Source organism: Vanessa atalanta, chromosome 9 (genome assembly GCF_905147765.1).
Source record: "Vanessa atalanta chromosome 9, ilVanAtal1.2, whole genome shotgun sequence".
NCBI lineage: Eukaryota > Metazoa > Arthropoda > Insecta > Lepidoptera > Nymphalidae > Vanessa > Vanessa atalanta.
The window spans coordinates 9,168,381-9,240,469 of NC_061879.1; the positions used below are offsets into that span (position 1 = coordinate 9,168,381).

General features: G+C 31.1%; 5 protein-coding genes across 7 annotated transcripts; 3 read left to right on the forward strand and 2 right to left on the reverse strand.

Moving 5' to 3' along the window:
• The first annotated feature begins 5,429 nt into the window (after positions 1-5,429).
• Positions 5,430-6,539, forward strand: LOC125066617. The gene has a single exon (XM_047674750.1). The coding sequence runs from the start codon at positions 5,430-5,432 to the stop codon at positions 6,537-6,539; it is 1,110 nt and encodes a 369-aa protein (XP_047530706.1).
• An 8,794-nt stretch (positions 6,540-15,333) lies between these two features.
• Positions 15,334-35,124, forward strand: LOC125066299 (muscle-specific protein 20-like). Its single transcript, XM_047674332.1, has 4 exons — positions 15,334-15,473; positions 33,571-33,782; positions 34,051-34,171; positions 34,903-35,124. The coding sequence occupies exons 1-4, from the start codon at positions 15,450-15,452 to the stop codon at positions 35,092-35,094; spliced, it is 549 nt and encodes a 182-aa protein (XP_047530288.1). The 5' UTR covers positions 15,334-15,449; the 3' UTR covers positions 35,095-35,124.
• LOC125066298 lies at positions 16,052-18,751 on the reverse strand. Its single transcript, XM_047674331.1, has 6 exons — positions 18,418-18,751; positions 18,081-18,173; positions 17,357-17,504; positions 17,132-17,265; positions 16,906-17,055; positions 16,052-16,311 (listed from the first exon to the last, which is right to left on the reverse strand). Exons 1-6 carry the CDS (start codon positions 18,491-18,493, stop codon positions 16,127-16,129), a joined length of 786 nt encoding a protein of 261 aa, XP_047530287.1. The 5' UTR covers positions 18,494-18,751; the 3' UTR covers positions 16,052-16,126.
• On the reverse strand, positions 25,656-27,297 carry LOC125066300 (myophilin). Its single transcript, XM_047674334.1, has 4 exons — positions 27,176-27,297; positions 26,527-26,726; positions 26,258-26,378; positions 25,656-26,174 (listed from the first exon to the last, which is right to left on the reverse strand). The coding sequence occupies exons 1-4, from the start codon at positions 27,179-27,181 to the stop codon at positions 25,992-25,994; spliced, it is 510 nt and encodes a 169-aa protein (XP_047530290.1). The 5' UTR covers positions 27,182-27,297; the 3' UTR covers positions 25,656-25,991.
• A 1,711-nt stretch (positions 35,125-36,835) lies between the features above and the next one.
• LOC125066253 (mitogen-activated protein kinase kinase kinase 15) lies at positions 36,836-55,557 on the forward strand. Of its 3 annotated transcripts, none has more exons than XM_047674256.1 (25): positions 36,836-36,992; positions 37,068-37,270; positions 37,687-37,881; positions 41,926-42,095; positions 43,432-43,710; positions 43,980-44,150; positions 44,393-44,505; positions 45,162-45,363; positions 45,536-45,647; positions 46,258-46,427; positions 46,675-46,855; positions 46,950-47,150; positions 47,405-47,555; positions 48,182-48,396; positions 48,818-48,913; positions 49,392-49,531; positions 49,751-49,900; positions 50,723-50,818; positions 52,010-52,103; positions 52,454-52,636; positions 52,860-53,124; positions 53,544-53,679; positions 53,901-54,017; positions 54,515-54,700; positions 55,065-55,557. In XM_047674256.1, the coding sequence occupies exons 1-25, from the start codon at positions 36,944-36,946 to the stop codon at positions 55,336-55,338; spliced, it is 4,149 nt and encodes a 1,382-aa protein (XP_047530212.1). In that variant the 5' UTR covers positions 36,836-36,943; the 3' UTR covers positions 55,339-55,557. The 3 variants fall into 3 exon arrangements, with proteins under 3 accessions (XP_047530212.1, XP_047530213.1, XP_047530214.1); XM_047674257.1 differs by having other exon boundaries at positions 54,518-54,700; XM_047674258.1 differs by lacking the exon at positions 50,723-50,818.
• Positions 55,558-72,089: the final 16,532 nt, after the last annotated feature.

Here is a 72,089-nt window from a genome sequence, read left to right on the forward strand (position 1 = left end):
TAATTCACACATAGGTGGGTCATAAATAAATATTAGTGAAACAATATATTTATTAATTAGGAACCAACATATAATAAGTATCCCACATAAATACACATCAAAATCTTAGAAATATACTTGTAAAATAAAAAACAGAAAAAATACCAACAAAAAAAATATTGAAATAAAAAACATAATAAGAAAAGCAATAAGTAAGTATAAAAAAAACCTACATTACACAAAAATCATTTAAAAATAAATCAAATCACAAAGGTTTGTCCATCTTTATCATTATTTGCGTTTGGATAGTAAAAATGTCTGATAAAGGTTTAACTGACCCTTTAGTAAAAATTAATTGATTACCCTTAAAACATTTTTTTTTTTCAAACTCAAACTCAAATTCCTTTATTCAATATGGAAGCGTTACACTTACTTATTTATAGTCAAATTAAACACTACCACCGGTTCGGAAAAGAAAATACCCTGACCTGAGAAGAACCGGCGAAAGAACGAAATATTGGTATGATAAATAGTAATTCAATTCTTTGCGGATTTAAATTCACCTATCCTAGATTATAAAATCATTCTTTCACCGTCAATGTTCACTAATCAAGAAATCTTAGATAAATATATGATGGCGCGGCGCCTTGTCATCTGTCAATATAATTCACCGTTCAAACAAAATACAGCATACGTTGTTCATAAGGAATAGGCCCTCATACCGATTATTTTTGAAAACTATAAATGAACTAACCTTGCCTTTACCAATAAATTCGAATAAAAACCGTACTAATTAAAGAAAAGCTGATCTGAATATTTGATTGTTCCAGCCAGAGGGTAATAAGCTAACCGCGGCGTGGATTAATAATTCAAGATTTGAACAATTGAATCTGCTCGTGATACCTGTATTAAATATGCAAATAAGTTATTTATTCAAGACGCGCCACTTCGACTCACAAAGGGGAGCTCTTTATGAAAACTTACCGCTAATTTACTTGACGCTCTTGTCATAATTGTGCGACGGTATCGCTACACGATGTGAAATTTGTCATATACTTTTGTAACTAATTCCGAATCGAGATAGCCGAGAAGATAGAACGAATTTTAAATGACGATCGCGATTTCAATTCCTTTCACCGCTGAGTTTTCATACACTTGTGCTTAGCTGTCTTCAATATCGATAGGAATGTCTTAAAGCAGCATGTGTCAGATAAAATTCTACGACATACGTTTCCACCCGCCGACTCCAGCTCCAAACCTTAACTTTAAGAGGCGTAGGGTACTCATCAGATATATATCTATATTATAGATGCAGGGAATGGTTAAAAATTCTAACACCGCCAATGTGTATGTGTGGCTGTCACCGCTCCCCATGAGATGGTATTTGCCCGTCTACCTACCTATTATACAAAAATTTAACCACGAGTATCATTATTATTGTCTATGGATTATTATTACAAATGTATTCATATTTTTCTTCTTCTTCTGTCTGGCATTTATTAATCCCGACTATTGCCAAAGTCTGTCTTCTGACTAAGCGTACTCCACTTTGCACGGTCTTTAGCATCATTCTGTATAAGTCCGTTGGTTTTCATGTCCTGCTTCACCACATCCATTCATCGCTAAATTGGTCGCTCGGGAGGCCTAGTTCCAGTAACACACATATCAAGACTTTCTTCTGCTATAATCATTTGGAAGGACCAAACACACGACATGATCATACCACCTCAGACGATGCTCTTGGAGCTTATGTGCTACGTCACTGACCCCGACACTACCTCGGATGAACGAGTTACGTATGCGGTTAGCTCGCGTTACGCCGCACTTCAACCTCAGCATGTCAAGCTCCTGAGTGTGCTGAGATAGTGCTGGCCAGCACTTACCTGTATATCTGTCCCTTGAACTTGGGCGGTATTCTACGGTCACAGACCACACCTGTGACCTCCCACCATTTGGCCCAAGAACGCGCTTATTCGGGGTTGAACTTCAATCCAGATCCAATACCGATCGTCCAGAAACGTTAAAAAGACAAGGTAAAACATTAATTCATCAGCAAAGAAATAAAATTATAATAGTATGGACTAAATTATTTCTACGCCTACCTTTAATAAAATAATAGCAATATATTAACTACAAGAATCATTATAATAATAATAGTGCTACGACAAAATACCATATTTATATTGTTACTTAAAATTAGTATAAATAAAGGTTAAATAAGGTTATAAATTAGTATAAATAAATCTCATACAAGTAATAATCGCAAGAGGAGGAAAGCCAGATAAACAACATTTGACAAAGAATTGACGTGATATCATTGGTCTAGAACTTATATAATTTATGATATTCATTATGGAATTGCGAAAAAATTTACAGTGGATATAAGTAGTTTTGTGGAATAGTGTCGTATTATAAATAAAGATATATTAATTAAGAAATGTTAGTAATGCACAATATAACTGAGCTAGTAACAAATCACGTGGCATTCGTAAATCTAAGATTTGTCTATCTTTATTCCTCCCTCGATTGTAAAAGACCATAATATAAATAGTGATTTACGTATAATAAATAGTAATGTAATATTTGTTTTAAAAAATAAACATAGGCATAAGTGTTATTACAAAAATGCAAGACGCCGAAATTCCCGAAACGAAGCTAATCAAAATTATTAATTGAAGAATATTAAACAATAGCAAGATATCGCGGGTACATTCCTTGGGGAGACGTTTAATTATTATTTATAATTTTGCGGCGAGTGGGCGCGGGCCAAGATGCCGGTACGAGTCTACGAGCTAATTTCCAAAATAAATATTAGTTCAATCAGACTCCAATGGCCGTAATATTAGTCATTGGGGCTACAGCGATGTTATTATAAAGACTTAATTTTCATACCTATTTATACAGTCGATATTGTTTTAGGTTCTGGTTATTGTTTCATTTAAGCAAATAACTTTTTATAATTAATACTTCGATTCTAAAATAACTATAAAACAAAACACAACTTTTCTTTTTGGCTTGTTTCTATGTATACAAATTACTGTTATAAAATGTTTCAATTTTACTTACGTCGTTCATTGATAAATACGCATAACGAATGCATCGGGGAAACTAAAACTATAATCATGAAGTACATGCTGAAGTTACGGCGTTAATGAACTATATGATATAGTCTATTCCAACACACAAGAACGAAAGCCAAATAAACAATATTTAACATGGAATATAATTGGTCGAGAGCTTGAATAATCTATGATATTCATTACGGATTTCTAAAAAAAACTGTTGTCGGAACTTTGGATGTCAAATTAGTTAAAGAGGATATAAATAGTTTGGTGGAGTAGTACTGTAAATAGTAGTATTATAAATAAATATATGTTAATCAAGACATGTTAGTTGTGTACAATATAGCTGAGTTGTTAGCTAATCGCGTGGTATACACAAATATAAGGTTGGTTTATCTTTATTCCTTCTTCGGTTGGAATATACTTTACGTATATATTTCATACGAATGTATCCAGTATCCAGAAATAAAATTATAAACCTTAACTAAATATAAAATACCAAGATCAAATTAAATATGAACATTGCATACAAAAATAAAAGGAATATTCAATAAAAACTAACGACAATAAGTCTAAAAAATATGATCCGTTCTGTTTGTATTAACAACGTATGCATAACGCGTCGGTTATCCGATTGAGCGAGCAGTGTGTAAAGCAGTTTTGGGCACATGCTTGAAGGTTTCTGGCATATTATCGACGAACAAAAACTGCATTGCGATTCTGTACGAGTTCACTTCGTATCTCACTCGTGAAATATTGTCAACCGACTTGCGGTACACGTTTTGATAAGAATATCCTATAAATTCTATAATGATTATATTCAATGCTGACATTTCACGCTCGTGTTCTGCGATGAGTTTCGAGTTTATTCTTATAGAATAACCCTATTGTTGTGCGAGCCGTATCGGATAAATATTTAAAGAATAACATTGATGTGTTGCAGTGCATTTTATAATAATATTGGTCGTTGTACCGATTCATCTGTCACTTACAAGCTTTGCCCATTGTTGCTCTAACATAGTTAATACTATTAGTTTAAACAGGCCATGTTCTAAGTTTCACGGTAATTGGTTAAAACATTTTCGACAAATACACATAAGATATTTAAAAATATATATATATATGTTGTTCCCAAAAATGATTCGGTTTAAAGACATTTCTCATAAAAAACACAAAATTTCACTTATAATAAGAAATTACAATAATTTTGCTTAAGGGTACATTTAAAACCTAACAAAATATTTTTATCTTAGTAATAAGACCGCCTTCAGGACACACAGTAATTTTACTTCTTGAGTGTACAAAACATATTATTCTTTACATTGTATAAATCACTTAATCACTTATAATATGACGATAAATCACCAACCAATACACCAATATACCAATACACCAGTAATGCATAATACAACTTATTATAGCTCAGTGAGAAAAATATATTTCATACCTTAATAAAATACGAGTTATTGATTTTAACATATTTTCCACATAATTTCGTTTATTGCATTTGTTTCCTCTATGATCTAGTTTATTTAAATCAATTATTTTATGACGTCATAAAAATTATTTTATAACAATATGATATTGTATGATATGATAAAATATTTACTCAGACTTTTACGGCTGACCTACCTGCTTACAGCAGATATTGCTCATAAAATATTTTACATTTTGTTCGGACTATAAGTGCGAATAGTATTGAAGGATGTACCTAACTAAAAACCCTTAGGCGCCTCATATGATATGGCTCTATTCTAGTCTGCCGGAAACTACGTCGAACACTTTAACATAAACAAAGTTATTCCATGTTATATCTAACGCAGCATATCCTTACTAAAATTACTAATGAACTACGATGTACGAGATGTCTCCATCGTATGACACCCAGTTATTTCTACTAAAAGCGAGCTGAGACATATCCCTCGAAGGAAACATTGTTTTCAATAAATTAAACGGACAAGGCGCTCCGCAAACAGCCGCCGGGCTCCGTCAACACAATTATTATACTCGGACAGCCACCCTTGTTGATAAACATACTCTAAATAAATTAACTGGACTACATTACGATTGTTGAATTGTAAGAATTTAATAAAATATAAAATTATTCATATTAAAAGTATTATTGATCTATGAATAGTTGTATTAACAGCAAATATAAATTCGGAATTCTAATACATTTCAAAAAAAGTTACTGTTTAAACATTATTATAATTACATGCATTTATGCGCGTACCACGTCAAACTTGAATAAGACATTTCTCTTATCACTAATCCCGAACAAAATCAAGCAGTATTCAAGTAGACTCACAGAAGTACATTTATAAATGAAATCTAATTAGCTTCAATATATTTATGGTACCACGTCTTTGTTTCAGATAGAAGATAAAAATGAGTGCGCGGCCAACGACAGCCGGCACTCGGACGAAAAAACAGAATCATGCTAATATACCATGTCCCATCGAGGACTGCGCACGCTTTACGTATGGAAAACTGCCTGATCACTTGACTAAGGTCCACGGCCTAACTGGAGCAGAGAGAGACGCACTCAACGAGCAACAAAGAAAAAGATTTTTCAACGGAGAACTGTGTCAAGTTCGGTTCTTGAAAGAATCGGCTATTCGAGATCTTTGGGGTGCAGATTACGAAGATCCTCGGATTCGTGCAAAGATTCATCAGAGCTACTCTCTTGTTAAAATAAGGATAATTCCACTGGCCGCGACTCAACGCTCTCGGCCTCTTACAGAACAAGATGCAAATGTACTAACAGCATATAATGCCCGAACTGCACCACGTCCAGCTCGAGTTCAAAGGACAAGAGCTCGTCCGCGACCTTATTCAATTCCAGTAGCAAGCCCAGAAGAAAGTCGGGTATCCAGTGAGTCCAGTGAAGAAGAAAATGCACGTGGATCTTTACCCTTGTCGCCACCACCATCATCGCCCTCTTTACCACCATCTCCCGCGCCTTACGAATTACAGCCAGTGGAAACACGACTGCGAGACATCTTTGATTCGAAAATCGATGCGGGATATAAAGCAGTAATCGATGATATGAAAAAATCGATGGCAATGGGTCGTTCGCTTGGAGCCCGAAAGCGAAAAGCGTACAGAACATACCGCCGATATGCAAAACGATTAATCGCGTACTTACATAGACAGCATTCACCGCTAGCTTATGACGTCGACGTATTACTGTGTGGGGAAAGCCAAGTATGTGCGTTTTTGGAAAGAATAAGCAGCGAACACAAAACGAAAACATTACGTAATTACATCGTTGCTGCAATTAAATTGCTCGATTCAAGACTTTTCGCGATAGAAACAGATCCTTCGAGTAAAGAAAAAGTTGCATCAATGACGCGCGTGTATGACGTTTTACACGGGAGACTAAATGCTTGCGACAGACTATTGGCACAAAAAGAGACTTGTCAAAAAGAGACCGCCCATTTTGACAGCGACACTATGGATCAGAGCTTCAACGAAAATTACGACGACTTGGTTTAAGGGATAGGACGGATTAAGTGATTTATTTTTAGTCATGTTTAAACATAAATTGTATTTTAAATACTTTGTAAATAATGCTCAAATTAGATATCATTTTTCATTAGTTTCACTTTTAGTTGAATTAAATTATAAATAATATTTTGTAAATATTTCAACACGTGTGGCAAGCAATAATCTCCATTTATGAAGTGCAGTATTATTAACAATATAGATTAGTGCAATGAACTTAGATAAAAAACAGTAGTTATCTAATAATAATCGATTAATTTTCAATAATTAGTTTTAAGTTCATTTTATCTATCGATTCGTTTCGTAACACTTTTGATATGCATTTATAGATTTATTAATGTTCAACTGAAAATGAAACTCACTCATTGTTATTATTAATGTGAAAATTACATATAATGATAACATTGTATAAATAATTTGTCATTGAATTAAGCGCTTACATAACCAAATAAATTGTAAATAGAATCTAGTCATTACAAATTCTAGTCATAAATAATGTGCAATAAATAGTTATTATATAATATATTTATGCTGTAGAAACAATAGCACAGTTTAAAGCTACTTAAGGAAACTCTTGCACCTATTCTTTTGGCTAACATATAAATTTTAATGTTGTAAAAATTTTTTTGTCTTTCATTAGGATAGGTTTACACATTTGTCGAGTTTGTCAAATTTATTTTCAAAATCAAATGTATTAATACAACGTAGAAGTTACGCTTTATTACGCTTTCTTATTGATTGTCAAAATTCTAACACGTTCGTTCGGAAAGAAACACCTCAGAAGAACTGCCGAAAGAAACTCAGTGGGTAATTTTTCTTTGTCAGATATTCCTGATTAGAGTGATAATTTTTTATTAATTTTTAAAGTAGCCTCGTTTCTTTAAGGAATAGGTTTTACTTGAATCGTTTTTTTTTTGTTTCGTTACAAATTAAACAGCCATTGTCTTCGCTGCAATTCAATAAAAAATGGCAAACAGTTCCTTACGAAAGATTATCGTTACATAAATTCGCACGTGACTTTGGCGACGTAATACTTACACAAATAAAGGCCATTAAGACATCCATACTAGTATGAGAATAATACGTATTTGATTTTGTTTTATTTTAACAAGACGCAACAAAGACATAATGTTTTACTTGGTGGTAGGGCTTTGTGCAAGCCCGTCTGGGTAGGTACCACCCACTCATCAGATATTCTACCGCTAAATAACAGTACTCTGTATTGTTGTGTTCCGGCTAGAAGGGTGAGTGAGCCAGTGTAATCACAAGCACAAGGGACATAACATTTTAGTTCCCGAGGTTGATGGCGCATAGGTAATGTAAGGAATGGTTAATATTTCTTACAGCACTTTTGTCTATGGGCGGTGGTGACCACTTACCATCAGGTGGCCCATATGCTCGTCCGCCAACCAATGCCATAAAAAAAAAATGTATAATATTTATATTACATAATAAATTATGAAATGTAGCAAGACAATATCTGTTTCTACATGTAACGATTCGAATTGAATTTTAATTTCAATTTGTAGCATTATATTGCTGATTGCGTAAAATTGTTTTCAATAAATAGTTCAATAAATAGTTATTTATTTAATTTAGATTTATCGTTTTGAACAAGACTGAGATGTTATTTATTTTGTCATATTCTTTATGCCTACTGTTTTCTACATCCAAATGATAATTTAACAATATTCAAGAAAAAAATAATAATATTTATTTAATCTCGATTAATTGTTTCGAACAAGACTGGGATACTATTTTTTTTTTATGTCGTATATGTTTTCTCATGTACAAGTCGTATATGTATTCACTCATATAACCTTCATCAGAAAAACATTCCTTACTTTTTATAGAGGTATAGTTTAACTTGATAGTATTAGTAAACTTAACTTTTCCAAAGAAAGTAGTTGAATACACTATTGTTCACTAAAAATAGTAAAATCTGTTAAATCGGAATATAACGGAAGTCTTGATATTATTACAATTTACCAGCAATTAATATACCATATTAAATAGTATATGGTTACAATGAAACAATTCTAGTCATCGAAAACACAAAGAATATATCGTTTACATTTTCATTATTATTTCATTCTTCATTATTAGACGTAAGCGTAGTAAGTAATATTTTATTGTAAATACATTTTGTTTACATAATCTGTGAAGAGATAAATAAACGTCATAGACAAAAGTGATGTGCTTTATTACCATTGGTTTTTATTAGTTTCAAACTTTTATTTTATACTAGCGATCCGCTCCGGCTTCGCACGGATGCTATGTCCCTGCATTTTAAATCTGTAATATCTTAGAAAATATTCATTTAAAGTACATGCTCTAAAGGGCCATATTGATCTATATTAAATGCACAATGTATTCAAGGTACTTAATTGGATAAAGATTAATGCTGTATTGCTTAAAATCGCTTCGAAAATAAGCCATAATTTCTCGTAAAAAGTCTAAAAAATGGTTATTGTGAGTTATCCCTAAGAGATAGACATATACCATCGCGGACTTTTTTGAAGACCTTTTTAAGGTGTACATCTTACACACATAGTACACACATAGTAGCAGTACATTGTAGTACATCATTTTGATCTATCTCGTAGGGTTCAGCCATCGTTCGCAATGTAAGCGCAAAATATGTGTTTATTTACATCACTTTAGAAACCTCTAAAATGATCAGTGTTTCTCTACTATATTGTATTATATATATAAACCTTACTCTTCAATCAATCTATCTCTTAAAAAAACTGCATCAAGAACTGTTGTATAATTTTAAACATCAAAGCATAAATAGGAACAGACAGACGGGAAGCGACTTTGTTTTATACTATCTAATGATAGGCATTGATAGGCGAACTGGCAAATGGGCCATCTGATGGTAACTACTGCCCATAGCAGTCGCTGACTGAAACCATAACCAATGCGCGACCAACCATGAGAACTGAGATATATGTCCCTTGCGCCTGTACTTTGTGTATCAATCGCCCTTCAAGCCAGAACACAACGATGCTAAATATTACTGCTTGGCGGTAGAATATCTAATTATAACTACAGGCACAAGGGACAATCTTAGTTCCCAAGGTTGGTGTAAGGAATGGTTAATATTTTTTACAGCGTCATTGTCTACGGGCGGTGGTGACCACTTACCATCAGCTGGCCCATTTGCTCATCCGCCTACCGATATCGTAAAAAAAAGAAATAAAAAAATTAGTGGTTGGTACCCACACGGGCTTGCCCAAAACCCATCGAATCAAAATCAAACATATATTTTTGTATGTAATAATTATATCTATTATAATTTGTATTTTTTTTTTTCATCTAAAGTTCATTTACTTTTCTCGCTCGTCTATCGTCTAAAGCTGCTGGTAGAGAATGCTTTCAACATTAAGTACAATATTAATTAAACGAAGGGTCATGACTGACTGGTCAACACAACTCAAACACTATTTACTCTATAACATTGAACTAAACATATTCAATAAACCTTTACAAGTGTTAAATATCCAATAAACCTAAAGGTAGAAAAAGAGACAAAATAAATGTAGAAGCATGACTTTAATTATAAATAAAAAAAATTAAATACATATTGACTATTGTACAGCTTAAACTATAACACACTCACTTGAAATTAAGTGGTTACTTTTGTAAAATTGAGTCGCGTTAGCAAGGTTATTGCGACATTTTGATTAAGGTTCTCACTTAAAATCTTCAGCTTCATATCAATTACTAGTTTAAAATTTAATTTTAGAATTATGACAAATATATATACAGGGTTATTGGTTAATCGACGTATTCCCGTTAGGGGGTGATAGGGGTGATTATTTGCGATTATTTTAACTTCAATTCTTAGAATTGTTCCGGTTTGAAGGGTGAGTGAGAAGATTAGTATACAACATCGTTTATTCCAAGGTTGGTGGCGCATTTACGATGAACTGCTTTACGTCCAGCAGTCCAGCAATCCTTTACAACTTGTGAAAACTGCATCAACTACCAAGAAGGTGTCTATCTATATCCGTTGATGTACTTCTCAACATACTGAAATACATGTTCATTTTATATAGTTAAATAATTTTATTTCAGCATTTAATTCAGTTGAAGACGAAAAACCATAAGTTATTTTTTTTTTAATTAAAGCTGTAGAAGACAAATACAGAATAATTAAGATATTAAATTTAAACATACCTTTTTAACAGTGAAATAAAAATTCGATTCCAAAAGATTTTTTTATTATTAGTAATGCTTTAATGACACTAATGTCATTCCAAATTGTATAATATAATTTTAAAGCTTTCTATTATATTAAATATCTAATTTAAATACTAAAAAAATAACTCAAACCAATATTAATAGTGATGAAACATATATATTTATTTGTGTTAGGGGTGTAAGCAAGTCTATCAGGTACCACCCACTCATCACTTACCATATTCATATTCTAACGCATAACACTATTTAATATTGTTGTGTTCCGCGTTGTAACTACAGCCACACCGCACAAGCGCCATTACATCTTAGTTCCCAAGATTTGTTGGTACATTGGCGATATGAGGAATGATTAATATTTCTGGCAGTACCAGTGGCCCATTTACCAGGCCTATCACGTAAAAACTAGGTCAAAATAAATATTGGTATTTAATTAACACCAGTATTTTAATTATTTAAATTAAATTATAATTTGTGAAGGCCTTAATGTTAATAATTCTAAAGTTACGATATTAGATTATAAAAACAAAAACGGAACCAATTCTTTGTCATATTAATCGTTAAAAAGCGACATCTGTTATGGAGTAGCAACAACAAACGAGCTACATCATCGTACTGATAAAATATTATGCATGCAGTTGGCGCTCGCAGGTACGCATACCTTATGCTCTCGCTAACTTATGATGTCCTGGTACATGGCGATTGTAACTGCCTGCTCCAGATTCTCCACTAGCGGACGCCCACGTTCCTAACGTTCCGAAGACATTCTCGTGAAGTGTGCCTTTTTTTATTATATTATTTATTTATCTGTCCTCCTTTGCGTTAACAATAATTATTACAAAGTCCGCTTTATAAACTCATTTCAAATTATATTCTTTGATAATTATTATAAAATTGGGAGTATTTTTAGTATAAAAAAAAATATATTTTTGTATAGGTATTTTTAAATTAAAGAAAATAAACAACCACTTTATATGCATATTCTTTAAAAAAACAATATGAATTGACGTTATGTTTATTTATTTCATTATTTATTTAAATTTATTAGATTTTTATTTAATATTTACTTCTTTATAATTTGTAATTTCAGAATTATTCCAATAAAATATAAATATAAAATAATAATAATATTCAACGAAAAAATCAAAAAAACTAACCGTAACTAACAAAAAATACAATTTTATCTTTGATAAAGATGTAGGCTAACGCGATTCACGCGCGGAATAGGGTAAACATACGACAAGCTATTTGATGTCTATTTTAAACATCTCACTCATAGGGCTATTCCTGTATTCACTGCCTTGAACCATCAAGCACGACCTATTTAAATTTCACGACTAAAGAACATTCGAGAATAACGATTTGTATTAAAAACCTTCCATGATTCATAGGCATAAGTATAGCGAGTTTCTGCACGAGCCAATGGCTTCACAGGTATTTTTCGCTGAGTCTAGGTAACACAGGCTTATATAAGAATACGTGTGGGTAGCTAACGGAGCAAAATATACGCCGTTAAACGATCGTTGCAAATAGAAATTTTGTCTGGGCTCTGGAATTCGTTAGACCAGATCTTTAATTATTTTTTAAAGTTGTGTGGTTTGTCTTTTGTTATTTCAAAATTATTTTTATTTAATATAATTTAAAAAACTATATTTTTTTCTTCTTACTAGTATTTTTTTTATTTATATTATTTATATTCATTAGATTGTTTGTAATATAAGTAAAAAAAAAAAACTATGAAAAACTTACAAAATGTTTTAATGAACAAAAAAGTAAACTTGAATGTAAAATCAAAGACTAGATACTTAACAACTTGTATAATTATTGTGTAATATATCAATCAAAAATGTAATTATATATCTTCTTTGTTCATAAGAATAGATTTAATGGAGATACGAATAGAAGTGATTAGCCACCGGCACGTGTGAGCGTAGATGAATGACACTTACCAACTTGAAAAGTGCAACAGCAAACAATGCAATGCGAACTGGTTGACGTCACACGCATTCGGTGCAAAGTGCATGTATGCACCTTAATCTCTTCGCATTTATGCTGCCCTGGTGATCGTTCCTTTTGTGAGCGACACCAAAGGGGCCCTATCCCCTTCGAGAGCACCCTTCTCTGGGTCATCGCTCGTCAGTCGTCACTCGGTCACTGGCCTCAACGACCTTCGTTTGCATTTCGCGTTTTCTCGTGTGATTTAATTTAGAGTTTTACATTCATTTCAATGCATATTTTTTATTATTACTATTTTTATTCCATAATTACTCGTGCAACGTAATATTTGTTACATTTTTTTTTAATTTTTTATTATCTTTATATTATATTTTTAATCAGTCAATCCCTAAGTAAATTTTAATAAATATGCTAAACTCATACATTTTATTAACTTCTGACTTCTTTATCTTAATTAACTTCTCTCTTCTTCTCCATAAACTATTCTATCATCAATAATAATAATAGAGGAGAATTATTTAATAATGTTTAAAATTATATTCAACTATTATTTTAGAATTTTATGAATAATTAGTATTTTGTAGATTTATTGATGTTTATCCAGTAACTAATATGGTTTGAAAAATGAAACAATGGAAATTAAACTTTTAAAGAGAAAGAAGAAAAATAACTATCAAAAAAAATAAATGCAACATATTTAAAGACTGGTCTTACCAGGAACTCGAACGACAAGGAGTGCAGAAAACGAAAGAGATCTACTATGCAATTTTCTGCATACTTTATGCATTTCGCAAAATGAATATGATAATAATATCCTTTAAGCTTTTGCTGCACTGTGGTCGATCCAAATTATCGATGGTACTCGTGATATATTATAAAATTTGCGTTTATTTTACTATGTTACTTGTCTACTATAAATAATAATATAAAGAATACCGTTATTATACTGGATATAGACTATACTTGTAGGTTAGAAAATACCAAACAGATAGACAAGATACACCAACAGAAGGAATTCCATGAGGCAGGATAAGAGGTCAGGAAAAATAAAAAATAAAATAACAAGCAGATGTTATAGGAGTAGGAAGATGAAAGAAAGAGCACATTTTGAATTTATTAGTTATTATTTGTTTTAGATAATTTGAAAATTACAAACATTTGGCTTACATTAATAATTTGATGTAGGCGGATTCTGCCAGATCTGATAGTAATCTCCGTCAAGGTTTAAATAAGTTCCATATTTTCAGGTCAAGTGAATAATTTTATTAATTACCTGTTAAATGATCTAATGACTTCATTACCATTAGTTACATTTTCAATACGACTAGATGTGAAATGATTAAGGAATTCGTTAGTAATATCTGCGTGATTCTTGTAAAACATACAGGCATATTATTATTATAAAAATTTCTTAATTTTCCTATTGATAATGAATTCCCTTCACACCACATCATATTTCCAATGAGACAATAAACAAACTACAGCATAGATAGACAACATTTACAATCACTTAATGAACACAATGAAAACATATTTCTAAATTAAGAAAAGTTATCAAATCCCGTTAATACAAAATACTGACAACCTTGTTCCAGTTACAAGTAGTAACTCCAAACGTCAAAGCTATTAATAACACTTACTAAACAAATATTACATCGTCGACATGATAAAACTGATTTTATTAAAATACACATTTAATAACAAAGAAAAATATGGCCTTTTATTATAAGAAGTAGAATTTGAAATATGATGTTTATTACTTAAAAATACAATTAATATATAGAAACAAAACTATATATATGAAGCATATTGAAATTTCTAAATATATATAATTTGATGTTTTAATTAAATTAATTCCATAGAAAACATTTATTTCTATATTCAACATAGATATTACATGTACATAAGTACATTGGATCAAGATTACTATCAATATTATTTTGAATCATACTGTCTCTAAATACAAACAATCATATTATTATTATACTGGGTCAATCTCACTTTCAATCTCAATAGAAAGTTAACTCACTTGCTAGCAACTGGGCATCAAATCTTACCACTAATCTTTAAACTAACTGATGAAGCTGAAATTTGGCAGACACGATTATTTCTGATAACAATACAATGTAACATACGAAATATTGTAATTTGTTCAATAAGGAAAAATAAATGCTTGTTTAAATAAATAATTACTATTCGCTATGACCTATGATAAAGTGAGTTAGGCACCATCGGCATTTTTGCAAAATCTAAATAGAGTTTGGATTTGTCTTCTATCTTTAATCATGACTTTTTACTAATGCGGTTAAGAAAAGGTCAGTTTATAAAAATAAACTTCGAAACATTTTTATAAAAAAAACAATTCAAATTAAGTTTAACAGGAACATGTTATTTACATATATTTTCTTTTCTAAAAAATAATCTGATTATGGTGTTAAAACAAATTTAGTAAATAAAATGTATGGTGCGGTACTTATTTCTATAATAAAGTATTTCAGTAATCGATTCTGACTGCGTAAGGAGATATTTTCGTCCCTCGTTTTCTCGTTTCTGCGTAGTGTCCGTTCTCACTGGTATTTACACCGATATCGCTTTGCGCCGTATAAAACACGTAAGGTGACTCAGTAGCGCTTATTTTGTTCTCAACTTTTGCGAGAGAGCCATCTAGTGACAGGCGTGTCAAACTCACGCAAGTGGTTAGTGTAACTGTGAAGTGTTTTGGAAATCTTCGTTTTTAAAATGCCTGGACGTCCTATTTGGCAGGTAAATACAGAATAAATTTTATGTAATATTAAATATAAATACATAAAATAAATTCAAAAAAATCATAATGTACATTTTTCTACACAGACGTTAATTGTCTAATCATTAATTTTCATAATAAGTAATATTATATGTTTAATTAGAATTCAAATTGTAATTTACTTTAATTATTTATTATTTAGAAAGATTAACAAAATATTGTTAGTTTATGAACACGAAACAAATAAGATGAGTAATCCATTTGACCTTGGCAGATCTACCTGAAATTCAGGTAAATAATATGTGGTTCTAAAACTAAGTTTTTATTTGTATTATAAATAACACATAATTTTCAGTTTAGTGTGCCGGAAAGTGTCTCAAATTAAAATAGTTACTAATATTAATAAATATTTAAAATAGGTTAAATATAAATAAAAAAAAGAATTCATAGACGGTTTATTATTTACATCCTTATTTTAATTTTAAATAAAATAAACTTAATACTTGTAATAATAATATCACTCACAAAGTATTAAAAACAAAACATTGTCTTCAATAATAAACAATTAAAATTGGAAAAAGAAAATAATACGATATAATCCTTAAGAATTAGATTTTAATTATAAATAATATTAAAATAACCTACATTTAAATTAAAGCATATTTATAATACATTAATTTCTTTTCTTATTTATTAGATTAGTTTTAATATCTCCAATCATAAAGTTTCCGGGCAGATTGTGAAATATTTGTTGCATGAAGCCTAATAAAATATCTTCTATAGTCTTTGATAATATTGGTCTCAAAGACTCGGAGACTGGGCGCCAATTTGCGTTTAAATACGCATTTGTGCTATCCTCTGAAAAGTAAAATATATAAAAATCAAATTACATTGTAATTGGTTTAAATTTATTTTTTACACCCTGTCTGATTAATAAAAAGATCAAATTTATATGATACGATGTGTTTGTATATTAAGGATTATCACAATTATCATATTTTTTTTAAAACCCCTAGGGTATATAAAATTGGAATATAAAGTAAAAAGAAAAATAGACGCGGTTACTTTAAGCAACAATCAGACTCCAATAACTATTAATAATACATACTAATTACAACTTCCAAATGTTAAAATAACGAAACCAAAATTTTAATATTAATAATGATATTTTTTATGCAAAATACGGCGAATTGGCAACAATGGACTTCAAGGTCACACACAACAACGTCTCACGACGTTTCAACGTTGCAATTTGTAACACGAATATACTAGGCCATCATAAGCCTTGAAGATATGTTTCTAGTTGAACATTGTGTATATATTAGCGCCATCTATTACAGGATAGCATACTCTTGTGCGAGTTAATGTGGAACGGTTGCCTTTCGTGTAGTACTAGATTCTTACAACAGATGGCGCTCGCTACATTGAATTTCTTGATTGAAATAAACTTACCGAGTGATGAAATTCCATCAAATAAATTGCTCATATGTAATTTTAACCCCCCAATATTGTATTTAACATGCACCTTTGTGACATTAAAAAAAGGTAAATCATCTTTTTCATACAGCTTAACGTCACTTACGATATCTATTGTCATGTTACCTGTAAAAATGTGTCAATAGTAAAATAAAGAGAACTCGACAATATCTTAAAAAATAAATAAATAAAAGAAACTTACTTGGTTCAAACCAGCAAAGACCACTGCCAACTAGAGGTATTAACAATATTTTGCCTTTTAAATCATAAGTTCCCTCGATTCTAATTTTTGGAACACGGACCCTTGTATAAAAGTTGTATGTCTCACCATCTACTCTAAAAATAAATTTGCAAATGCTAAATTACGTAACACCATAAAGCCACTGCGATATTTGAAAATTAGATAATTATGAAAATGTTAACTTACTGACTGAGCAACACTTCGGTACGTCCAAAACCTGTTACCACAACATTATCAAGTGCGGCATTAACGTTAACCGGCCCATCGCCTTGCAAAATCCTTATTTTAGGAATATTTAGTGGATCTATAGGGGGCAAGTCTATTTCTGGTAACCCTGTAAAAGAATAATAGTTTTATTTTCATGTGATTAAAAAAAAATTACCATCATATTATAATGTAAACAAGATGAAGAAATAGCACTTTCGCTTTCTGCTGGTTATGTCCCACTACCTATACTTACACATTTCGTAAGTAAGACTGTGTCACCAACTTCGTGGCTTGTGAACCCACGATTGCTATGACTATTGAAAACAATTTACTTATTAGTTTAGTTACATAATGTAACTTATTACGATACTTTACACCGGCAAATGTTTATTTATGCGTTTCACCCTTTTTCGTATTTTGGCTAATATAAATAAGTAATCAAACCATTAGTCGTGTCAATGTATACGTTTAATGAGGGAAAAATACAATCATTAGGTAATAGTTAATACCAGGGATTTAGCGATAAGAGTAGGTATGTAAGGTGTATTACCGTTGTGCAATAGAAATAGCCTCTGCAACAGCGACTTACGCAGCTGACTGGTCTAGTAACCGCAGATTACCTACTTATCCGTATATACATAATATCATAAAAAATGTTATTTTATACGAATAACGACACAATGAAAATACAAAATATAGGTACCGGGCCCCAAGGCATTGAATAGTTGTTGTACGGCGTCCTTAGAACAATCTTCGAAGTCTGGATCACTTTTCAAACAAGTCTGCACAAAATTTGCTAAAAAGTAAACGAACAAACAATGAACACAGTAACAACATTTTTAGGTCTCAAGTATTGTTAAATACAATCGACTACTAGGCAAAAATAACTCTGTAAAGATAAACTTTATTTTATAGTATGGCATTAAATATAAACATCTGGATAATGGATAAAAAGCTTAAAAAAAAGATTTTGTCATTTACGATTACAAGTTGGATAATATTTTAAAACGGAAAGAAAGCCTACATAGAATAATACTTACGCTTCGTTTTATAATAATCAGCGACTATCGCTGAAAATTGGAGCACAATGATCACTATATAGAATATTAACTGCATGTTTTATTAGATTTACAATTAATTGCAGTTATGAACCTTAGGTTCGTGAGCCCCGAGCTGGCTGCTCGAGGTGGTAGGTTGTGACTGTCTCCTACGAGCCGGTCTGTTTGACTCCGTAGCAAATGGTGGGGAGTACCACGCAATTGTTAGTATAAGTAAATATAACTTAAACTTTGCCCTTCTTAAGTAACTATCACTGATGAGTGCACAGCACACACAATCCCATTTTTATGTTTATGATTTTTTCGATTCGTTTTCGCGTTACAGCGTAGGTACCTTATGTAGCAATAGATACCAAGACAACATCATGCAACAAGTCTTATCTGACGCTTATATAATGTTTACATTTCTATTTATCCGGTGTTTTTCTTGCAATATTATCAATGTGAAATTATTTTCAATGGGTATGTGGTTCTATTTTTAAACTAATATGCATTATTACATCAATTAACGTATTACAGAGATGTTAAGTCTATTGTTACATTGTTTTATAGGTCTAATTATATTGTTTGATGTTTTATAAGAATTTGCAAGATTTATTATTGTCATTAAAATAGCTGACTGTTATAATGTTTTTATGTATTTAAAGTACTAAGGCTGTTAGTGTAGAATCCATCATGTTGGGTGATATTACCTCAAATAAGGATTACTTGTGACCTAGAAACCATTGTAAGTATTACCACGCACATTTCCTGGGCGACCAGTTTTTCTAGTATGTTGTTTGGTGAAGCGTTGCATTCGTTACAGAAACCTAATAATAGCAGATAACAAGTGTTACGCTCGTTCCGTATCAACGATTCCTTGGACGTTAAATTTATTTGGCAATCAATATTTTTTTACTAGTCACTTTAACTATAATTTATTGAAGTAATTAGTTGGGTGGCTTCTATCCACGGTTTCGCCGGCGTACCACGCATGTATCAAGTTTAAGTAAAAGCTATCTCTACCTATTTCAAATTTCATCGAAATCCATCCATCCGTCTTAGCACGATTAACTGAAATAAAATCAATACAAAATATTATTACCAAATAATATAGTATAATATTGACTTAATAATTGAGTTATTTTATTTCATGTATGTACATGTACTTAGAACAAAAAGGGAAGTATTATGAAACTATTACCTTATAGTAGGGTGACTAGAGAACGGCTTTGTAAACTTAAAGGCCTTGAACGGTGAATGCGGTCTCAAAGCTTACACAATACACAGTGAGGCACAGGATAAAGGACTTATTAAAGCGCTTTAATGTTGTTTTTACCTCAGGTACTCAATACAGCTATTAGACTAGTAATATCTCGCCCACAGTAATCAATATATTATAATATATAAATTAGTTGTATAGTAATGAATACTTTTAACATTCGTGACTAAACATAACACAAATAAAAAACGCAGCAAACATATGCTACCTGCTCCTTTTTTGAGTTGATTAAGTAATATACGTAAGAGAAAACTTGTGGTACAAAAAAAGTTATTATATATATTCGAAGCAAGCTTGAACCCAAATAAAGGACATGGGCTTTTTTATATCTAAATGCTGCGAGCGCTCCTTCAGTCGGTCAAAGCCGCGTGCCAAAACTAGAACTTAAGAAAGTTTAATTTTATGTCAATTCATTAGTTTGTTATCTCTTTTTCTTCTAAATCTTGACTGGAGATCGTCTAGCGGTAATGTCTGTCGATAAGTTTAATTAGTGATCATTGAGTTTTTTCTTTTATTAATGTTGTTACGCTCTTAAAGTCAAATCATAAATTTTCAATTCCAAACATTTGAACTGTACCTTACGGGGTATCAACACGATCCAGTAGCCTCTCCTGTCCGTCCTGTCTGTTGAATATGGCCATTGCAGTGGTTTTAGTTGGTAAGAATACAATATACCTCTGTTACCGGGATCTGGGTACGTTTCTGAAGGTTACAACTCCATGAACAAAAGTAAAAAGTACTCTTTTAATAAATAAGTCTTATTATTCATTAAAAGAGTACTTTTTAGAAACAAAACGCCTGGATTTAGGCTCGGTTTCCATCACAAGACACTAATTATTGTAAAAAAACAGCATTGTAAATCTGTTTATTTGAAAAGAGCAACTATGCGAGTTTCTTGCCGTTTCTTCTCGCTGGAGGCTGCTTTCCGAAACGGTGGTAGTATTTTTATATTGACGATTCAAAAACACTTCGTTGTGAAGTTTACTTGAATAAACTTGATTTGATTTGATTTGAAAAAAAAGGTAGGTACGTGAGGCACAATAACGTCCGATACATGCAGGTTTTATCGAGATGTTTTCATTCACCCCTGAGTTGAGCTCAGATTTGCTTGAGATTAATTAATAAGTTGATGTTCCTAAGTACAGATAAATGTGGTCTATTATACATTTCGGGCTATCTAAATACATTTAATTATATATATTTTCTACTTACATTAAAGAAAAGCTTAGGTGTGACTACTAAAACGTATGTAGAATAACTGTTTATTAATTATTGCCCACTCCGTTATTTTTAGAGTCTGTTCCAGTCCAGGCAAGGAAGTTAAAACTATTTTTTTAATATTTTCAAAGCGACGAGGGAAGACATATATTAAACTAGTTGACCGACCGTTGACCGCGGTTTTGCTCGCGTTTAAGTGGTTGATCGTTAGGTTTTAGGTATAAAAATAGCCTATGTAATTCCTAGGGGTTCAAGTTTGCTATATAAAAAATATCTAAATTACTTGGCTGTGAAACTTTAAAAAAAAGGCAATGACTCAATGACTGTTGTCAAAACAAAACATATACTTCAACTAGGTTTATTAAAACAAGAAGTTGATTAAAGAAAGAAATGAAAGGCATCCTTTACTTGACTCCTGTCTTCTCTTAAATAACTTCCGTTATATACCTGTTTTATATTTTTTTTAGAAAATACAAGCACGAACGGGTTTATTTAGTCATAACTCAAAATAAATACAGTATTGAAAGATATGCCTTAAGATTTAAAAATATAAAAAATATTTTTTTGCCATTAAATATAATTAGTCATCTACGAACAATTAAGATTTTGGCTCATATTGTAGTAATTTTACAAAATCCATGCCAACGAACCCACGCACCATAGCTGATGAATAATTTCATCAAACCTTGTAAATCATTAGAATAATGTGTAGGTAAGTACTAATTAGGGATGGTCCTAAAATTTGTTTTATGTCGGTTTTCGGTATATTCTTGTATAAACGCTTGCATTCGATCAATAGTTAGGCAAACGTATCCAATATTCAGCCTGTCATATTTAAATTATTAGTTTTGTTACTTAGAAAATATAATTATTATAACACACTAGTTATTAAATAAACAAATTATCGTAAATTTTTCATAGACAATATTTCACTGTCATAACTAATTTGATCCTATATTATGGTACCTATTCTATACTATACATATTCTCTATTTCTATTTTAAACTCGTATCGATTAGCTAAATATCCATAGACCTATAATTTTGAAATGCATGAAATATTCGGATTGATATGTTTTTTTTTACAGTTAAGTACAACGTACAAATTACAGCCGATTTTATTCGTAATCAATAAAATCCAAATTTAGCCTATCACTGATTGCTTGACGTAAACCATACCTATGTCAAGGCCTTTTAGTTGTAGTCATGAGTGAGGATAAATTCAACAGTACATCCTCGTTTCTTGGCTCCTGATCAAGATAAACAAATCATACAGCGTTAGGGCCCACGCGCGAATGGCATCGCTCTTTCTGGAACTCGAAACTCTTTTATTACTTATGCAAGCCTAGTACTTTGACTTTCAATGATTTTCTATTAATGATGATAGTCCTACTTAAAGCCCTCCTTAATTTCATTGTTTCCCATTCAGGTCCTCGATCTCTGAGCATAATTATTTTGCTTTTCAAGCAATGTGTTTTTGTTTTTTTGTCTTCTGAACTATAATTACTGAATTGACACGATGTTTTCCTAACAAAATTATTTTTAAGTAAAAAATTGCTTACAAAGATTGCGTTGCAAAGATTTTGTGGTTATTTCTGTTTCAACTCTATTTTATAGCTGCAAAATAGGTTATGGTTTAAAAGATAAACCTATTTTTATCCGTTACATTGTAGTGCTTAATACATTGTATTAGAGTCGATTTTAATTTATTTTTTATTAGATATTCACAGTTGGAATTTTAAGTATATGTATAGTACTTATGACCCATAGTTCCATCTTGCCTGTTTAATATGCACTATAAGTTTTTTAATTTACCTAAAATTTGCCCTGATGATTGATTCCTCAATCAACGGGCTATCCATCTTCTAATAACACCCACAATAAATATTATCAATATGAAATGAAAATAATACGAAAAAGTGATATTTGGAAATTATTTTATGATTAATAACATCACACTCACGCAGTACGCTACTCGAGTCTCAGTCATGCATATTTTCGTGCCTGCAGTCCGATTCTGTAAGGACTTCGTACCTCACTAGTGATATGTTGACAACCGACTATCGCGATTGCTGTGATACGCTAATTTGATACGTTTATCATATAAATTTTATATTTAATATAGTCAATGTTGCATATCTCTATATTTGTCGTATCACGCTCATGTTGTGGTGTGGTTCCTACAGAAAATGTCTTTTGATAATAAAAAGATCATTATATTTAGAAAAGCAATAATATGTTAAAGAATATATGGGTGGTACGCGGCGGAACTTTGTAAAGCCGCGATTAGGTGGTTTAGTGGTCTGTCAAACTTAGGTACAATTAGTATAACGTCAAATATCAGTACCTACAACGTATTGCGTTTTTCGATTTGGAAGGTGAGTGAGCCAGTTTTACAAGAGACACCAAATACAATCGCTTCTTGTTAAAATACAGCAATATAACACATCCCATTTGGTCATTGGTGGTATAAGAATAGGTTTTATATTTTTTCTCATTAAATTTCTTTGAACTCGACCACTAATCATCACACGGTCAACTGCTCCCTTTTGAAGATTGTTACGAAAACAGTTAAAGCAAAGTCTGACATGATTTTGTTTTTTGCCGATTATGACACTTCGGATTCGAAGATACAATATAATTATATAAGTGTAATATCGTTATATAAGTAACCATGTTGCATATTACATTATTATCTTCAATGTTTCTAACACAAAAACAATACTATAATATATTATTACATGTACACAAATAAGGCGTATTTAGAACATGTATTTTTTTATAAATCCAGCACTGAAAGACCTAAGCAACAATTCTTTGACATTTTAAAAATATTTTGAAATGTCGACGTGTTGAGATGTCGTGTTAAGTTTGTCAATTACTACTTTCGCTTACATCGTTTATCTGTCAACAATTTTGCTCATTTTGTAAGAATACGTGCATAGCTACATCATATGCATCATACCCCACCTATAACTATATTACTTCTCACAGTAGCGATATAGTATGGACATTGAATAAAACTTAATGTTGCAATTTGTTAATTGTCGGTAAGTTTGAATATAAATTGAAAACCGAATCTCATACTTTAAGATTTATTCATGGATTAATGCTTCAAAATAAGGTTTTTTTTTGTATATTAGTTGCTATAGAAACTGCAATAAAAAGAACATGGAAAATAAATATTTATATAATATCTCGGATAGTACAGAATTTGTGCATACGTCCTTTTTCAATTATTAAAGCTTAACTTAATACGTCGCTTTGATTTATTCATTGCTGTTGTATAGGTACGTGGTGTTATTTACGTTACCGTATAATATTTGAATTAATTACACAACTAAATACCACGATCAGTCAACGCTCCCTGTGCTAGAGATGTATTTTGCGACTTCTTTCGGTTGATAGTTATAATTAGTGAACAATTTTTATTAATACGTCAACATGTATTAAATAAGGTAGTGCAGTCCTGGCTTCTCTTAATAGATGATACATTGATCATCAAACTTTAAATTTCGAACATAAAACTTTGAAAAACATGACACAGATCTGTGTCGTACATATGTTAGGTATATACTTATTAAAAAAATATACACGTGTTCTTATATTATTTCCTTTAAATTTAATCAAAATATTTATAAAAATACAATTATGTACACGTATCAAAATGGCGTGCCATCGTAAATACAACATATAATATAGGTTGTCAAGATTTCACGATTGAGATACGAAGTGAATTCTTAAAGAATCAAAATGGAGTCGCTACTGATCTGTTAAATGCAGCTCTGTTTCTTTATCTTTTTGGAACAAATAAAAAAGTCGAAAATAGTTTGGTGTCGAGTGACAAATTTTTTGACTTGAAGTCGTGGTTTAAATATATGAATTAGAGAAAAGATTGAATAAAATCATTTATAATAGGCGCTTACGTCGTGTGGCGAATCCCTAAAAGAGCTCTTATTCCAGGTACCAGGTACCAGTCTTTACATATGTATTTGACCGCCACACAACAATTAGTATTGTTGTCTTCCGGTTTGAATGGTCAGTGAGCGTGTAACTACAGACATAAGGCGCCGTCAACCTTGAAAACATCTTAATTTCCAAGGTAGAATGCGCAATGACGAAGTTAGATGTATAACATTTCTTACAGTCTATGCTCGGTGGTGACCATTCATCAGAAAAAAATATAAATTACTCATGTGTAAAATATACATATCACAATGCTACCTCTACATTTACTTATACATATTTAAATGTGTGTGTTAAACACATTTTCATTCCAAACCAATTTTGCAGATGATTCTATATATATACCACGTTAATTAAATATATCATTTCAAATTGTTAATATGAAAATCTCTTATAATGTTTAACTTGGCACATCCTAACGTCTAATCTTAAATAATAAATGTATGAGATATATAATTATTTGTGACAAATGACAGCTTAAACATGAATTCATCAATGTCAAAGCAAATAACTTCTATTCCCAAATATAACTTCGAATGATATGTTGATTAAGATTTATTTGATTTTGATTACATAACATTGATAACATTTTTATTTATAGCTTGACGACTATTCAAAGCGCTATCGGAATAAGATTTAGGATATCATTATTAGTAAATAATGCTACAAAATTATGTTCTCATACATATATTATTTTTTAATTTTAAAGTCTGGTAATATTTGGTATAAAAACGATTTTATACGTTTTGAAAAAAATAAATAAAATTAAAAACAAATTATACAAAACGTTTTTTATTAAATAATATAAAATATGTACAAAATTAGATTAGTCAGGTAAAAAGGTCTTAGCTCAAATAGTTTTTTAGAAAAAAAATATTGCATTTCCCCTTTATTAAATTCATTGCTTGAAAGTGCAATCAAAATAACAAAAAAAATAACTAAAAAAAAAAATAACAAACATTCATCGAACAACATAGGAAAAACAAGAAACTTTACCCTGAGAAGTTTAAAGATAAAATTAGCTAAAGTTTTGAAAAAATACTGATTTACCGAATAAGTCGGCGCTGGTCTTAAATATTTGACGTGGTGATGATATGTTATTAGTTAGGTAATTACATATGGCGGGTGTTGCCAAATCCACCATGGCCGGACTGAGAAGCGCCCTTATTATAACCCATCTGGAGATTGAGTTCAGCGTTGTGCGCTCTAAGCTGTTCTTCCGTGAAGGTTCGTTCATTCTTTTCCGCCATCTTAGGTCCTAGCTGCGGACCATTGTATTCTGGGTGTTTCTGAGTCTAAAAACATTTATTACAATTAAATTTGAATTAGTGGTAGCCGAACATAATTTATAATAACATTTTTTTAATTAAACACTTACAATTCTGCCAAGTGAATACAAGCATAAGGTGACTTGAGGAATGTTACGCCTCTCAAATAGATCAGCCGTCTGGAAAATTTCCTCTTCTGGAACGCCGTACTTTTTAACAGCTGCCTGGAACCTGAAATTTACGATGTTAGACTTGAATGGCACATGAATAAATAAATAAAATCAGTGTCTTTTTTACGACATTACACGTATGTAACTTATTACATAATATAAGACATTAAGATAGATAAGCCACTCTATTGTGACTTCATATGTAATACCTTTGGATGTTTTCCATGAGCTGGAAATTGGTCCCTCTCTCTTGAATCTTTTTGACTGATCCAGGAGCTAATTTGTTAATTAGTTTGCACAGCACAGTGCCATCCTTGAGGATGTCCTCATATTCCCCCTTCGGACGGGGCTCCCCAAGTACGGTGTAGATCCAGACCAGAACTTCCTCCTCTTGTTCCTTGTTTCTAGCCTGCAAACATTTGTGTTTATGTCAGAGACGTAAATAAAAGCAAAGACTTTGAACAACAGCCATAAAATATCTGCTCCAGTGCCAAGTCGTTTGATGGTAGCGCGACCGGATTCCAGAATCATATCCGAAAATAACGTTAACGCAAACCTACGGATGTTATCTCAATGATGCGCCTGGAAAGCTTTCGAGATTAAAGGACGCGTGCAGTAATTCATGACTGAGTACGCAGCTGCGTATGCGATCATGAATGTGCCATTAACATAGATCCAGAATAATAAAAAAACAACACAATATATTTTACTAAAACATTGTGTACAAATAAAAAAGATTTCGTGAGATTAATTAATAAAATATAATATTATTATAAAAAATACATTATTGAATTTCAATTATTATTAAACAAATTATTTAAAAAAATATTTATATTAAAAATGATTGAAGACTCTTACGGGCATCTTGATAAGATGTGCAATTTAATGAACACTAATGAAACGAGTATCCTGATCCGTATCAAAATGTGGACTGGCTTCGAAGCCGCCCGCCCAAAGCCGGTCAGCGTCCGCGGGGGCGGCGAGCGTCATTTCGCCAGTTGTTTTCAACAAGTTTGTAATTATAGTTATTACACCATTGCCGTCCAGGCTATCATGGTGTGATTGGTCATAAAACTATGTCCGACTTAAAATGCTTACGGTTAAATTAAAAATTTGCTTAATATTTTTTTAATCTGTCATCTAAAGAATATTAAATATTTAAAAAACAAAGTGTCTTGTATAATTAACGCGGGTAAAATTTAGGATTGTAATAAATGTTTTTTTCTGTAAATTGCTCTTATCCTAATAAGAGAATATTACAAAGAGGTGACTGTTGTTTATGAACAAGTAATATCTTTTGATAGTAATATCTGTTTATGTTTTAATAGTGAATTGCAAATATGACTTTTTTTATAAACATGATATAGTTATTCGTTAAAAATTTAAAATTACTTTTATTATCTCCCAAATAGATGGAAATTCAATGTTTGCAACTTTTTCCAATTCTTCAGTCTTCAAATATTATACAACATTGTATAAAGACTCAGCTTCAGAAACATCTGTATAATAAATCTCTTTATATTTATCATCGGATGAATTCAGTATGATGCAATTTCCGGCTTTTAAATCTATTTTGGTTTTAAAAATAATCTGTTCTCTTTCAATTTCGATACGAATAAACCGTTGCACGAGCGATAAATCTCGCTAATAAATGTGAATATTTGTATATTATGTTACTCTAACACACTCAAACACTCAAATTATACACGTAATAGGATATGGTTAAGAGTTTTTTTTTATTGTATATTATAATTTCGTCCTTAATTTAGTATAATTAACAGTCTAGACGTATCATTCGTATTTTTTAAAACAATCATATTATACAAATGATCAAACCGTTTACAAAATGTGTTTTTAGATATAAAATGTAAAATTTAAATATCGAATTCTTTCTCTAGTTTTTATTTGAATTCAGCTGACATTAAATCGTAAACACTCGTCGCTTGGCAGTAGCATTGTAGAAAAAAAAAGCTTTCAGTGCCTAATTTTGTCAGCGCATAGATTTTATTATGGTTAATCTCAGTTACGACAAGCTTTTAAATTGTAAATAAAAATCTTTCTAAATAGTTAACACAACTACAAAATTTAAATGTTCGATATGGCCCAGTGGCATAATCTAGTATACGGCTCAGTGGCATATATGAATGCGAAAGTAACTGTATGTCTGTCTGTTGCTTTTTTACGTCCAAATCAATAAACTGAATTCGATGAAATTTTCTCCGAAGCAAGTTTGCGCTTTAAGGAATGACATAGGGTTTCTTGCACCAAATACTTAGATCAAAACCTAAAAACGCAAGCGTAGCCGCGGGTGGCAACAACTCATTTATATAAGTATAATATCGATCTTTACTAGTAAAAACAATATTGTTAATAATGTAAAAAAAATGACGGTTAATAACATTTTATAAAGGTCAAATTAAATTTCTGTTTTTTTGTTTTGTTTTCACACTTTCCGATGGCTAAGATAATTATAATGAATTTTAAAAACTGATATAGATCGTATACAATCTATTTGTGTTTTTTCATAATTTCATAATATATAAATAAGGCAGACAAGTGTTATATCCACTCTTATTCATCAGGTTTTAATAAATCTAGAATGTGTAATGGTCCATAAATCTGGACTAAATAGTTGTGGGCGAAACCGCAAATAGCATATTATTTTTGTTATGTATGTATGTATGTACGTTTGACATTAATGTCGCGATATTCTATTATCATATTATGCTTGAGTGCAATGAATAACGTCAATAAAACAATATTTAAAAAACATTAACTTTGAAAAGTTATTAATTAATTTTATGTTTAAAAAATGTCATCAGAAAATAAAATCCGTCTAGATAACCAAGTTTTAATGTACATTGCACTGTATTCGTTGTGTATTAAAATTCAAATAGTTATTTTTTCTTCATCTGAAAACTAATTTCACTCGCGACTTGCTTCAACCGCGCGTTATTGTAGAGCAGACATATTAAACATTTATGTTGATATTGATACTTTTTTTTTTACAAAATTTCACGCAAAGGTAATCTATGTTCAGACAGATATTAATAAAATGTGTCTGTTTTGGCGTTACAAATTATTTAAAACTATAAAATAAATTATTTATAACATATTTTGCATCAATTATGATGTCATTGATTTTTTAAATACTCAGTTTTTTTGAAATTTTTGAAGGATTTTTTTTTTAATAACCGACAATAAAAGTGGTTGTACTATCATCTCGTTTCACAGTTTTTGCTTTACACGATATGATATATTGTAACGGAATACCAAATATTTTTCAATTCAAGGTCGTGTCGAAATGAGTTCAGATATGAAAACTGTATCTAATCCTAATGGTAGGTACTCTATATGTTTTTCCTTACCCCTCAGAACATACATGTAAAATTTCATGATAGTGGGTTTCATGAAAGCGTAACAAACAAACTCACTTTCACAATTGTAATATTAGGATATTCAATAGATAATTAATTAGATTAATACAACAACTTTTACGACGAAAATTCTTTCGCTTAACTTCTGTTACATTGGAATTACAAAATATTGTTGATATTCATTAAAACTAAGTACTTATAATGTATAAATACATCTCGTATTGGCATTCATCCAACACAAAGTCAATGTATGTTTCCAAGTTGGCACGTGTCGGGAAACCCCTTAAAAATTGATACTTACAGTTAAATTGTGTATTATTTACAGTGACATTTATTGATGCTTCAATGGTTAAAATAATAATATTATGCTTAGCTGTTTTAAAATTAAATGTTTATATCAATTAAAAAGAAGTAAATACTGTATGTTTTAGCACATCTTAAGGGGACTACATGAGCTAAATGCAAGTTTTATAATGCAAAAAAGTATATGATCCAATGCAGTAAACCAAATGAAAAAAATATATGATAATCTTCAGGATACATGCTAAGTATTTGTTATTTTGAAAACATGATGTAATTAATTTGGTACGATAGAAAAAAATCACAAAGTTACCTCTAAAAAGATCTTTTAATCAATAATAACGATACTTATATACGTTCCATAATTCTGGTTTTTTGTCAGATTATTCTACAAGCAATATACTATTTAACCTCGGTTTCACTTTTTTAGTAAAATCAATAGATTTTTTTTAAATCCGATATTCTTATTTTCGAACAAAATGCGTACGCATGTGTGCGTAAACGCCGTGTACAGACAATGCCGGCCGAGGCCTGATGCTATACAGACGTGTCGATCTTTTCGCCGCATCATTCATTACGTTACGAGATATTTTTTTGTAATTTTAATTGTAAATTCATTGTTTCATGTTTTCTTATAATAAATTTTATTCTTTCTTGTAAATAAATATATTAAGTTAAAATAGTGTAGTAGTAATTAGGCATTTGATTTTTAATAATATTTTTTGTTATAAATTTTAATTGTGTAAATATGGGAAATAAAGTGAAACGCGTGAGGAAAACTAAAAAACGTTTATATAAATCAAGCGCCGAACATACATATGAACGATATTAAAAGGTAAGAGTATTTAATTAGTAAACATATTTTTTTTTTTATAAATTTTGAATATTGAAATCATCTATTAGAAAAATGTGCAATCAGTTCGCATATAATCAGATTTTTCGAGCAATTCTTAATAATTACGATAGAGTATTTGGTCAAAGGAAGGAAAACATCAATTGACTTTCATGGGGATCAAGTGACTACATTCGATCCCCATGAACTCGAAGCATTTTTTTTTCATTATAACTACTATGACATATTAAGATACATATTTTTTAAATACATAATTTTATAATTAATAAAAATGTAATTACTAACATATATTTATTTTTTACAGAATAAAGAAAGTCGAAAACAATAACACGGAAGCTATTTATATTACGTAAGAGTTTAATTTTATCGATTGTTTATAATAAGAATTAAAGTTATGTATGAACTAATTTTAATAATAATAAAAAAAAGTAAAGTCGTAACAAAAAAAATTTAATTGTTGTGAACCAGAGAACTAGAATATTTAGAAGTGTCATTTGTACGTAATTCATAAATTTAAATTTTTTTGTAACGTCCGCCATATTGGATTGAATATAGCAGCAATTCATGAATCGTGCATTGTCATCGAGATTAAATATGTGTGCCAACTTTTAGCTGAAAGTGGGTGTAATATTTATTCCAAGATTCCAGGACATTAAATAAAAAATTTTTAAAAAAAATTAACACTAAATGTTTTTTTTTTGTAGTACTAAATATAAATAAAAATATTTTAAGTTTAATTAAATCAGTTTTATTTTTTAATCATTTTCGAATAACAGTCAAAAGCAATACAAATAATTCTAATATCCTATCTATTTTTATGAGATTTATGATTAAACCTATTATGATTAACCTTTCATTCATCAATGATTCAACCAAACCGAATTGACAACTTTTTTTTTAGTAAATATTTAGATTTTTTTTTTTTTTTAATTTAATATATATTTTTTCTTTATGAACCAATATTAATAAAACGAACAAATACTACGCTATATCTTACCCCACGGTCACTACACTACAGATTTCGAACACTTACGATTTTATTATATAAATAGATCATTAAACTTTTATAAAATGTTAAAAATTGGTATGTTTCAATATTTAGTATAAGAACTAATTGTGGTATAATAATATAAATAATAGAAAAAAAAGGTTAAAACTAACTGTCTATTTTATTGTATACAAAATATAAATAAAAATATTGTAAGTTTAATTGAATCAGTTTTATTTCATAATCATTTGTTAACTAACATCGAAAGAAATAAAAATAATTCTGTTGTCCTATCTATTTTTTATGAGATTTATGATTGATCTTACGTCGCTCGGTTTGGCGCCATCTATCAGAATATTTGGGCGTAATCTCGTTACCTCGCTTAACCCTTAGTACACGGGCTTGCCGTTTTTGTCGATTTTGTAAGTGTGTGCGTGCGATTCTCAAGGGCACTTAGCTCTTGTAGTCCTCTTAACTGCAAAGCGTCGTAGTGCTCTATTAACGCCACAAAATAAAATAGCGATTAATTCTTCTTTATTTAATAATAATAATATGTATATTAAAACCGGCCGGGCGGCTCTGGTACTTAGTATCATGTGTGACATAGAAAATACATCAAATAAAATGCGAACCCGAACATGTAACCAGTAACAGTTAATTAATTTAATTATTTTATATGTTGTACACGTATGTCTAGGTTATCCTAAAGACCCGATAATAATTGTATTATGTTTTTAATAGTCCGGTGATTTATATGTCAATTTATATTTGACGATTATAACATCATTTTTTATCAGAAATAGTATATGCATAAATCAGAACAGGCTCAACTTAAACCAAACCAATCATATTGAACATGTTAGCATTTATGGTAAACAAACGCACCGTAAAACTGGTCTAAATTTAGTATCTGTATCTGCTAAACGGCTAAGCTTAGTATTTGTATTAAGTCAATTCAAAGTAGGTTCACCTACAATTTGCTTATGTAACATACAACCCTATCCGAGGTCACAAAAGATAAATATCTATCGTGACTTGCAACTTCGTTTTCAGTTACGGGTTATTTTGGTATACAGCTTTTTCTTTTATCTTAAATATGAAAAATCTTAAATACTTTAAGTTGATCCTGATAATACATTAATTGTCCCACGCTGAGGTCATAACTTTCATAGAAGTCTGAACATTGTGTATTGTTTGTGGTAGATTATTACCGTTTTTTTTTCAATATTGTCATTACACAGTCCATTTAAAGGGAAACAAATCGTTTGTTTTTTAACTAAACAGTTAAATAAATAAATATATTAAATATATATTTTTTTTAATATTATGTATAGGTACCCGATTCTTTAAAAGCAATTAACGTTGTATCTGTATGTTGCCTTTTTGGACGACCGAGATAAATGTACAGAGGCTTCACTTGGCTAGTCTTATTATAGTATATATATGGAGTTTGCCTAAATACCACTTTATAACTTAGGTAAGGTAATGTAGGCTCTAAATTCATATTGACCAATTTTGGTAAATTAGACGTTAATATTTTACTACAATTTCCGTTAGTTTTATATGAATATGTACCTAAGATTATTATGTCATAGTAAATTAAAACGGCATCTTGATTATTTTAAAGCATCTAAGTCTATATTATAAATAATTATCCTTTTATATATTTTTAGGAACTGATTGTTATATAATATCGACTCAAATTATGTATTAAATTATGTTTTTATTCTTGTAGTGCGCTGGCAAGCGTGAACCCGAAAAAGAACAAGAAGCACAGAGATGGATTGAAGCTGTTACCGGAGAAAAGTTTCCTTCAGACGTCCCTTATGAGTTAGCTCTTAGGAACGGAATCATCCTTTGCAAGCTAATGAACAGACTACAGCCAGGCATCATCCCCAAGGTTAACGTTTCCGGCGGAGATTATAAATTTATGGATAATATTAGCCAGTAAGTTTATTTTATTATTATATTTATAGGATAATTAATGTTGAACTTACGAATAAAACTTATGTTGAACATGCTAATTTATATAATTTATTGTGAGACATATCCAAACAAATTAAACTAACCACATATGTACACTCATGCGTGATACTCATAAATATAAGTAATAAGTTAAAAAAATAAATTACAAAGAAAAATCCCAACTAAACCATTATGTCAATGGATTTATGTTCATTTTAATTTAATACGCTATTAATTATTTTTATTACAGGTTCCAAAACGCTTGCATCAAATACGGAGTTCCTGACGTGGATCTATTCCAATCTACCGATTTGTGGGACCAGAAAAACATTGCTCTCGTCACGCAGACAATCTTTGCTCTTGGCAGAACGGTAATTGTTTTTTAAATTCATCAAGATTTATACATGAGATGAGACAATGATGCCGGATTATTACTGACATAGGTATACCACCTACAGAAACCATAATGATTAATCTCAGTGACAAAATATTTTGATGATATCACTTTGCAATTACACATTTCTAGCAAACTTTGAACAATAATCCTTAAATAGTATAAAACAAAGGCGCTTACCGCTATCTGTCACTATGTATGCTTAGATCTTTAAATTGATACAACGGATTTTGATGCGGTCTTTTAATAGATAGACTGATTCAAGAGAAAGGTTTATACGTACATATAATACATGTACAATATATTAGAGGAACACTGATAATTTTAGAGGTTTCCAAAGTGATGTCGTAAATAAACACATTTTTTTGCGCTTTTACGAAAAACAATGGCTTATTTTCGAAGCGATTTTAAACAATACCGAATTAATCCTTATCCAATTAAGTACCTTAAATACATTGTGCATTTAATATATATCAATATGGCGAAGATATTACAGATTTAAAAAGCAGGGACATAGCTGTTTGTATTGTCTAACGACGGAAAAACTGTGAACGTTGTAAGACATTCTGTATATCATATTTAGTGGCAGCATTGCACCCGTGCGAAACCGGGGCGGGTCGCTAGTATTTAACTTAATTTCTAATTACGTATATTGAATAATTTGAATCAATATTTTTTCGATTCATTGTTTGATTGCTATTTTTACAGACGTACAAACATCCAGAATGGCGTGGTCCCGGTCTTGGTCCAAAACCCGCTGAGGAAAACCGACGTGAGTTTAGCGAAGACGTCCTTCGTGCTGGTGAAGCGGTAATTGGTCTTCAAGCTGGTACAAACAAACTGGCCTCACAATCTGGACAAAACTTCGGCGCTTCACGCAAAATCATTCTCGGCAAGTGAAGTACTAGGAGACAAGGCGGTTGAAGAACCTTAAACGTATTTATAACTTTAGGTCTTAAATAATAATTGTAGTCTATTGCATATTTTTATTAATTGTATAAAACATTTCCCAAAGATTATTAAGTTTTATTTATGTAAGTACAATTATATTTAAAGTTCTTTAAATTGTATGTACGGAACCGAAAAAACAAATCAAAAATGTAGTCTTTAGTCTTAAATCTTTAAAAAACTTACACACAATTACAATAAACTAACTATAATGGTTATTATGCAAAAAATATAATTTACATACTTTTATGTATTAATGTTACACTTAACGTATAATATAAATAAATTATTTAACAAAAAACTTTGAATAACAAACTTTTTTAAACCTTGCCAAATACCTACCTATGTGTATTTTGTATTTCATACTTTTGTAAAATATTTAACTTTATGTAAGATATTAACTAAAAACTCGAATGAAAACAGTTGATGCTTAACTCAATATTAAATGTGATCTCTGAAAAAATAGTTAAAATCAAGTTAAGAACTGTTAGTTATGAAAAATTATAAATAATTTATAATATTGTCATCGATAAACTTATTTTAGAAATACTGTATATATCTATATTAAAAAGGCATGTTATGAATTTTTTAAATAAAAGATTTAAGAAACCTACAATTATTTATTGTTTTTAAAATAGTCTTATAAGTTATAATCCCTTATTTTTAGCAGACGTTTAATAACAACGCTGTTAATAAACAGCGCTTCAAAAATACTACAAAAGAATTAAAAATATATTAAAATTATTTTACATTACAATTGTGAATTGTAATGTAAAATAATTTACATAACTAGTAGGTATCCTTATTTCTACATTTTGATGTCAACTACAACTCTGCTACCACTCAGAAACGCTAAGGCGTAGGACTTTAACGGGAGTTATTGATAAGTTCTGAACTTGATTTCATATGAAAAATTAGCAAATTTTATAAGAAAATGTTTGCCAACTTTTAGCCTTAAGTGCTTAAACCGGGCTTAAAAATTTGACCCTTTGGCTAGAACATTTTGTTACCTAAAATAGATCTAGTCCTTTAAAATGTGATATCAACAATACTATAATGCTCAATAAAGTACTTAATAAAATTACTTGTTACATTTTTGTGGGTATAGAGTAGTTATTGGACCAGAATTTCTTAATTCATTACGAATTACAAAAACCATATTTCGTAAAGACTAACTAGAGTCACCTCTTTTTTCGTTTAAGAACTAAATAGAATATCAATTAAACTATATTTTGCAATAGTTTAAAATATTTCCGCACAGATGGCAGGCACAGCACCAAAAAGATATTCAAGGTTGTAGGGATGTATTAAGCAATATTCACATATCGATTCTTATTAAATAATATCGATTAAAATATTAGTTATATAAACGTATCCTTATGTTCTTGACGAATATATGTATGTTTTTAGTTTGTAGAAGTAAGTTTATTTACAAACGAAAATCTATAACAAACATATAATCACAGGTAGACACGGAACAATAATTCAGATGTATTGCATATAGTATAATGTTATATGTTTATCAAAAGAAAACTTATAACAGTTTTACTTATTTAATGATTTGATAATATAATTAAAGCAAAAAAGAAATCGATTCAACAAAAATCAATATTCGTAACGAGCATCATCAGACGAATCACTTAGCATTTGCCTCCAATGAAGTACGTCACTATTATTAAATAACAAGCTGGAGTGGAGAGTACTTGTTGTGGTCTGTTATGTGTTGAGTATTTATTTGTGAACGTTTAAGCATTGAATTATATTTTTAAAATATGATAGCCTTCTGTGTGCAAAGGAAAAAATGATAACATTCGGCGCTGCGAATACTTCCACGGTGCAAGAAGAATCAGGTACTAAAATACTAAGCATTTGTTAACGGCGAAGTTGTGAATATTTTCAAAATATCCATTAAATAATTTTCGTAGGTGACGTGAGAAGCATTTGCGAGAGCATTTGTAGCGATGGATCAAACGCCACAGTTCAACCAGGGGTTAATCAAAGACCCCGTATGGACATCGCATGTGTTTTGGACGTGACCCAAACATTGAACATAGCTCACAGAAAAAGAGCACTGGAAGAAGTTCGCTTGGCTTCCGAACTCGTCAATGCAAACGTACACCACATTCCTGTATGTTATATTATTTTTTTATCAGAAATACTGTCTTTAACTAAAGAGGTTATTAATGGAATCACAACAAAATATATTTAACTGAATTGCATCAGAAATACCTTTACCTTTGTAGAAAATATAAATAAAAAAATATTGTTCTTTTATTAATTTCGTTGCGTTATATATAACCAATATATTTAAGTGGAAATAGTGTTTGTTTTTTTTAGGAAAGTAAGAGCAATAAACATTTCAGTATTTTCCTTTTGTTATATGCAAATATTTATTTTCTTTCTATAACTTTTTGCATATATGAATATAGTACATTGATTAAGAAATAACTTTGATTGAGTTGCTAATAGCATATTTTGTTTTAATATTACTTACCATATAACTATGAACGTTACCAGAAAATAAATTCAGTATTTTCGTTTCAGTTTGAGAAACTAGACTTCGGAGAGACAAGTGTGTTAGACACTTTTTATAATGCTGATGTGGCTCTGGTGGATCTTAGTGTACAATTACAACAGAGCTCGCTGTTATATCACCTTGGAGTACGAGAAAGTTTTGATATGAAAGAAAATGTCCTCCTGTATAATGATGTTGATTCTGATGCTACATTGCGTCTAAAAGTAAGTACATTCTCGTTTAATGTTAAATTTATCATTATTTTTGTTTCCACCTATGCTTGATGTGAAACGTTGCCCGTTCACTTTGAGCTTGAAATGATTTTTATGTATTTGTCTAAATTATATTTATGTAGTATTTTGAATAGTTATATTAATTCCAATGCATAAAGGAGGCTAGCTTAATAAGTCATTTAGGACTTTTATTTTATAAATCACAATTAGGTGTTAGAAGCAATATCCTGTACCTTTTTGACTGCCTTATAGATAGCCACTAGACCATACGGTCTAGCGGAGCTATCTATAGGACAAGACTGAAGATTTGGTTCAAATACAAGATCAGGCTCATTTAAAGGGTTATTAGGGTTGGTGGTAGAGACATTTTCAGTATCAATCCAAAGGGAGTTAAAGGTTGGTAGTGTTTACCACCTCCGTGCCTGACAAAACATATAAAGCTGTGGGTTCTGTGCCTGAATACTTTCTGGCTTTGTTGGACTTACTGTCTCATTGGATTAGATGAGAGTGCATCTGTGCTATAGTACTACCATTGTGTAGGTGAATACTTGCCAATGCCAGTCTCTTGAGAATAGCAACTATTGTAGAAATAAGTCTGGAGGAAACCATCATATCTATGACTATTATTCGGATACATAAAATATTAATAATTTATTTTGTTGTGCTTTGGTTTATAAGGTGAGCTAAGGTAATCTCATTCACAAGGTACACATTATCTTAGATTTAATAGTTGTGGGTGCAATTCATGTTCACCATCAGATCAATTTCATAAGCAACCAACAATTTCTTAACCATCTTAAACATGATAAAAAAAAGCTGATTTTAAAAATTATATTTGTATAATGATTGCAAATTATAAGCCATTAAAAATCTACTTCACTAATACACTAAATTGGTTAGACAGGCTTACATATTTTAACCTTTTTAATTAATTTTTTAATTGGCCAAGTTTTGTTAGTCTTCAACATATAAGGCAGCTACAACAATGTAAATATTTAAACTTTACAATTTAAATTTTACAAAATAAGATAACATTTTTTAAAAATATTTGTTATATAAACTAATAAAATTGTCATAAACTATTTAACAATAAACCTCACACTAATGTCATGTCTTTTATAAACTATATCTGTGGTAATGCAGTGTCATATTGCAAAACAAAGAAGCAACATGCATGATAAACAACGTACATACGCAGCTACCAAAGCCTTGAATGATAATATCTCAATAGTTATTACTCTCAATTTCTCAATTGCTGTATGTTGACTATGTTACATATACAGAACCACATCTCACATCGACTGAAGATATCGTAACTAAAATTATATAAAAACGAAAGTAAATTTGTTTGATAGGTTTTCACGTCTGAACTACTCAACCAATCAACATGTTATTTTCTCATAACAATGGTTATAGTACCTATCACCCCGCCCCCCACCTCCTAACCCTCCTTCACCAGCACGCAAAACCGTGTGACGGAAACTAGTAACATAATAGGTAAATATGTCAACAGTCTAATTACAATAAAGTACAGCTATAAAATAATGGAATGCTATTAGTGTTTGTTTAGCAAGACTATAATTATGGAGGTGGTTCTAAATTCAAAATATGTTAATGGAAGGTATTTAAATATAAAATAAATGTTTGGAAATGATGGTTAAACTTTGCATGCTGGGTATTCCATGTGTTATTAAGCACCATGTGTAACGACAAGATATAATTGTAAATATTTCGATTGCTCAATCTAAACCTTTGACAAGTCACACTAAAGTTGAGTAAATTATCGTATAGAAATCGTAATCGAATTTAGAATCTGAAATCAATGATTGGGATCATTTTTCATTGGTAGATCGGATAATTACGATATCGTATAAAATCACTTAATAATAATAATGTATAGATTGTAAGTATTATTCAAATCGCATAAAATGTTGTTGCACAGCTTTGTTATAATAAATGTGAAAGTGCCTTATTTGTTTAAACTGCTGCCTGAATCCTTGCCGATCGCCGATAAAGATATAACAATAGCTAGAAGCTAGAATATCTAAGGACAGTTTAAATCACGATTGAATAATTCGATAGTAAATACTTCGGCTAATAAAAACGCTTGGGATTTCTGCGAAGAAAGTATTAGGTCGAAATTAGGATACCTATGACAACGTTACATGGGAAATGGTCCTGCACCGGATCTCCGTTCGAGTCGTATTGTCTGCCTCTGGAACACTAATACTCTTATAATACTGACGCAGAGGGTTACTCTTAAAGATCGGACCTCGTCGAAATTATTTTAAGAGAACATTAATACGTTTTACTTGATTTTTATGCACTATAAAAGTATTGAAAATTTTTAGTTATTCATGTTTTAAGTTCCTTTTTGGTTTTATAAATAACTTCAAATATTTTTATTGCACCAGTCTCAATATTTAATCCCAGTTAATGTATGAAGTCCATGTTCACCTGTCGCTTTATTGAATCATAGTCGTGTTATATCGTCTTTGAATTCCTATTGTTAGACCAAATTGTGCATGACAAGTCGAATAATTTTAGTTTATTTTCAAATAAATATAGAATATATATTATATTTAACTTATTTAAAGATCTCAGGTGATTGCAGGATTGAAACGCATATCAAATCAATAGCATTGTTATTTCTACTATTAAATAAAACGGAGTCTTAGGTATGCTTAAATTTAAAATATAATGATTTAGCATTATAATTTTTTTTTTATATTTTGTGTTATAACAATTTTTAAATATTTAATTGGTACTAACTGACGTCTGCACCTTCGCTCGCTTAGACATGGGTTTCTTATTTCGTAACTATCGAGGAACTATCAAAGAGAAAATATTAAACTATATTATTACGTATATATTTATCATGCAGTTTAGCCGACTTCAAGAATGGTATCGATTCGGCCTATTTTCTATTTTGTTTATGGCTCCCTCGATTGCTTAGATTGAGAAAAATTTTCGAGATTTTTTTGTTTTTCGATCACTTGTATTCTGGAAATAATATTAGCGGGGTGTTTTTTAAATTTGTAATTCTACGAATTTGTTGAATTATTCGATATTTAAAACACAAATTTTCGCGAATCCAAAATGAATATCATGGAATATTCGAGCTCTCGACTAATTATATCGCTTCAATTCCATGTGAAATGTTATTCGTCTTATTTCCTCTTGTGATTGGAATAGGCTTTATATGCTTATATATATATTTTTTTCTTCCCTTGGTCTCATCATGTATAAACTTTCGATAACCCTTTGCTCACATATTTTCATTTAACGATTGTATGTTCAAGATATGTAGGTTTAATGACTTCTTGAAAACGACCCGATAGATTATTTTATTTTATTAAATAGTAAGCCAACACAATGTACAATATTAATATAAAACTATCTTATAAAAAATTACATTTTTAAAAAATTGTTTCATTTGCTAATACAGTAATATAATCTCAATTATAGGCTAAATCCAAATTATTATTTTTTAAATCTAAAATATGAAAACGGGTGCATTAAAGCCGAACCGAAATATAAATTAGTCTGGTTTAAACTGTTTTATATTAAAGTTCTGAAATGATTTCAAGTTTAGTAACAATATCATTGCTATTTAGGTATTTTGTTTCTTCAAATGTTACTAACGACAATCGATCTTAGACTGAGTTCAATTTACAGAGATTTGTTCAAAATTACTTGTTTTTAATCGGTTTAGTAGTTTTTTAGTTAAACAGTTATATAGCTGACATTATCGCTCATTTACCATCGTTCGCCCACTTCCCGATTATTTTTAGTTCAATTTATTTATTATGTATGTACGATTATAGGCGTCTATTGAGCAGACATCTTAACCAAGCTCGGAATATTAATATTTGAACCTAAATATAAATTATGTATTCGTTTCACTTTAAACAAATTATTTGTCGGATGCAAATTTGATTTTCATGGAGTAATATGACATAATCCTTTCGCGCATCGATTCTGTTGTCGATATCACCCATACGGGTGTTTTAACGTAACATTTATCTATTGCAGATATCTCTACCAAACTTCCTGTTCGTATCATACAAACTCACCGATGCGGGGACATGCGTCACGACAAATCCAGCTGCAGCGAAATTCAAAGGCGAAGAAGCGCCTGATCCTAAACAACACCTTACGCTAAGGCTCAAGAATATTCTTCAAGATGTTGAAGTTCAAACCAAGTAAGTTCAAACTTAGCACTTTTTTATTATTGGGATTTTCCAATTGTTATATACAGTACAGATTGAGCCGAATCCGCCGCCAAGTTCAAATTTTTAATTTTTAATTTGTGTTTATATTTCAATTCGTACTTGGTGATAGGAGAAAGTATCGCAAGAAGAAATTGCATATATCGGATGATATTATGTGTATTCACCACCAGCGCTGAAGATGTGTGTATCTTCACTCATATACATGTATATATATAATATACATAAACACAAAAATAATAATAAAATAGTGTCCGTGTTGTTTTTGTATTGTTATTTTGTTCTGTATATTTTCAAGTTACGGATCTCATACAATTTTCGATATAATGTAAACTCCTTTCTAATTATGATTTGCTTCGACATAAATAGAACTAAATGGTTTTAAATAATCTCACAATCTTCCTGTTAAAAACTTTGCTCGGGAAACTTTATGTTTATCACTTTATTAATTAATTTAATAACATTAAAGTAAATTCGTCGAGATACGAAGAATTTTTTACTAGTATTGCGTAGGTAATGTAGTTGTTTTTAGCGACTTATTAAAAGTGGGTATGCAAATTGATGATAAAGCGGAATTGAACATGACATTTTCTCATTTAATGTAATGTTTATTGCGTACATTTGAATAAATAAAAACGCCCACACCGAGATCATGTTGTCATTTGTCTTGTATTAAGTGAACTATTTCCTCTAATGACTTTTTAGAATATTATTTTTATAGCAAACTAAAACACCTCTTTAAATATGATTTAGAAAGTAGATTATGAGTTGCCAGAAATTGCCGATATTTTATTAACTTAAAAAATGATATTCTATATTTAAAAACAAAATAAATGTCGTTTTTAACTAACTGTACAATGTAAACATAACCATTTTCTTTTAAATAAATTTAAAGAGAATTTAATTTCAGATCGGTATGGCATTATTTTAAGATTACGTACATGCGATGATAATACGAGATCCATACACTTATAGTTTACACTTTCTTGTTCTGTTTATCTCAGCCTAATTGCTTTAAATCTTTAAAGCAATTAGGTTGAAAACTTAAACGAGTATTAAACCAATTATTAAAGAAGTTGAATTTCCCTAATGATGTTGTCCTAAGAGATTAGGAAAATAATAATAATATAGACATGTGATTAATTTATCGTGTCTATGAACTTGTTATGGGAAAACCTAATATATTTAAAAAAAAGTATTATGTATGCTTGAAGGAAACATTTAAAATATATTAAAGACACGTAAATCAGGCATAATTGAAATACCAGGATGACATAAATTTTTAGGGTGTTCGTTTTATTTTTTACAGGGCACATTTACAAGAGAAGTTCCTATCCGATTTACGGAAGGCTCGCGAAACCTACAGCGGCACGGAATTGGCGAACGTTCTGCACGCAATGCGGCGGAGACTCGACGATCCCGCTGTTTTATCCGGAGATACAATACTCAATTTGCTTATATCGTATAGAGAAATACAGGATTATGACGCCATAGTCCAAATCGTTGATGATCTGAAAACTATTATGAACCGAAAGAATTATGTCAATATGCCCATTATAAGGTTTATGTACGCTTTTGCTATGAATAGGTAAGTTTTGGAACAAACATCATATTTTATTTTCATATTAATTTCTTTAAAATTTGAAGCCTGGTTTCTGGTGAAGTAGAATAGAAAACGTTTCTTTTATGCGCTTGTATTTTATGGTGGGAATTTCGCCTACCAGAAATTTCCTCTCATAAAAATCTGTCAAATTTATTTTTGGAATGTAATAAAACAGTGCACCGATTCCAAATAAATAAAATACGTATTAGCGAATTATGATTCCCATGACTATATGTTATTTTTTTTTCTCTTAGGAGAAATAAAGAAGGTGACCGAGAGAACGCCTTAAAAGTATGCGTGAAGGCCCTCGAAAAGAAAGAAAATCGATTTCCAGATATGTTGTGCCTCTGTGGCCGCATTTACAAGGATCAGTTTGTAGAATCTCAACACAGTGACTTGGAAAGTTTGACAAACGCAATTCATTGGTAAGTTTGAATTAATATATGAATCAACCGAAGATTGCGGTTTCGAACCCAGGCAAACAACTACAAACTTTGATTTGCTTAATTTGTACAAAGTCATCTCTTGCTTGTCGATGAAGGAAAACATTGTGATGAAACTTGCATGTATAGAGAACAGAGATATGCAATATGCTCCAAATTATCTACTTCTCGTCCTCAGTCTAACAATAGAAAATATACGGGCTGTTCATTTTTTTTCCATTTAGGTATCGACAAGGTTTCGAAGTTCAACCAAATGAATACGCGGGTATTAATTTGGCGACGTTACTAGTAATAGCTGGGAATGATTTCAAGAATTCTCAAGAGTTACAGCATATTGGTACGTATTTTAAAATAGAATATTTACTGTAAATAAAATATTACTCGGAATTCATTCAAGTCTTTTAGTAATTCAAATTCACAGATGGATAAGGAAAATCAACAAATAAATGATATTTCATTCAACGTGTCTGGTTGTAGCCTATTAAATTTGTTTTTTTTTTTTTTGTCGTTTCTTAATAATTGACCACTGCGGTAATATATTCGTGATAAAGTTATTATATACTTATTTATATTCATATTCCTGTTATTTTATAAGTAGTAGAATTTTTCCCTATCTCTAAACCACATTTATCCATTCCATTGTATGTACCATTCATATTGTGTTGTTATTGAAAAATATAAAAAGTCGTTAGCCTACTGGTTAAGGCTGCAAATCCCTAGGTCCTTGCTTTAAATTCTGGGTCGGACCAATAAAAGTAATTTTTTTTTTTGAACGAAAAAGGAAATCACAGTAGCAGTCTTTAATTGAAAGTTACCTTCAAACGTTTATTAAACATTTAAAAATAAAATGTTAGATAATACAATTACTTAAAAAAAAACCACGACTTATTTAAAATCATTCATTTGATTACTATAAACAATAATTTTTCTCAATATTTTTTTCCGTGCACTTACTTTTTTCATCTATTTCGCTAATGACGTATAACATTTTAGGAATGGTCCTCAATCACTTGATCGGCAAAAAGGGTAGCCTGTCGTCCCTGAAAGATTATTGGGATGTGGCAACATTTTTTGAAATATCAGTGCTCGCTCAAGATTACGTGAAAGCAATTCAAGCGGCCGAATGTATGTTTAAGTTGAAACCACCTAATTGGTACCTGAAGTCTACTATAGGAAATATTGAACTAATTGACAGGTCAGTTTCTTCTTAATATATGTTGTCAGTTATAGACATTTGTCTTTGTTTTTATGTTTTGCTTTAAACGAAAAAACGAATTGATTTAATGAAAAAAGAATGTATATAATCTTGTTTTGTCGGAGGTATATAAATAGATTACCTTTCTAAAAAAAAATCTAATTAATTTCAGATTTCGAAAGAAGAGCGAAGAAACTTCGCCGGAGCAGCAAGTGTTCTCTTTCTGGATGGAATTTTTTGTCGAGGCAACTAAAAGCACCTGTGAAAATATTATACGTTTTCCTGTAAGTATTTTTTTTTTGTTTCAAAACATTTGAGTACATTATTTAAACCCTATCACAATGTTTCACTTTTTTATTATTATTAAATTACATTTTTCTTTTATAGTATATCCATTACTTGGCTACTTGGAATCTTAACACCCAATCACCTTGAACTACTTTACTCGTACTAATTTATTGTTAATTATAATATATATTAATCATTTCGCTACTAAGTCATCTTATTTAATGAGGCAAATAAATCATAATTATTTCAACTGTACCGCCAAGTAGCAATACTTTACTAAGTATTCCTTCCTATTTCTCACTCATCAAACCGGAATAAGTAGGATCGTAGTTACCCAGGTTGGGCATTGGAGATGTAAGGAATGGTTAAAATTTCTTACGGCACCAAAGTCTATTGGCAGTGGTGACCTCTTACCATCAGGTGGCCCATATGACCGACTGAAAACCAATATAAAAAAAAAACTGTTACATGATGCTTAAGAATTTTTTTTGATATTTAACTTGTAATAATTTAAGAAACAAATTCAAGGAATAGCAAAATAAAAAGTCTGCCAGTTTAAAATTAAAAACGTAACTATGTATAAATATGTATTATATGTATTTTCAGGTGGTTATCTTAGAAACTACAAAAATTTACATGCCATCGTATGTTAATGTGAATATGGGGGCTGAACAAAAATCTGTCGAGATATTTAATCTATGCCTGGATTCGATGCGAGGTGACTGCAGACAAGTGCATCGGTGGCTGTTCACCTCTGACATGATAAGATCATATAGGTAAAGTAAAGCCTTCAAGTGGACAAATAATTTCGTCCTATGACTGTCCAACATGAAAAAAAAAACAAATTACATTATGTCACGTATCATATGAAAGGATTAATAATTACCTACTTAACTCTTTTTTATTTTAAATTAATAATAAATATGTGATTTTCTTTGATAAACGGATTTGTACAGAACCTTCTTCTCCCGGTTCCAATTCGCACTGGTTTGGTAATATATGTGTACAATTTATTTCTAACAGCTTATACAAACGAGACGAGAGGTGTCTATTCTTGTACGTCAGCGAGAACTCGGATGATTTTCAAATATTCCTGCCTTCACAAGCTTTTCGTCAACACCTTCACGACCTCCTCGGAGAACTAACTGCCGATCACGAGAAAGTCGCTGATTTAGATACTAGTGTGATGCAAGATCAGTTAAAGGTGTGTATTTTTGTGACTAAATTTGTTATGAAAATAAATAATAATTAATATATGTTAATAAGCCTTAAACATATATTTTTTTCAACAATTTCAGTTTGAATATGAATTGGATGACTGTAATAAACGAGTGGTGCTCGGTAAAGGAACGTACGGAGTCGTGTATGCAGCTAGAGATCTTAACACACAAGTCCGAATTGCTGTCAAAGAGATACCCGAGAAAAATTTAGGAGACGTGCAGCCGTTGCATGAAGAGATATTATTACATTCACAGCTACGGCACAGAAATATTGTACAGGTATGTCATAGTGACTCACATGTAATGTCCATATAATTTCTGTTTTCTGATGCCTCATTGCCTTGATGGCAGACAGTAGTGAAACTGTGGACCTAGACGCTCCCAGCTCAATTCCTACCAATGAAATTCGCTTTGCGCTTTGTTTAAATTGCCAATGCCTTTAAACATTGCCAGTGTATACACTTCTGTGGCCAGAGAACTACCAAACCCATTGTTCCTAAAAACCGGTAATTTAATCTTTTTATAAATTTCAGTACCTCGGGTCAATCTCAGAAGACAACTACTTCAAGATATTCATGGAGCAAGTCCCGGGAGGGTCGCTATCCGCACTACTCAGGTCCAAGTGGGGACCTCTTAAAGAAAATGAAGCTACAATCGCTTACTACACAAAACAAATATTGGAAGGTGAATACTCTTATATTATAAAACCGTTTGCATGTTTAAACGCGCTAAGTTAAAACACAACAGATCTATTCATTCAGTAAGGCGCGTCCCTCCATTTGTATTTTTTGCTGTCTTTACTCTTAGCGGTCTCACGCAGCTAAGACATTTTGTAGGCACGAGCGTGACTCACTCACACGCCGATAAAAATGTAACGTGAAAGGGCGCACCTTCGAGTGTGAATAGATCTATAAAGGTCATACTGAAAAATAAGCCTTATATACTATATATATAATATATATACACTCATTCAAAATAAGCTTCATATCTAATTGAATTTAGAACTTCAATTCTTTAACAGACAGACGGTGGGTTTTAATAATACTTGGGATTAATTTAAAAATTGATTATATATTTGTTATATTGTCATCAATTGCTGAGTGATTTTTGTAGATCATTTGACATGTTTTTCTACCATGTTAAAGTAAAAAATATCGAATTGCATTACATTATGCTATAATATAGATTATATATTTAAACGAATGTTAGTACTAACATAATCGGTATGATTACTATAGGAAGAAAAACATTTCTAATATTTATTACTATGACAAAAGTAAAATGAACGATTGTTCTCCATTGTTCTACAGGTTTAAAATATCTACACGATCAGAAAATCGTACATCGTGATATAAAAGGCGACAATGTTCTAGTGAACACATATAGTGGAGTCGTAAAAATATCTGACTTCGGTACATCTAAGCGACTCGCGGGTCTGTGTCCTTCGACTGAAACCTTCGCAGGCACTCTGCAGTACATGGCTCCCGAGGTCATAGACAAGGGACAGAGAGGCTACGGCGCTCCGGTAATATATTTATTATTATTATTTTGTCTTAACGGTGTTTGAAATTAGTTTTTATTAGAGTAAAAATATTGATGTTTAGACTTTTCCAATGGCAGATAAATCTATGGTAGTCTTTATGAATACGAAAAAATAAAATGGCGTCTTGAATGACGGCAAAGTTTTTAACGGAGCTTGGGAGTTAAATTAAAGTTATTTTAATTAATTAAATGGAACTTAAATTTCTACTATGGTCAATCTAATCATTATATATGTTTTTAATATAAATAGTATTTATAAGTAATTTTTAAATAATAATATATTAATTTATAAATAATATATACAAATAATAACTCGATTAATTAACTAAGACAAAAAAATATTGCTATTATTCTTGAGAATATTTGGGTTATTTATGTTTAATATGTTATTTTATTTACTTTAGGCTGATATTTGGTCTCTTGGATGCACGGTGGTAGAAATGGCAACAGGGAATCCACCTTTCATGGAATTGGGGTCTCCCCAAGCAGCTCTATTTAAGGTAAAAAATATTCATTACATAACAGGTTGTTTATCTTGTATCTATTGTAAATTTTTTTTTGTTCTATTCCTATAATTTTTTTTAACACAATAATATTTTCCATAATCACTAATAATCAAAATGAATGAATATGAAAAAATAATGATTATAAATAAATTAAATAATATCAATAATACTCTTTTGAATCTACGATCAGCTTCTCTTGTGGGCAACAGGGGAAGGTAACCATTGATTCCTCGTCTAGCCAATTTTTTTAGGAAATTGGTAGCGCAACTCTAGATACTTGATCTCGAATAGAACTCACTGCAGTTATGGACAGGTTAAAATCTTTTAGTCAGTTTTAGAGCGATTTAGCTGGTATACCTCTCGCTCTACTTCCACCGCCTATAAATTTATCACGTATACAATTACGTTTGGGGCCTATATTATAATCCAGGATTGTTCCTTTTTAACAATTTATTTTATTTTCATATTCAAGGTGGGATATTATAAAATGCATCCAGAAATACCAAGCGAGTTATCGCAGAAAGCAAAGAATTTTATATTACGCTGCTTCATACCTGATCCTGAAAAACGAGCCACGGCTGCTGAATTACTAGAAGATCCGTTCTTATGCGAGTTAGTATTAAAAAATATATATATAATATCAACATTTTCAAAAGTAGTCTCGTTAAGATTTTTATTGCGGACCTACCTGTATTTTAAGTTAGATAATAATGTTATCATAAAAAAATGTGACGTTTAAGTGTCACACCTCCAGCAATGCTTTTGATTATTGTCTTCCGCACATCGACATAAACTTATAACATAATTTAACTAATATATTTGTAAACGCAGAAAGAAAAAGTCCAGTAGCCGTTTAGGAAATAGTATAGACTACAGCCGCAGTATCTCAGTGCCTGCTGATAAAGTTCGGCCAACGGTCGCCCAAAAGAAGATCTCTGAACCTAGTCTCCCTGGAAACCTGCCCAGCTCGCCAGAAATCGAGTAAGATATATAAACATACGTAAAAAAGTGATTTTTTTTATCACCAGATTTGCTTCCACACCTAGAATTGAGAGATTTTAAAGGCATGGATTTATATTTAATATTGAAAATCACTTTAGTTCTTCGAAATAATCACCTGTTTATTGGAATGATTTAATTACTATGTTGTTAAATTGTTTGTTTAGATTTATCTGTTAATGAATAGATATATTTAATTGTGTTTTGTTTTTAATTTAGATCATGCATAAGAGGGCAAAGGGACTATATATATTCATAGTTCACGCAAATATGCCATTTGTAAAATAGTTATCGTATCATTTTATACTAATATTGCAAGTTATCATTGCCATTTATTACTCAATCATCGTTTTAGAATGAATACGTGATGATGTCTTTTTAATATTTGTTTTAACCATTATGGATGTAACGGTGTGTGCACTCGATGTTGAGTGTCTCGTAATCGTATTTGGGATGTGTTTACACGGAGAGTGATAGTGATAATATGGTTATCGCAAACTCTCTTCACATATTAAACAGTAACAATTAATGAATTTACATTAATACAATTTCTGATCTATAGTTTTAGATAACATTTAATCAATAATTATGTCGCTTGGTTACATTAGAATTATTAAAATTAAATAACATATTTTAAAAACATTCACACAGTTCGAAAACAATTTGGCATTCGAAATAAAAAATTCAATGAGTTTATCAAAATGAATATAAACGAAACCATATCATAACGCTTTACATTTTCATACATGACAAATCTAAACAAAGTTTGGTGTGTGCCTAAGCATCTATTTGTTTCCGTGCAAGGGTTAAAACGGTCCGGTCTAATCCAACAATCACTAGGACTGCCTCGTCGATGCTATCGCCGATACTGATATATCCGCCGGACTTGTTGAACAGCAGGTAATCTATAACGAACATTAGTAATTATACATTAGCTCCTGTATCTGTTAAAGTTTTAAATTATGCGGGAGTTTCGAATATTTTGTAGTCGAAAATAAATATTGTCTTAAAATTGTAAATTACACTACAAAGCTCAGAATACTAATTCTGTCTGATTTATATCTTTTTATTTTATTCATATACGAATTCGTAAAAAAAATTAAGGTAAGATTATAATGCTATTAAGTTTTGAGAATAATATAGCACAAATTAAACATTCCTTGCACATATTCTATGGTCCACATCTCATTAACCTTATTTTTTCTTATCACTTGTCATGTATTGTGATGCGTTAGCACCGTATTTTGACTTGAAAATATTTTAACACTAGTTCACGTCGATTCACTTCAACCATATTTATCCATTTTCTTACGCAACATTACGAACTAGCTTTTTTACTAATATCATAATAACGTTTTGATTTGGATAGACTATTCGATTTGTAAATAAAAGCATAACAAAAAAATAATTTCTATTAAAACAGTAGAATACGATTTCATACTTATCTTCTAATTACCATTCACCATTCAAATCGAAAATCGAATACTGATAAACTGTTATAAGATTTTTGAACTAGTCTATGTACATTTAGTATTATGTATACGGCTTACGTTTAAGAATATTTTGTTATTGTAAATCAAGCCTCTCTCTATCGCCGCTGTCCAGGTTCTTTAACGCTATTTACCGCTAGATGGCAGTATCGTATTGACATAAAACTTTTTCAAAAGGTAATACAATCTCAGCATTTCCATCTCTCTCTTACATTATAAAGACAGTTTTTGATCAAAATAATTATATTCGATTATCGATTGCTCATATATTATTAAATTTGTTACTAATATGCACTTTTTATATTAAAATGGAAAATCAATAACCTTAGAATTATTTTATTGTATGTAAAACTGTAGTCTGAAAAGGGAAGGTATTTTGATATGCCTTTATTTACACTTTTTATAACGTCTATAGAATTAAGCTTAACTATAATAATTTCAAATAACATTACTAAATCTGTTACTAACGCTACAGTAAGATTATACTAATACACATTAATAAAAATCGTTGATAATTATTATATATTTAATAAATATTAATATATTTGTATTATGATTATTGTACATGTACATATATAAATAGTGGGATGATATGTTTTAGCACAATGCCAAATACGCCATCGACTGATGAAATGGATAATAATGATACAATATTGAATAGAAGAAGTTCCTCGGGAGGTCTGCTTTCACCGGAGGTAATATCATTTATAAAATTCTCAATCATTGGTTAGAACGAATAAGGCGATTTCAAATACTAGCAAGCATTTGTTACGGGTTGCAACAAGCTTAATCTGTGTTTATATTTTTAACACCAGCTCGCAGGTGATGTAAAACAAATTGAGGAAGCTTTAATCCAGCAGTTTGACATATATTCGTTAGTGCACACAATTTATCTTCACTTTATTATTATAAAAGACAAAGTAATATACAATTTTAATTCAAAAATATATAATTATTTACATTTTTACGACAATAAGAATTCACTTGACACAATAAATAGAAGATGATAATAAAATAATAATTACATATTTGTTTTGTTGAATAGGTCGATATGACAAACGTTCCTCGATCGTCTATAGATATAGAACACGATGGATTTTACTTGCTCAAGAAAGATTCACAACGCCGTCTCACACTATCGCGAGTGTTAGAGCAAGACAGTGAGAAGATCTGCTCTAAATGGATGCTAAGTATACAGCAGGACTTCGGCAATACGGTTTTAACATTGGTGAGAATGAACATTTTATATAAAATAATACTTATTAAAAGTGATAAATTGGCATTTTTTTTAATATGATACGTATGATTACTAACTAATTAATAATTGTCCAAAACTCCTAAATAAATAAAGTATATTGTAACAGAATTGTCTCACTTGACATTTAACTTCCAAAATAATTACTCATAAAAATTTAAAACCATAAAGAGGACAAAATATATTCATATTTCAGAATCACTTGGAAACGTTGCGCTGTGCGCTCAAAGATTACATCATGGATCAAAACAGAAGTGTTATAGAACGTGCAATAATAGCGCTGAAGGAAGAGTTGGACTTCGACGCGAACGCGATAAATGAATTGCATTCAGCCATATACATGTTCCAAGAGGCAGTGAATGTCGTGCTGAGGATGCATAGCATCAAGCCGCACTGGATGTTCGCACTAGATAACTTAGTGCGGAACGCCGTACAAGCTGCGATAACAGTTTTGTCACCCGGTAAGAAACATTTGTATGTTTAGTTGGCGGTTTTTATGCGTATGGTTTGTTTCTCGAAATATTTCGTTACATGTATTTATAATTTAGAGAAATATTTAAAAGCCGAAAGTTTTTATATATTTGTGGTACATTATTTTCAATTTTTAAGAATTTGTTTGTAATTTTTAGTAATTTTTAAACTATTAAGTTTTTTTCTCTTCTTAATTCTAATGATAAATTTTCTTGGAAGAGATTGCTTAAATCAATAAAGCCTGACATTCTGATTTCAGTAAGTTATGTATTTATTTATCTTTTATTTTAATAAAATTCACACTGACAAAGTAGTCAATAAAAGGTTATCGATTAAAAGTCCCATCCCGAAATGCCGCCACGAGCAACATGAATGTTTACGTGTTCAGTAATAAGGCGTGTATCCCCAGAGCTGGGCGCCAACCTGGCGGGGCAGGAGGCGGAGCGGCGCGCGGCCGACGCGTCCCCGTCCGCGCTGTCCACCGCCACCTCCACGCGCGACCCGCTCGCACTCACGCTGCACCAGCTGCGGCAGGACAACCACAAGTCAGTACTACTGCTCTGTACGACCTTATGCCCTGACCCGACTGACTGAGTACTATGTATAACGACCATATTCTGAGCCGATGCAAAGATTAATCTTAAATATAACTATTTCTATGACGTTTATTATTTAAACATATGTATAATTAATTTTAATTTATTATAATGAAAGATATCACACTTAAGTGTTTATAGTGAAATAATTAATGTTTAAAAAATTTCAGACTTCAACAGGAACTCATTGATAGCTACCAGCAGTACCAGGGATTGCTCCGTTTGATGTTGGAAGAACAGAAATCACAAACTCAAATTTTAAGAGAAATTGTCGATAAAAAACCAAGGTTAGACATTATCATCATCGTTTTTTATATCTGGAATAAGACGACCATAATTTTGACTAGAATAGTGAAAGGTCGGACTTACGTCATTTTTAGTAAAGTTGTTTTTTAAATTTAATTTCAATTAGTATACTAGCTGATTTTTTATATAAACTTCACACAATGTTGTTGAAAACCAACATTTTTTATTGCAATACATAGAGACAGCTCTGTGATCTTGGAATACATCAAAATACCATCAGATGGCCCACTCCTTGGTGGAACACTTCAGCAAAAATATATATAAAATGTGTACAATAATTTAACCTTAGTCTGTTTGCATCTTATATTCTTCGCTCGGTAGTACGTTTTATATCGCTACAAGAAAAAAGATTTGGCGGAGTCCTACAACTCATGGCTTATCTGATCCCAACCCTGTTTGTGGATACTTATGTGGTGAATGATAATGGATGGGTCCGAGTAACGCTTTCTTCCACTGCACAGTATTTTCTCTCCTCCAGCAGGAACGAAGCGGCCCCCCCGGACCCGGAGGACTGCGACCCAGAGGTGCTGCAGGAGTTCCGCGAGTGGGCGTCGGCGCGCGACGTGCCGCCCGCCGCCGCCGCGTCGCTGGCCGCGCGCCGCTTCCGCCTCGCCGACGTGCTCGCGCACGCGCAGCGCGACGACATCGCGCGCCTCAACCTGCTGTCAGTACCCGCCCACGCTCACACGCGCCCTCATACTCGTAGATCACGACCAATAGTTTAAAAGCAAACGGAGATCGGTTATTTGTGTATTCATACGACCAATACGCTAACTAAATGACTGGCTGACTAAATATTATTTGGTACTTTGATTTAATATGTATGCACATATAATTTTTTTTGTGTGTCTATCGATATATCTGAATAAGAAGATGAAGTAAACCGAATTTTTAATGACTCCCAAAAGCTTCAAATAAAGAAAAAAAAGTGCATTTATACTTTAAGAATTACAAACAACAGTATCTCAGTATTATTGGATCGTGAGCAGCTCCCTTTTTTATTTTTTACAATTTTATTTTGTTTTCAGGGGTGGTGAAGAACTTCGTCTTTGGCGGGCGATAGTGGAACATCGTCTTCAAGCTAACAGTTCGAATCGTTTACGACGAACAAGTAGCACTGAAACCGATATGGACACAAATTCCATCGTAGTAGTCGAATGTCAGAAATGCAAGACCTCTCGGACAATTTCAAACAATTCATCATGTTCAAACAACCCTACAATCGTTATACGAGACCAGCAGGTGAACGGAGACGACAGTGTGGCCGAGTATTACACAGAGAACGGGGTTGTCAACCTTTGACTATTGCGTGGGTGGTGCACTCTACAGTGACCTCAAGGTTGCTAACCACTGAAAACGACGTGGCTTTAAGTTAGGCGGTTATTCCACTGACTAACCGGATCTTCCCTTTAATGTCTTCTAATGAGATTAACTAAAAATAAATATGATATTTTATGCTATATTTATACATATATTAATCTTATTAAATTATACTATTTATTTACAAAATAGAAAAAGTTCATCACAAATATCTATTATTAATTTATAAAAAAATATGTACTTACGAACTAAATGGAGAACCTATAAGGTTATTATCATGAAAGTCAGTGGAAAATAAAAATCTATGGTTCTTTAATATTCTAAAAAGTTTGCAATGTGTAACAATAAACAATAATATTAAAAAGCAATATTTTCATGTTATTAATATATTAATAAAATATTTTTTTTTTAATTTAGAAGCATTAGCGTTTGTTGTAATAAATACATTAAATTTAATGCTTATCAGCTAAATACTATTCATTCATAAATAAGATATAAAAAATGTTTGTTGATATTTAAAACATTTTAAATAAACATCTAAAAGTCATCACTAAAATAATCATTAAACGCTTTGCTATTTGTTTTCAATAACTTACAGAATCACTTTAAAAATATATTAGAAATTAGTTAAGATGTAATGGTTTACAAGTGTCTTTAAATGATTTGATCGATAAACGAATAAAATTATTGATAAATAATACAGAAAACTTCTAATCAATGTAAATGGATATATAATTAACGTCAGATTAATATATACCGCATGGTAAAGTATTGCCTTCAAACGTGATTATTGACTGAAAGGTTGGGAAACTCTGCAGAGATAAATATTTTTAATCAGATACATAAAACTGTAACTGCTCCGTTTATAAATTTACCAATAGGCGTTACAGTTTTACTTTTTTGCCATTGAAATAATCGTCCCATTATTTATACGTAAACCGTGTATCCTAAACTATGAATCGCTTTTCATAAATAACCGCTTAAAGCCTTGAGTGTATCACCCTTAATATTGTATATAAAATAAATACGAAATCTATTTACAATACTAGTCTTTTGTAAATATTTTCTTATATATGTACGTCATAATAAGCAAATGCTTTTTTTATTGCTAGGCGCACAAAATGGTGCTAAATCATGTGATTCATAGCGATGTGCCTTTGATGAATACGCTTTACATTTAAACATTAATATTATACACTAATTATGGAAGTAAGGTTAGGAGGACAATCCTTGTATAGATTTTGTGCATAATTTTAATATGGATGTTAAAGTACGACAAATCTGAAAGAAAAACATCCAATTTTGGAAAGAAAATAATAAAATATGAGATATATGTAATACCTATTATTAACAATTAATACTAATCGAATATCTGCTATTTTCACTCTGGAATATTGTATTGCTTATTAGCGCTTTCGTTTATATATGTCTTCAACTACCATCCGACGCCTTTAAGTGTCCACACAAACGACTATTGTCCTATTTAAGAGATAGTTCTCCTTTCCTCTACATATATTACTTTTAATGTAAACGAGACAGGTGCATACGAATGGTACTGTTCGAATTTATAATTACTGTTTAAACCATTACTTGGACTTTCTACTTAAAGGTTTTATGAAGATCAACACGATAAAAACTGAATAATACTTATATACTTTTTGTATTCAAAAGTAGAAACTTAATTTGTTTATTGTTAAGTCTATTCTTAACACCATTAATAAAACCATTTATATTTACATAAAATCAATTACATTATTTATTAAATAAATAAAGTAATAAAAATCGAACATAGATATAAAGTTTAATTAAATTTTATTCTATTTATCTTTAATTTTAAGTTAAATTAATTATTTTCTTACATGTATACGTTAACTGTAACACGCATATACCTTTAAAGATTAATATCGTTCTGTGCCTGTGTGTGTACTAGTGTCCATACATCAAAGTGCAGACGTATCTATTTATTTATGCACTTGTCTCAAGAACACATATTATATACGCGTTAAAACTTAATATAAACTAACTTATAAGTAATTTGTTATAATATTCATATTATTATTAATTAATATTCTTGGTTTAGAACTAATCAATAATAATTTTTTTTAGTGTTGTGCCATAAATACATTGTTCTAATAATAACATAGTTATTTCATTTATTTTTTTTATTTGCTAAATATTATAATTATGTTAATTAATATGTTTAGTGTTTAGTAAAAGTAGAATATTTCGTTTTTGAAAATGTAATTTGTCTAAATTCATATTTTATGTGACAGTTGTTTAAATTTCGAATAATCGATGAGATCGTGTCCCAATGTTTACTCGCTTATATCAACATTTTATTGTAAAGTGGAGCAAATTTTTTTTTATAAATCATATGAAAAAAAAAATGTCAGGCAGCTATATGTGTGCGTCCTTCTAGTGTCTTAGAAAATGAAAATAAAATAATACTACTAAAGAATATCTCATATAAAATAATAAAACAACAGAGGCTTTGAAAATATAAAACAGGCTTTTTATATACTGTACTAATCGTAACAGCCATTTGTTAACTAATAATTTTAAAGTTATTTTCTATATAATTATATTTAATGCTATTAGAATATTGAAATGAACGTAATATCTGTTTACTTTAATTTACAAAGTTATTAAATGTTGAATAAATAAAAATCGTCTAAATTACGTACTAAGTCAGCGTTTTTAACGTCACATATATTCTGATATGTATCATTATATTGTTATAGATTTTATAGAAACAGTATAAGTTGCATGACCACTTGTTTAGTAAGAAATATGCATAGCATAGCGTAGGTAAGCACTAATCTAACAATACTCAATAATACTGTTGTGAAGTACAAAATATATAATATTATAAAAGACAATGTCTTTTATTACCTCACCTATTTAAATATAATTAGTAAAACCCCTCAGACGTTTCCCTTTGTGTGACATAGTACCGAGTTAAAAAAAAAGTTGGTAGTTTAAAAACCTTCATGAAAAATACTTTTGTTACGTTAACTTTTGAAGTTTATTATTCACAGTTATTTCAACTATCTGTATATTCTTTCATACATATTCATATTATAGATATTTATTTATTTGATAGTTTCACGTCGATATCAAATCTGATCAATTCCAGGCATTCTTACCGGATGCAAGCTAACAATCACGATAGAGTAAACAGTGCCTTATTACAAACTCGGGGCTGCCACTGAGAATTTAACGACAGCAAATTGAAAATCAGCCATATAATCTCGCCATAAGTGCTATAATTTTAAGATGGGCGTTTGTTTTCATGACTGGTATGACTGAAAAATAGTGGTCCATTACTGAGTGTGTAAGTCATCAACGCTGCCCGTAGACGTCACCGAAAGAAATATTAACTATACCGGACATTACCAATGTACCATCGACTTATACATAGATAAATAAACCCAATAATGATTTTAAAAATATATATGTTTTTTCTTTCTTTGTCAGTCACGTGATAACCACGGAACGTATCGGACTAACCGATCAACGCGCAATCGTTAAATATTATTCTATTATTTTTGTTGAGTTTCGTTGATACTTCCCTCTTTTTTATTTAAAACAGCACTTCGTACCGGTTCGAAATGTTTTTCAACAATCAAAAAAAAAGTACATATAATAATTATATGCATGTATTCTAGTGAAAAAAACATCTGTAGATGAGGTAGCTTGTTAAAACTTTTGCGGAATCACTAAGGCACAAAATAAAACTACCTTTATTCATACTCGTACTGCATCCCTATTCAAGTTCTTTATTCTCATATGTAAGTATAATAATAGCATACATACATACCAACGTATGCATATTTAAAATAAATCCAGACTACACACGCTTATACAAGTATAACACGAGTAACAAGTAATTTGAATACGCTCTTATTAGCGAGACGTGTAGGAACCGATATTGTTACAATTTAAGTTCCCAGCTCCCTCGGGCTTCGGGCACGCGAGACGTAAGACATTAATTCACCCAGTGTTTGCGGGCAACTTATTTACATATACCGCGAAACGTATTAACTTAACGTTACGTGCCCGTAATGAATTTTCTATTATTTCGCTTAATTACATCTAATATTCTTCATATATTCTGATTATTTTTATTTACTTTGATGTAATACACCTAAAGGTTTAGGACAAGAAGTAGGTACTATTATAGGTATGACTAATTCTCGAAGTCAATATTGCCATGACGTGCGGTTAAGACTAATACCCCAACTGATGTTTACTGACAAAGCTATTTAGCGAAACTGTGATTTTGTGGTATACCGAGTGATGTAATTAATGCGTTACTAGCATAGATTTTAACATAAGACTTTATAACAACAGACGACAAAATATCAATAATAAGTACGGAATTCTAGATAGGTAGTTATAATTCATAAAGAATACGTTTTATTTAATTGTTAGAAACGTATAATTATTTTATATATTCATTTTCTAATTTATAGCATTACTGTATATTTCTTTGGTATACGCATGCATATTATATAATTATAATTTATTATTGATATAAATATTATGTATTAAAAAAATCTGTAAAATTGTATGTAATTCTTTTATTAATTTCGAATAAGAGTCTGTACCGATGTCTAACACAATTTAATTTCTGAATAAGAATTAATACCATATTAGTAAAATTGTCTATGTATAAATGTAATTGTCTTTGATTAGAATATTTATATAATATTTGACACAAATTGACAGTTCGCCAGAACTCAGAAGGCTATGTTATAGAATACCGATATCGTTTTATCACAGCATTGGTAATTAATTAGATGCCTAGGTAATTAGTAAGAAGCACATAAAAAACCTTTTTATTAGACGTCAGTTTATAAAAGTGAAAGTTTGCTGAAACAGGGGTGGATGTCTACTCAATTACTGAAGCGTCTTAATTATATTAGATATGCTCGAGACTTCGGATTTGAATTTCAATCGAGAAGCCCAAGCCCGTGTCAGACAGACGAAAGAATTGTTAATTTTATTAGATTTGCCCGAAGGCTTTTTGATGTAAATCGAGCTCTGATCTCATTATACAGAATTTTGTAGGCGATCCTATTAGGTTGCTACAATTACCCATAACTTTCGATACTTCAAGACGTTCAAGGCGGGTTTAGGATTGTTTATTCCTTCGTTTAAAAGTTCGAATAACTTGGAAAGTATTCATAATAGAGAACCTCTCAGAACTTTAATAACTACATCAGTGCGAGGTATTTCTTACAAGTTTAATAGTCGTAAATTGTCTGGATACACAGCGATTGTTAGTTTGTATCTTTCCAATTAGCGAAACATCGGGTAAATTAAATAAGTTTCGTTTAATAAGAAACAACGATAATACGTCCATTACTTCGTAGTAGTAATCGTTGCTTTGTCAAGACAAAAACCGAACAATTGGCCATTAATTTGATAATTTGACAAATTGATGCGGGCTGAAATACAACGACATCAATTTGCACATACAATTTATATAAGTTGATTGTCCAATAAGTCAGATCGGCCCCTTAGTAACCATTGTTTGGTATTAGCAACTCCTTTTATGAGTAGGTATGTGCAAGCGTCGGCGTCGGAGACTGCTGGCATTGAACCAAAACGTTGTAACTTGCATAATGTGGATTTATATCAGGCGCGAGTTCGCTAAAGCGGAACCCTGGCGTCTGAGCCCTGCCCTAAGCAATTTGCACAAGTGATGCTCAAACGATCCCACCTCAAACGTTCTCTTGGCCTTAGATTATCTTATAATAAGCTTTGTAGCATAAGCAGCAGTTTTCATATCCAAGCATTATGCTTTGGCAAAGTTGGAAAATATTTTTTGCAAGAGCAATATATTGCTAATACAAAAATTTGTTGTTCGTGTTTCATTTTATTTCTAAGCAACATTATATCTATATAATTATATAACAAAGAAATGGTGTCGTACGATCACATACTAGGTGCTTCGGGCAATGATGAAATCTGATAATTTAACTAATACCCGATATAATATGTATAAATAATAATAACTTGGGATAATGATGTCAAGAAGTTTCAAGGTTGTTTCACACATTTATCAATCATTTATATGAAAGTATAATGTGATTTTACAGATACTCATTAATGTATCTGTCACTGATTTCGACTACACAGCTCAGTCTCCAGGAATAGTCATGTGTCATTATTTTTTTCCTTCTTTCAGATAATTATGGAATGATCAACCGTAGAAATAACTGCTTTGCGTGCTACCCGAGGCTTGGGTGGTACTATCAGGTACCTTCTTAGTACCAAGCTGCTATCGAGAATAGATGGGCCCAATTATTTTTATTGGACCAACCCGGGATAAGATAGATAGAGTATTAATCAAATATGAGTAAATAATGATAATATATAAATTGAAAATTTCCGGTTAAAATTTGGGTATAAATGACTGAGTTTTCACGTGATCGTTGGTGAAGGCATCGCTAGAAAACATGCATGCATCGTATGTATTCTGTGACATGTACATACATATTACCACAAAACAACTGTAAGCAGTGTGGTGAAATTAGCTACAAACTTTCTCCTCAAACAGGAGTATAGTGTTTGCTCTGTGGGAAACTAAGCGCTAGTATCAGTATAGACATATGACATTAATTTATTCGTAGACTTGAATGATATTGCATACATTTCAAACAAAAATAATATTTTTATTCAAAGTTGTAACATGAACGCATCCAATATTTATTGAGAAATAAATACACAAAATAAGCAAACCTCAATAATTTGCAGAGATGGCAAATAATTTTCGGAGACATCTCATTCGGGTACCTGCTAGCCTTTACCCAAGAGATGAGAGAATCGAAATCGATTGATCGCTACGACAGACGGTTCCCACGTGTTGAAAGGTCTTAGATAATATAATATAAAAGCTTTCAAGAGAATAGCGCTTCACGGCGTGTCTGAAGTATCAATTCAGCTTGTAAGACTACCTCTGATGTTCCAGACCTCCGATGGCTGTATTGGAAAATTGCTACGGCACGCTCTCAGAGTTACAAAAATCCCGCGAGAGTTGATTTTTATTAAAACTTTATAAAGAATACTGCTGCTTGATCATGCATATTGCTATTTAAGTCCTCCCTACAAGTACTCGCTTTTAATACTTTATATTTTTAACCAAGTATAAAGACGAAAGTATCTTATATATTATAATGATATTGTTACGACGCTTGAGAGTATACCTACTTATTATTATTATATAACTTGCGTTGTTTTGTTTCTATTCATAGTCTATATTTTACGTTTTCTAGTTTATATCTTACTCCGCGATATAGTTAAACGCAAAGATGTTTTCCGTGCCACTGGCTTAAGGCGGGGAATCGAAAGAATGCGCTTCAACTGCCTTGTGATATTTTATCACGGACTGAAAGGAACTTAGGGATTCTTCTGTTTGTTTGAACAAACGAGCAACAAATACGTTGCGGAAATGCAAACCGCTTTTATTTTACGATGCGAAGCAATTCAAAGGAATACTGAGCGTTCAAGGTAACAAAGGAAAAACAATAGTCCTTAGCTTAATATAACCAAGTATGTTAACGGAATTATTGTAACGGAAAATAACGAAAAGTTTGTTTTAAATTTTTTTTAATAAGTATATTAACTTAAATTACAATATGGCTTATAATCATAGGCATTTATGTAACATACATTAGTGATAAGTAATATTACTTCACATCTCGTCGTACAACCTTTCTTCGCTAAAGAAAAATACGGAGTCACACCACTCCACTACGAATCGCGAACAAAGCATGCTACGGAATATTTATAACATTCTTGCGCAAAGAAACCTCAATATTTTACAAAAATTCAAAAGTTTATTCATATTACATCCAAACGTGAGTTCCAATACAATTGTATATACTAATTTTTAATTTAATCAAAAAGTACATTACCAAGGCAATATGACACATTAATTTCTCGCAAATATCGTCACGATTGTTAAAATCATTTGCATAACACTCGTCTGTGTATGTTGCAAATGTCAGTTATGAAAGACAAAGTGTCTCTGTTATTACAAACAATATTTGTTTAGGCTCTCGTACAGGCTTGGAACACAGGATTTGCATATTGGTAGCTGCAAGCTGTCTTAATTTGGGCGTAATGTGTCGGGGTGCTATCGCACTAGGGTGTGTCGCCCACATGATGCCATTACTCCGCAATTTATTGTCTCAATCTGTGCCGACTGCCGACTGTCGACTGAACTTACAATTTGTTTCCATACAATACACTACCAGTATTGGTTTTTCACCGAAAAATATCACATTAATTTTCGAATACAGTCGAATATTTATTACTTCATTCTTCGTTTAAAAGTATTAAACTAGCAAATCAATAATGAACTATAACTTCTTATATAATAATGAGTCCTAGAAAATAAAAATATCTAAATAAGTTTAGATATTACGGGACTGCAGTTATAGCAGTATTACTTTTAATAAACTATAGATATAAATTAAGCATCTTATTTAGATTATCCATAACAAAATAAAAGGTATCATCTTCGACAAAAATTCGAGTAATTTGAAGGAGGCAAGTGCACAAAAAAGGACGCAAGACCGAGAAGCAATAAAAATACCACCCGAGGGTCAATCAGGTTAAGTGTTTTGTCCGTCGCGTATTTGCGTCCAAATAATATATATCCAAGATTTATTCCCTCAGTAAGTGGTGGAATAGTTGGAATAATAGCATCGAGTATTTTATGTAGGTTTGCTTTGGCGTAGTATTGCTCTATATTGCGATTTTGTTACATTCTCTTTTCAAATTGCAATATAACACACAGGTTATTTCTTTCATTTCGTGTTTTAAGAGAAATGGTCGATGTGTTATGCGTATAAATGCGTAATGGTATTCTTCATTCTTTACCAGGGCAGGACCGTGAGTATAGGGGGCCCTGGGCTAATACTACTTAGAGGCCCACCTAAGATACACCTGAATGTAGACTTGAATTAAATGAATTGAATGGGTTTGATTAATTGCAAGATTCGCAGAGCTGCACACCATACGATCTGTTTAATTTAATAATAATTAAGTAATACTTCTCGCATTATCGTCTTTTTTTGATTTTGACTTGACTTAGCTGGGCACCTCTTGATCCACGGCCCCTGGCCTGAAGCTCAAAAAGCCATATGGTAGATCCGGCCCTACTCTTTACCTTATAAAAAAGTTTTTAATAAAATAAAATTACTTCTTTAAAATTATTATTAAGCTCACTATTCAATCTGTTTACAATGTCTGTATTAAACTGAATAGTTTACGAAATATTCTTCGTTATAAATACAGGTTTATATTCAGCGCTGGGATACGAATAAGAAGTTTATTAAGGATTTTCTTCAAGTCAAATATTGACGCATGAGCTTTGATGAAGTCGACTTATCAAGTAGTGGCCGGCAACAGGTAGCGTCTGAGACAGACGATATCCCAGCCTAATATAAAACCTTTAGAGTCACATGAATTTACATTTCCAAAAGCGTTATGCAAATTTGTTCCTTAATGTTTTTCAAATGTTAATTGTTAAAGAAGAGTTAAATAAAATAATATATTCATATAGTTGTATATGCAAAAATATATATATATATATAGCGATGTTATGGAAATGTTTATTCATGTTAAATTTAAATTAATTTCGCACAATAATTCACGCTTTCAATAAATAAACAAAAATAATTAGAATTAATACAATGTTCAAGTTAAATAAAATATGTTAATAACGAAATACTTACTTAGTACTAGGTTATACTTCTTAACCTTCTATCTTACAAAACATAAATTGAAAAGTACACTAAATACTAATATTTACTTAATTCACAACATAGGATTTTTACACATTCTTATATTATAAATTGCATTTAAATATCGGATCCTCCGAATCTAGCTCTAGCAGTGTGGAAAATTAGTTAGACAACTTAACCTCTACGATCTCTACGCCTCGCTGAGTACACGCGCACGGCACCCGCGTGTTAACAGTCATCCAATTTAAATCGGAAAAGTAATTAAAAAAACCGTCTTTCCAGATATTTTAATTACATTTAAAATGTGAAGCTTAATGTAGTTTTAATTTTCATTATATTATGTGATATGTATTAATATATTTTATTAAAAATAACACTGGATTTCCAAAATTAACGTTAATACCTTATACACCCTGACCAGAGTAGGGTTTTCTGCAAGCACATCTGGATAGGTACCACACACTCGTCAAATATTCTACCGCCAAGCAACAATACTTGGTATTGATGTGTTCCGTTTAAGGGTGAGTGAGCCAGTGAATACAGACACAAGGGACATAACATCTTAGCCCAAGGTTGGTGACGCAATTACGGTGTAGGGTATGGTTAATATTCCTTGCAGCAACAATATCTATAGAGGGTGGTGACCACATGCCATCAGGTAACCCATTGGCCCTTCAACTTTTACTTCAAATCATTACTATAAAAAATAAAATGAAAGTAATTTTAGTTTCGGTATTGGCCACAGTTTTTCTTGCTCGTCTATTGTGAATACCATTGGATAATTAAAATATTGTCCGATCTTAAAATTCATATTTATGCAGTGTATTTGAAACATTCAAAAATAACAACTATGTGCTCTTTTATTTTAATCTGTATTCAAGTTTTAATTTTATTTGTAAATATTAAACAAATTAAAAAATTAATAAGCTAAAAGACGCTTATATGATTCCTCTGCTTAACAGCACAACGACATTTTAATTAGCTCAAGGACGTCTGTCCATCGACTTAGCATTTTCTTATTTATGAAATGCCATTTTTTTCACTGACAACGTCCCGAGGCGTCTCCGTAATAACGAGAAATTAAATTGGAAAGTGCCATCTCAGGACGTTTTAATGGCCGTTATACTGTGCATCGAATTTATTGTTACCGATTCCAGCTCATGATTTCTGATTTAACTTTTTGAATTGTTTCGATATATTTTTACACTTGGCTTAAGTATATTTTTCAATTTTTAAATAATGTATTGAAATAAATGGTCTGGGTTGAATTTATTGCCCCCACTATTCATTCGAATTTTCTTTAAAAAAATACTGCCTTACAAGGAGTTCTGTTTTATAATTGACTTGGTTTTAAAACTTTGTAAAAGTCCGTGGTTATACGGTCAACTTGACTGATGATCGTAAGTTCAAACGTAGGCAAGCATTACTGAATTTCTATGATAAGTGGTGAAAGAAAACATCATGAGGAAACTTGCCTGTGTGTAACTTCAATGAAATTCTGATGATGTATCTACCTACCCACATTAAAGCACCGAGTTGGAGTTAGCTCGAAAAATTCTACTCAACGGAAGAGGAAGCCTTAGCCCAGCTGTTAGATGTATACAGGTGTTACTTTACTTTACTATTTCCATTTAAAAACTAGTCAGTCGAAAAACAATAAAAAAACATACATAAGAGTTTATCATGTGACTCTTTGGATGAAACTTTAAAAGTGGATAGCATCATTTGTTTTCAATTCTCATGATATGCGAGACGAACAGAACATACGAGCTTATATATATTTATATCCACCTGAAGCAGCAAAATCGGTCTCTCGGGACCTCGAAACGATTTATCCAACAAACAAAAAGCGTCCACATACAATTTCCAAATGGGAACTTAATAAGGCAACATTGTACATTAATGTTAGGCTATGATCACAAAATATAGTATGTTTTTTAAAACTAGTTACATTTTCTAATTAATTTGAAATTAATCAATTAAGCAAACAAACTATTTACCGTCGACATTCAAAAATAGAGATGCTTAATATATAAAAGTGGTTAAAAATGTAACTGAAAAAATAAATATATTTCCAAAGCAGTTTATATATACGATTTTTATGCAGGTATGTCAAGTAATAGAAGCAATCTTATCTTATTATCATCGAAAATGCTATTTCATTTCAAGAGTTTAAATATTTCATGAAAAACAGAATTCTCACCAAAGGTTTTCGCGTAATATTAAAATTTTCAAAACCGTCCAGGTGTCGGATCGTCTTGCAACTCGGGAGGATCAAAATGTATTATTTATAAACGCTAGATGTCTGGGGATTCTTGGAGACATAGGCGTTCTCGTTATATCTATCCATAGATATAATAAAGTTGCAATCACACTGAACGATTTTACAATCATACTGTATAGCAACAAGCGGTTTTTGTTGTTAAATTGCCAATACTGAATAATCATTTTTACCAATTTACATAACGCATAAAATATTTTTGTCTTCAATATTGCTTACGTTTTAACTTTACTGAGACAATGAGATACGACTTTTTCAATTTAGACATTTAGATGGAACTTAAGTTGATTTATTAATTTATTTTATCCATACACGGATAAACGCAAGAACTTCTAATGCGATTATCACGTTGGTTTAAAGGATTTGGGCTAATTAGTCCGTTATATGATTGTCTCGCTATCTTAGTGATCACAAAGTTTCAAATCTCAATGTCCTGGGTTTACCCGTGGGTCTCAGTGGTTTGTAAGTTGGCGTTAACGCTCCAAATCCTCAGGCGCGGTTAGCATTACTTGTTTTCCGAAACGATTTCCTGCTTATTGTTTATGTGTTATGATAACATTATGTTTAGGTGATGAAAATGGTAGTTTCAATACCTACCCAGACGGTCTTGCACAAAAAATTACCACCAGGATCGGTAATAAATATTTAAATTTTTTTTTTTATTTCTAAATATAAACGGGTGTCTTAGTGGCTAGAAGATTCTGAACCGAAGACATCTTCACACCCGGACAAACATCAGTGAGTTTTAATGTGCATGTAAATTATGTTTATAATTCATTTTGTCCTTGGCGGTGTAAGAAAACGTCGTGAGAAAAACTGCACGTGTCGGCGTTAATCTAAAACAAATAATTAAATATAAATAAATAAGAGTAACTCGATATTTTTTACAATATTAAATATATAATAATAACGGTATTACATATTAATTGCTAGTGAAGTTAGAAGGGTTCTTTCGAGACTTTACTATACTGTACTTTAAAAGGTATTCGTTAGTGTGTCTTTGCTAAGAAATTTAGAGCTATGAGTCGGAAAACGGCACTCTTAGAAACGCACGGATAATAAACGAGTAAACAGGGATGCACTAATATGAATATAATAACAGACTCGTTATACCAAATACTAAAAAAAACCCATTCTTATTCCAACGTAGTGTACCAACGCTAGATATCTTAAGTTAGTGTATGACAGCGTGGGGAGGTACTAATTGGAAATACATGAGGATTTACATTTTACTTTGTCCCCCGAACTCCCCGCGGAGTGATGTCTGGAGGAATCCTTTGTCGGTGTCGAAGCTCATTTAAGATTGTACTTAAGAGGATAGACTTCATGTTTATATATTTAGAATATGCATTTAAAGCGAGTAGTTTTTGCTTACAATTTTGACATTTGAATAACATAATATTAGAATTGAATTATTAAATTGATGTTCTTTTCACCGGTTGTGGGTATATTCTATATCTAAGATAGAATACACCCACGGGGGAATAAAATGTATCACGAATTTAGAAATATAATAATTCCCTGAAGATCTTAGGTTTGTTGCGAAACCCGGACAGTAGTTAGAGTGATCTAGGCTACTTATTATCCCAAAAATATTTAAATTCAGGACAAAGTAACGGCAGTCTTTATTAGTCTATCGATATTAGTTTATATTTCATTGGGAAAACGAGAGTTTACTCAAGTATACTAAAAATCTAATCGAGACGAGAAGATATTCGCTAACACTCTTTAAAAAAAAATAGTAGTTCAACTGTAATAAAATCTTCTACAATAACACTTCGCAGAAATCTTACAATATCTTACAGACTATATCGCAATTTAATCGTTCATCAATTTATCGTTCCCAAGATATGCAAAGAAGCATTCACAAGCAAACCATACATACACTAAAGCACAGAATTAAACTCCATGGATTTCGTAACGTTAATAAATGTAATATTTAAAAACAGTTAATATTTTTATTATAAGTGCAGAAAATGTTTAAAATGACTTAATATGTACTCCATCGGGCTGTCTTACGGTTAATTAGCCATTTCTGCAAAATAGCCCAACTGAAAAGGATACTTTAAAATAAAAATTGGGTAGTTGGTACGATAACAAACATACACAAAAATATGAACAAACACTTTTATATATGTATATATTTATTTATTTACATAATAATGATCATAATTAAGGCTATAACTATATAAAACTTATTTTAAAATTAAAAATAGTTACTCTACAAATCAAGCCCGCTTAGCGTGGGCACAGGAATGCTAGCAAGATTTCCTCATTGAATCGCAATTCCGAAAACAAAAAATGATACAATGTTTCCTGTCACTAGTGGAAGCAATAGGGCGAGGTGTTATACTTTTAATGAAACGTTAATATTTATAAGGAATACATAAATATATTAAAAATATAATATATATAACTATAATACAGTGTTAATATAAAAAATATTTAAAATCATTAAGATTGCAAGACATTTTAAACACCAAGAATAGTTGATTAATTGAATTGGAATAGTGCAATGACACATCAGTTAATCTTATCAATACGTATAGGTATCAAGTCTTAATGTATCAACGTAAAGGCATTTATTAGGTACACGGACAATTTGTCTTATAAGCACTTTTGATTTGTCACGTCACAGAATTAAACTGAATGTTAACTACCACTGGTAAATAACTCAATAGTTTTAGCTGACATTAAGTTAAAGACAGATAAATTCTCTACTAATATAAATGAAACCAATAATGACTCTCTTATAAATATATATAAATTATATGTATGAGTATATATACGAGTAATATTTTGATATAATCTAAGTAAGATATTACGATAATTTTATAATAGATTTTATAACCGACAAGCATACGAACTATATGATATTTAAATATAAATGTCAAATATACTTTTAATCATCAATGCGCTTAAGCAGAAAATCAGCAATATAACGATATATAGTGTAGTGATCATCGGTAGTACCTTCTAGAAGAAACGTGGATAGTTTCCAAACTCTACGTTCTTATCAATATCTTTTGACAATAAAAAGTACAGTGGACATTTTATTAGTACGATCCGGTATTTCAACCCACGACCTCGGAATCCACAGCCTTATGGAATAGCCTCTATTTTAACAAGTTATAATATTATATATGCATCAACCTTTCAATTAAAATGCTCTTTTGTTACCCGTCATAAATATAAAAACATTGAATATTTAGAAACCTTCTGAATATTCATACGAATATTTTAAAGACTAAGACTGTTTTGGAACAACTAGATAGGTATCAAAGTATTGTATTGCGAAGATATATACGCCCCCGGGGGAGTCTGGCAATCAGAACGAACGCCGCTTGTTCCAAACCCATTAAGGATAAATTAAAGAAGATCGCGTAAACAAATTTTGCTGTACGTTAACACAATCTATGCATAATAAATTAAACGAGCATACATAGAACTATATTATTTCGTATAGTAAACATAAGTAAATAACATAAGTATTCGATTTTAGTCGATATGTAATCCTAAGGTAGGAGAAGAACTGAGCCGTAAATATTCCACTGCTCTGCATAAGATTCCTCTTGGGCAGAAGCCTTCAAGCATGTTCCACTACGATAGCTCATTGCAGGTATTCAATACTGCAAAAGATGACACATCAAATCTTAGTCATGCTAGCAGGGTGTTAAACCCACAACCTTCGTTTATAATTCATCCATTATATCTACTGGGATATCACGGCTTTCACATAGTCATTATAAAATTATTAACATTTAGATATACCCGTGTGAGCTATAAATATATAACACATATGCTAGAATTTTATGATTACACAATTTCAAGTCTATAACGCAAATCTCCATTTCAAAAAGGAACGTTACATAGATTTAAAGTAAAGTTTAACAAACAAAACTTATTTATATAACGGTATACATAACAAGGAATATCTAAATACAAATAGAAATCGACTATTAATATTTTGTACAAAATTGTTTGGAATAAAAAAAATATACGTACAAGAGTGGAGGACAGAATGCTGGTATCTAAAAATAATATTTTCTTTAATATCGTGCTTAAATATTCACGTGAAAGCCTGTACGTATGAATAAGAAAAAAATTGCCTACACGATAAGATTAATGTATGACATATTCTTCAATATCAAACGAACATGGCGCCTGCTCGTATTAGGGCTGCGTCATTTGTCTTGCCCTTAGCTCTAATGGCTGCAGCTTAATATTCAATTTTTTTCACCTAATTGTGTTGCTGTTGCTACGGAGATTAATGGAGTCTAGTTCACCCTTGCGTTAAAAAATTACGTTAAAGGGTCGCTCGTATCATTGTGTCGTTAGTGTCGCCAGCATCAGTCATGCGTGCAGCAAATCTGTTTTGAATCGCGCCTCTCCCGTTCCAACTCGACTCTATTTCGACATCGTTTAGCGAGATTCGTGTATTGTTTAGCGCAGACAATAAAGATAGGTGTATCAAACGTGCCGAAAGTCTCATTACTAAAAAAAAGTTTGAAATTCACTCGTGTGCTTTAGGTTGACATTTAAAAAAGACTTTGAGTTTATTTACCTGGTATGCGGTCTATTCGTTATAAAATAAATGTGTAATAGAGCATTATACAGACCCGCCTGTATGACTGCCAGTCATCAATCAACATAAAAAAAATCAAAATATACTTTATTCAAGTAGGCTTAGT

Bases quoted from the DNA above. Each gene is read 5' to 3' on its own strand.
- LOC125066299 (XM_047674332.1), top strand. From the start codon at position 15,450: ATGCCTGGACGTCCTATTTGGCAG. The intron at 15,474-33,570 runs GTAAATACAGAA...TTATTCTTGTAG, and splicing joins CTGGACGTCCTATTTGGCAG to TGCGCTGGCAAGCGTGAACC. The intron at 34,172-34,902 runs GTAATTGTTTTT...CTATTTTTACAG, and splicing joins TCTTTGCTCTTGGCAGAACG to ACGTACAAACATCCAGAATG.
- LOC125066253 (XM_047674256.1), top strand. From the start codon at position 36,944: ATGATAACATTCGGCGCTGCGAATACTTCCACGGTGCAAGAAGAATCA. The intron at 37,271-37,686 runs GTATGTTATATT...TTTTCGTTTCAG, and splicing joins CAAACGTACACCACATTCCT to TTTGAGAAACTAGACTTCGG. The intron at 46,856-46,949 runs GTGTGTATTTTT...CAACAATTTCAG, and splicing joins TGATGCAAGATCAGTTAAAG to TTTGAATATGAATTGGATGA.
- LOC125066617 (XM_047674750.1), top strand. From the start codon at position 5,430: ATGAGTGCGCGGCCAACGACAGCCGGCACTCGGACGAAAAAACAGAAT.
- LOC125066298 (XM_047674331.1), bottom strand. From the start codon at position 18,493: ATGCAGTTAATATTCTATATAGTGATCATTGTGCTCCAATTTTCAGCG. The intron at 17,505-18,080 runs GTACCTATATTT...ATTCTTTTACAG, and splicing joins ATTCAATGCCTTGGGGCCCG to GGTTACCAGAAATAGACTTG. The intron at 17,056-17,131 runs GTAAGTTTCTTT...ACATTTTTACAG, and splicing joins TCTTTGCTGGTTTGAACCAA to GTAACATGACAATAGATATC.
- LOC125066300 (XM_047674334.1), bottom strand. The intron at 26,379-26,526 runs GTATTACATATG...CGTAAATTTCAG, and splicing joins CTCATGGAAAACATCCAAAG to GTTCCAGGCAGCTGTTAAAA. The intron at 26,175-26,257 runs GTAAGTGTTTAA...AAATGTTTTTAG, and splicing joins TGTATTCACTTGGCAGAATT to ACTCAGAAACACCCAGAATA.